Genomic DNA, 72,089 nt, shown 5'->3' with positions numbered 1-72,089 from the left:
CCTCACTCATTCCTAAGTGGCATTATGTGAGCAATAAACTCCAACCACCCCGTGGATATAAACCTTCACCGGCTCAGTGCGATTGGAGCACCATAATTACCCACTAAACCACCAGGCACCATAATTTGGTTTTATGGCTACCACCCAGCATAGTAAATGGTTTCCTGGTGTACAGGAAACTATTTGGCTTGTCACTCAGTGTAGAGTCACCCATAGGCAGAAAGAAGAGGAAAGAATGAAGGAAAGAAAGGCTGAAGAGGAAGGAAGGAAAAGAGGAAAGGGCAGACACCCAAAGCAGCACAACATCGAATGTTTTAAAGTATTATAAATTTGGTACAGGTATTCATTACCATTAGTCATACTGCTGGCAGCGCAGTTGGTTTGTTATGTAAGCAAGCCTCGAAAACTCTTTCTGGCTTCCTGCATACGACTCTGACCACCATCAGATGCAATGCAGAAGTACCTGTGAAGCCTCTATGGGGCCTTCGTCATAAGTAGGATGGTCGTAAGTCGAGGACTGGCTTTTTACTAATACAGTGAAAGCTCAATTATCTGTGTTTGAAACATCTGGTTTTTGACATATCCAGGCCACGACTGAATGATACAGTGGTACAGTAATATGTAAAGTTATCTATATGATAGCTGCCAGTGAAACAGCGAGTGAGCCAAGGTTAAGCAGGGGTGAGTCTACCCCTTACCCACGCCTCCTGATCACAACCCATTCACATGGGTGGTAGGGTGGAGTTTGGTGAGACGCTTAATAAGGAAGGGAAGCCAGCACAAGAGAGATGCTCTTGTTTGCTCATTCCTTTTTTCGGTCTTTTGTGTGTCTATGTGTGTGTGTGTGTGTTTTTTTATGTAAGAAAGAAGGAACCAAAGGCCAGGAGCCCGCAAACCGTTCCTTCAAGAAAAAAAACAAAAACAATACAAAAGAGAGCCATATTCAAGATCCGTTCATTTTGAGATTCCTGGACACACTGCGTTTGAAAAACTGGAGATAATAGGAAGTAGGAAATACAGACAGAGGGAGACAGTTCCAGAGTTGATCTGTTGCATAAATGAAGAACTGAGAGTAACATTTAACTCTTGCATCAGAGTTGGACAGAGAAGGGATGAGAGTTTGTTGCTAGATAGGTGTTATGCACCTGTCGTAGTGGTGGGGGGATGCAAGCAGACAGTTCAGAGAAGCAGTGACCATTGAAGTAGTGATAGAAAAGAGATAAAGATGCAACAGTGTGGCGAAGAGACAGAGGTTGAAGGGAGCCAGTAAGAGGAGGAGAGTTGATGAGACAAAAAGCCTTTGACTCCACCTTATTGAGAAGAGCTGTATGCGAGGAGCCTTCCCACACATGAAAGTTGTACTCTACACAGGGGCGAATAAAACCCGTGTATAAAGTCAACAACTGTGCAGGGGCAAAGAAGGTACGGAGTCGCTTTAGCACACCTAATCTCTTTGAAGCAGATTTTACAAGAGATGCAATATGTTCTTTCAAAGATAAGTCCCGAGTGAATGAAACCCGAAGCATATTCAGGGATGATGATGATGTGTGTGTGTGTGTGTGTGGGTGTGTGTGGGTGGGTGGGTGAGTGGGTGGGTGTGAGAAAGAGAGAGTATTGATACAAACAATAATATATTCCGTTAATAAATCAGTCTAACAGTACTTGTGTTTTGTTTTCACTTGATTAATCGTGATTTTGGACTGTTTGGTCACCGCTTCACACCATATAGCCCACCATATAATTGGGGTATTTCTGTTTTTCTGTATATTATGCATGTCTGTTATGTTTGTATTTTTTAATTCATTTATTTTTTTGCAAATGTGACAATTTTTTTGTTATTCTTACTGCAGCCAGATGGTTTTATTCAGCTTAGGAAGCATCTCCTTTGTTCAGGGAAATAATTTGGTAAGTCCGTTTTTCATCATCATCATGAAAAAACACCATCTAATCCTCCGTTGCCCCGTGAGGAGTGTAGGAGCCTGGGGCTAGGCAAGTTGGTCCTGACATTTAAGATGAGTGACCAGCCTCACTCATCCCTGAGTGGCATTATGTGAGCAGTAAATCCCAACCACCCCTTGGATATAAACCTGCACCGGCTCAGTCCAATTGGAGCGCCTTAATTACCCACTAAACCACCAGGCACCATAATTTGGTTATATGGCTACCACCCACCGTAGTAAATGGTTTCCTGGTGTACAGGAAACCATTGGCTTGTCACTCAGTGTCAAGTCACCTGTAGACAAAAGGAAGAGGAAAGAATGAAGAAAAGAAAGACAGAAGTGGAAGGAAGGAAAGAAGGAAGGAAGAGAGGAAAGGGCAGGAACCCAAGACCAGCACTACATCAAGTAAGTGGATGGTGAGTGCCCTCACGTACCACAAAAGTCTAAGGTGAATAAAATCATCTTGAGATAGCAAAAATGAAATATAAAATTTAGTCCTGGTGTAGGTGGTGGTGACCATCATCCACTCACTTGTTGTAGTGCTACCCACTTCTTCCATCACCTCTATCATTCTTTTTATGTGTCTGCCCTCCTCTCTTCCTAGTTCTAGCTTTCCTGTCACTTTTTATTACTCTTCTTTCTTTTTCTGGTGGTTTTATATTGATTGACAAGCGAAATGGTTTCCTGTAAACCAGGAAACCATTTACAAAGCTGGGTGGCAACCATATAACCAACCCATACTTGTTCCCTATGTGTCAGCAAGTGGGTTTGGTGGAGGGTTAGTGCCCCTTCCCACAAAATGGTTACAGTAAAACCATGATATAACAGACTTCAGTATACTGGAATTTGCTTTTATTGGACTCGAGGATCCAACCAGACCTAATTCTATGGACTAAATTCTTATATATCTGGAAAAGTCCAGTAAAGCCAGAAGCGGTCTGAACTGCCTGACTTCAGTTATAACTTTTATTGATAAGTGTATAGTACTGTATAGTGTATATTAAGTTTCAAAATTAAGTTCTGATTATGTGCCTTAAAGTACATTACAGTACAGTACCAATTTAGTACCATATAAGTGCCTTTAAGTTAAGTAAGTGCATCACCTACTTCTCCAGTACAACCATTTCCACTGTACAGATTCCACTAATGGACCACTTCAGCTGAGTTTACCACAATAAGGTAAATAAAAGATATCTTTATCATTGTACAGTACAGTATTATATATATTATACCATCCATATAACCAAATTATGGCATCTGGTGGTTTTGTGGGCAATTAAGGCTCACTATTTGGATTGAGCTGGTGCAGGTTTATATCCAAGGGGTAGTTGGGGTTTATTGCTCACACAATGCCACTCAGGGATGAGTGAGTGATGCTGGTCACTCTCATCTTAAATGTCAGGACCAACTTGCCTAGCCCCGGGCTCCTCCGCTCCTCATGGGGCAACACTGGATTAGATGATGATGGTGATCAAGTTAATACAATTTGAGTATTGTAGTGAGTGTACAGTATAATACAATACAGTAAGTAAAGTACTGCAATGGTACTGAAAACAGTTGGTGACGCCATGGTGAAAAACCGTTGGTGCGATCCAGACTAATGAATGATATACTGCATTGAAAAAATTCCAGGTTAGCAGGGGGAAGTTCAGATGTCGCTTTTATCACACTTTTGCTTTTTCGGACTGGCTTGGGCCCCAATTAGTCCGTTATAGTGAGGTTGTACTGTCATTCAAAGACAAACGGCCACCCCTTATGGGATTATGGCGTCTGGCAATAGATAGATAGGTAGATTGAAGGAGTTAATGGTATGGTGTATACTGGCAGGTAATGTGACACTCTCGCACTACCTACATGACTCCCTGCCAGCGTCATGTGAGTTGGGCATTGTGTGTGCATCAGGGGTGGTGGGCACAGTGGAGAGCCGCTTCACTAGCTGGTTACAATCTGCCCGCCACGTCAACCAGGAAATACTGTCTTTCCTTTGTGAAGATGGAGAAAAGGAAGGAGGGAGGAAACCAAGCAGATTGCGTGGGAGCTCTGGTAATAGTAGGCCCTGTGATGGTGCAGTCAGAAACGCACACCCCATGGATGACAGTGATGGCACATCCAGACCTGACCAGCTGCGGAATACCACATCCAGTGACACTGATGGAACTTTACCGCAGTCAAGTGTAGGCTACAGCATTGAGATAGAGCGTGTCACCTTTCCTCGCCAGGGTGATGCTGTGTCGCTTCTCCTGGTTCCTCATCACCCTGGGTTCAGTTTGAAATTCTTCAACCTCTGTGATGAGAAGCTGCTCGAGGATTTTGTAAGTTTGAACTTGGCAATTAATGATGTCATCATCATCATCATCATCATCATCATCATCTTCATTTTCATTTTTCTTTATCTTCATCATCATCATGGTCATTATGACCATCATAATCCATCTTGCATTGGCATGAGATGTTGTGACCTTACTACCCACCACTTGTATTGCAATCAACCTCATACGGTAGCTCTTGTGTCATTAAAGGCATTAATCACTTGTAGCTTCTTTAAAATGAATATACAGTAATCCCCGTACTATCTGGACGCCCACTTTCCGGACACCCCACTTACCGGACATTGTGGGCTTGAACCTTCGGAACCCAAAAATGGCCAAAAAAAGAAAAAAATCCCCCCAAATTTGAATTTTTTTCCCACCCATAATTTGAAATTGCCACGCGGCACTGAACAGCTGTTTACACCACGGCCCCTTCACCCCTTCCTTCCTCCCCCCTCCCCCCTCCCCTGTCAGGATTGACGTTTAGTATTTTTCATTACCAAATGTGGGCCAGTTTGGTAATGAAAACTTCGTTTGGTAATGAATCAGAATAATGCATTACCAAATGGATTTTTCACACGTATGAGGATACACAGGATGGAGATGGTGGATTGTTTGCTCTCTCTCATTAATATGCTAGCCTACATAGTGTGGAAATAATAAACATGCTGTTAATTATAAGAAGAGTGATTACATATATTTCCACTTGTATATATAATTAGTGAAGAATAAATGCTAGCTTTACGAATTTGGTAATGAAAAGTTAAATTTGGTAATGAAAACTGAGGAGTTTGGTAATGTGGCCGTTGCGATCTGGCAACTCTGTTTCCCCATCACCAACAATTACTGCCTAACTTCGATTGTAAGTAGATGCTTATCGCAGTGGAAGCCACACGTGCTCGTTTTTTGTGAATAAACAGTGAATAAACTGCAATACCTCGCCACTAGACCACACAGGAATTTACAGTGTTGTGCAGTGTTAAGAAATTAGAATTTAGAATGCAAAAGATTAACTGTGGAGTGCAAATTGTCGGTTGAAACTGGCGTGATGCAGTTAAGAACAGAATGTGCAGTGTTAAACAATTATAACTCACAGTGCAAAGAATTTAGTGCAGCACAACACTGGATTACTGTACGTGCTTCAAGAGCGTTTTCACTGCTGCCCAAGCCACAGACGTGCTGTAAGTACCCTGGCTGAGGCACAGTCACTTCTAATTCCTCATACTTTGTTTCCTTTTCATTTATTTCATGCTCTGTGTCCATTATTGGTGTGAGTAGGGTCTTAAATAGGTTTAAATAGGTGCTATGCATGTCTGGTAGGGAGTTATTTAAGTGGCTTTCAAAGTTAGGCTGGGTTAACCGGTCCAGGAGCCAGTGGCCCACTTTCCAGACGGGACCACTTTCCGGACATGCCTCTGGCTCTATTACGTCAGATAGTAGAGGGATTACTGTACAAATAAAAGAACTAAGGGAATTGTGGTATTTTGATTTAGATTAATGTATATAATTCTGTAAAGTTCTGGTATTAGCAGTGCAAATATTTCTTTCATGTTACAGAAATAATATTAGATTTGTAAGTAATGGCCAAATTTAACAATGAATTTCTGAGAAAGACAACGATATGTTGTGTATACTTTCAAATTCCGTGCAGTACATGATACTGAAGATTAAAAGACAGAAAGAGAGAGACAGAAATGAAAAGAAAGAAATTGGATATATTTTTAAAATTGAACTATAACTGCTCACAGTGCTTGTACCATTGGATGTAAACATTAAGCCTAAGTCATGCCATTGATGGAACACCACTTGCACTGGGTGTGTGTGTGTGTTGTGTTCAGTTAACAGCCTGAATAGCAGGTTCCTCCCTGTCTGCCACAGCAGCTAGACAGGAGACTACAGTTAAGGTGTTGTTTTTTTTGTCGTGTACATTCTACTTGAAGTAATATAAAATTAAGGTGAAAGTATTCCTTATGGTATGTTTTAGTCAGAGCTGGGCACCGCAATCTAAAATTCAACTCCATAATCACAAGTTCGCAACCTCTGACCTTTACCTTCCTCTACCACAGTTCTGCAGTAAACTTGTAGTATGCAGTTCCGCTACCACAGTACTGCAACCACAATCCAGTTTCACAATTTTCATTAGCAAGTGCACAAACAAGGGGTAAATGGATTGGTAATGTAGTGAATTATTGTATATGTAATCTATTTGTGATATTAATTTCCCTAGTGGGAGAGGGTAGTGTTTTGAAACTCCCTGTACTGTTGTTTGCAGATGATACTGTGTTGTTGAGTGAAGACGAAGGGGAGCTGCAAGGCTTGGTGGATGAGTTTGGGAGAGTGTGTAAGAAACGGAATCTGAAGGTGAATGTAGGGAAGAGTAAAGTGATGGTCTTTGAGAGAGGTGAAGTCAGTGAATGTACAGTGAGGTTGGATGGTGAGGAATTGGAAAATGTGAGTACGTTTAAGTACTTGGGTAGTGTGATGAGTAAGGATGGAGGTTTGGAGGGTGAAGTGCTTGAAAGGGTACAGTAGGGAAGAAAGGTTGCTGGTTCTTTGAAAGCAGTGGTAAGAAACGGAAGTGAGCATGGAAGTGAAAAAGTTACTATATGACAGTATTGTGATAACAACTCTAACGTATGGAAGTGACGCTTGGACGTTGTTGGAAGGACACAAGTCAAGAGTGAGAGCAGTGGAAATGAGTTATTTAAGAGGAGCCTGTGGAGTCACATGGAGAGACAGGCTGACAAATGAGGATATAAAGGAGCGTTGTGGTGTGGATGTGGATGTGATAGGAAGCGTTATGAGGAACACACTGAGGTGATTTGGCCATGTGGAGCGGATGGAGGGTGAAAGACTGACAAAGAGAGTGTATGTGAGTGAGGTGGAGGGGGGAAGAGGGAGGGGGAGGCCGAGGATGAGATGGAGGGATGGGGTGGAGAGGTATATGAGAGAGAGGGGTGTGAGTTGGGAGCAGGTCAGTGAAATGGCGAGGGACAGGGCGACTTGGATGCGATTTGTTTGTGGCCACCCCAAACGGGATTGAGGCGTCTGGCAATAGATAGATAGATAGACACCCAGTCACTGTGACCCTCACTACTCATTAGTGACTCCATTCATAACTTCACTCGGACCACTTGTCAGAGTCCTCAGTGACTCAGAAGTTCACACTTGGGATACTTGACACTTCTTCACACCCACACGTCACGGTCAGTTTGAGTTATCCGAGAATGCTAACACCTCCCTCTTGAGCAGTTCCTTTTCATGAACACCAATTGCTTGAAGTTCTCCGAGGTCAGACTTGCCCTATTGGCCTTCATGATGTCTGACCCCTGGGAGAACAGTCTCTCACAATACTGATATTATAATAATCATATCCTTTATTACAAAAATAATATTACAAGGAAAAGAAATAGGTCTTATGTCTTTATTTCCTTCATTCTTTCCTTGTCCTTCTGCCTATGGGTGACTTTACACTCCCTCTTGTGTCTTTCTTTTCTTAATTCTCTCCTCTTTGTTCTGCCTGTGGGTGACTCTACACAGAGGGACAGGCCAAATGGTTTCCTGTACACCAGGTATCCATTTACTATGCTGGGTGGTAACCATATAACCAAATTATGGTGCCTGGTGGTTTAGTGGGTAATTATTGCCCTCCAATCGGATTGAGCTGGTGCAGGTTTATATCCAAGGGATGATTGGGGTTTATTGCTCACGTAATGCCACTCAGGGATGAGTGAGTTAGGTCACTCTCCTCTTAGATGTTAGGACCAACTTGCCTAGCCCCGGGCTCCTACGCTTCTTATTGGGCAATGTAGGATTGGATGATGGATAGATGGATGAAAGAAATAGCCTTTGTGCCACTCGGGAAAATCAGTCTGACCAGCAGCAGAATGCAGTCCATAGCACTTAAATAGATAACTCATAGAAATGTGCTTACTCTTGGAGATAATAACTCAGTAAGACCAGAAAAAAAACATATTTTCAGTGATCTCCATTACATTAGCCCTTAAGATCATCATCTGTCAAATTGTGGAGCAACTGTACATGATTAGCTATGTTTTTCACAAAATTTACTGCCATACTAGCATATAGAATATTGTATCATATCGTATCAAATCATTTCTCCTATAATCGCCCATCCCTACTGCTAACTGACGCAGCGACGCCTTGCCTGCTGCTGCTGCTGGCTGGGAATCCTGTTCAAGCCTGATATTCATGATTCATGCTGTAGCCTGTACTAACTGCCACCAACCACCACATGGGAGGTTGCGGACAGGATTGTGATTGTGGAAGTACTTCTACAATGCAATGCCACAAGTTTCAGTCGAGTTTGCCGCAGTCGCAATTCTGCAACTGAAATAATGCGGTCTGCCATTGTGGAAGTTACGGATTGTGGAAGTGATTGCAGAGGTGCCCAGCTGTGGTTTCAGTTCAAGCATTGTACAAGTTAAGATAGTTAACAGTGTAGGGTACACCATATTTGTGAAAAATCATCATCATTTCAGCCTTAAGTCATGCCTCAAAAGGTGGAGTAATAAATAGTAAAAGACTTGTAAGAGTCATTGTTTCTTAGCCAATACCTATACAATTTCGGTTATTGGATAATTTTCTTTTTCCTATACTGATAGCTGCATTGGTGGGCTTTTGCATACCAGTTTATAGCACTAGATAAGGGCCAGTGTGTCAGTTTTGATAAATGCTGTAGGGACACTTGCTATAGAAGTAGTTCTTTTGTTATATTTGTGATGAAATGGCACAATAGGAAGATTTACTTTACTGACAGTTCTCATACTTAAATTGTTTACAGACTATTCTGATACTGTATTGTATTATAATGTCATTGTTTGTCTGACAGATAGACAAAAAGTGTGGCAGCATCTCGTGTACGGATTTTGAGCGTGTTACTGGCCTCACCCACCAGGATTCCCTCAAGGCACTGCTGTTGTTTGATGCTGGGCTTGACGACAACTTTACCGAGGCATTCATACAGGCAGCCCTTGCCAGGTAAATATCATTAGCCATAGTGTTATACTTTATTACGTGCCATTCCAAAGCTGTTGGATCATGCTATTTTTCATGTGCATTCACTTACAAATACTTCAGGTGCAGTTCCAATTAAAATGTGCTGTTGTGATAGGTGGTGACGACCATCATTTCTCATTTGATGTAGTGCTGCCTACTTCTTACTTCACTTATATCATTCTGTTTCTTTGTTGACCTCCTCTCATCTGACTTCTCCCTCTCCTTCCAGTCACATCTTCTTAATCTCTCCACTGCTTGACAAACCTAATAGTTTCTAGTAACCCAGGAGACCACTGACGGTGCTTGAGGTTAAACATACAGTGCTCGTCAGAAGTATTCAGCGTTGTCCGCCGGGCGCGCAATACTTATGGCCCAAAAAGAATCACCCATTTTGGGGGGTAAGAATTGAGCCACAAGTTTGAGCTCCGAGCATGACGTCACGGTAGCCTGAGGCCTTCTGATGCGCTGGTTGGTTCCCGCCTCAGTCGCCCACGGGCTGCCTGAGAGAGAGGAACTCCGCCGAGTGTCCCTCTCAAATTGCGCCATTTTTTACCGAGTGTCCCGCAGTGTTTTGGCCTTCAAAACTTTGTTATGGCACCTACCCGTGAACTATCGAGTGAAATCATATCCCAGATCATTGCTCTAAAGGAGGCAGGCCACCAGACAAAGGAAATTAGTGAATTGGTTGGTGTGGCACGATCGACAGTGCATCGTTGGTGTGCGCGGTTTCGGGAAGAAAACAGTGGTGAAGTTCCCACAAAGAAACCGAGGCCTGGTAGGCCTAGGAAAACTTCCCCAAGGTCTGTTAATGTTTTAAAACGTGCAGTGGAGTTTAATCCTTGTGTGAGTGCAAGGAAAATTAAGGAGAGCAACCCAGAAGTGTTTGGTGAGGTGTCAGTGAGAACAGTGTCTCGTAGGGTGCATGAGCTTGGTTACACAAGTCACAGGCCTGTGAAAAAGCCTCTTCTCTCTAGCAGCCAGAGAATTCGTAGGCTTGCCTTTGCTAATAAATATCGAAATTGGGGTGAGGAGCAATGGTTGTCAGTGTTGTGGTCTGATGAGGCAACGTTTAGTGTTACCTGTAACAGAGGAGCATGCAAAGGTAGTGACCCACTTGACCCACGGTATGTAGAAAGCACAGTTAAACATCCTGATTCACTCATGGTATGGGGTTGTTTTTCAGGGAAGGGTTTGGGGAAGCTTGTTGTACTTCCCAAGAACCTCAGAGTGAATCAGGATGTTTACCTGGAGCTTCTGTGTGATCATTTACCAGACTCCTTCGAGCTAACAGGTGCACGAGTGTTTCAGCAGGACGGTGCACCTGCTCACAAGGCCAAATCGGTCACCAATTGACTTCGTGACTGCGAGGTATCATTCATGACAGACTGGCCAGGAAATAGCCCAGACCTCAACCCGATTGAAAACCTCTGGTACCTCGTAAAGAAGAGTCTCCAAGGGAAGGACGTGAGCTCTTTGCCTAAGCTGGAAGCCGCCATTCGTGACTCCTGGGACAAAATACCCCTCCAGCACCTCAGGAGCCTCGCCCTTTCACTTCCAAGACATCTCAGGTCCGTGAAGAAACGTAAAGGCTACCCTACGAAGCACTAAAGGTAAATAATATGCATTATTTATATGTTTTTTCAATGTTGAAAGGTTTGTTTCTCAGGAGGGACGCAGGGCGCCCCATACTTCTGACGAGCACTGTATAACCAGATCACGGGATAAGTGGAGTCTACTGTAGTGCCCCAGTTATGTGGGTAGACATGCAAATGCAGCATCCTCCCAGGAACCAAGCTTTCACACTTTTTCACGTGCCTTGCTGTGGTGTGGCACTGTCAGCTGCAAGAGAACATTGGTTCACTGCAATGGGTGGTCCTGCAGGAGCAGTTGCTTGACTGTGATTGATGGATGCGCGAGATGCCGCCCACTCTTGCAGCAGAAGGGAGCCTCTGTTATCGGGAAAGAGCAATACTGCTGAAGAACCACAAATCCTATGCCTTTCTTGCTCCAGTCCATCATGGTGATCGTGGGTCTGACCTTGTCATAAAAGATGAGGCCGTCCTTGGCTGACTGACACACTGCCTTCTTCGCCTGCTGAAACTTCTCCTGAAGCCAGTCATCCCAATACACCCGCTTGCCCTGGGGTGCGTGCAACAGCTCCCTAAAGAGCTTCATGATGGGGGCTGTGGCCAAAAACGGTGCCAACTGGTTAACAAATCCATGCCAGGACTGGATGCCTGTTAAGGAGGGTTTGGCTGGCATACCGAAACAACCTCTCTTCTGTGGGTTTGTACGAGTTCCAGCCTATGTGGAAGTCGATGAACTCTACTTCCCTTCTACGGAACTTGAATTTCTCTGGCTTGAGGGTTATGCTGTTCTTGGCACACGTCTCCAAGAAGTCGTAGGTGGACCATGCATCCTCAGCACATCATACAGTAGTGTGTCATTGATGCATTTGAGTTTTCATGGGACATTCATGATGGTGTCATCGTACCTCTTGGTGTATGTGTCCAGGGCTGCACAATGTCCGTTGGGGGTCCTGCGGTACGTGTAGTGACTCCAAGGGGTGATAAATGTTGTGAGCTTCTTGCTCGACTCCTCAAGCTTCACCTGATGGAAGCCCCAGTGTATGTCGGTAGTCGTTTTGTAGGTGTGGTGAGGGATGCTGGAAACCATATTGAAGGGTGTGGGTGTGTGGTGTGTCTCTGTACGACAGGTAGCATTGAGTTTCTGGAAGTTGACAGCGCGCCTTGGGTGGCCGGACTTTTTGGCCACTACCACCATCCTCGCACACCATTCAGTTGCCTCCCCTGTTGGCACCGGCTCAGTCACACCCTTTCATACATCCTCGTCCAGCTGGTTCTTGACCTCAGCCTCCCAGTGTTGTGGCACAGATGTGGGGGTATGGCAGCCATATGGCACGGCATCGGGAAGCAGGTGTATCCTGTGTGGTTTGCCTGACAAGGCTGGGAGGGGGCACCTATCAGTGTTGAAGGTGGATGCCGAGAAGTGCCAGAGGAGCCACACTTCCAGTTGTGGGACGCTTTCCTCCAACAGCTGCAGGGGCATGGTGTCAGGCCTCTGTGGCAAGTTGTCTGCTGGGTCTGAGGAGCTGCTGCCGCTTGTGGCAACTGACGCAACCAGTGGGGACTGGTGTGGGAAGTCAGGGTGTGCCAGACCCAATTCCCTGTGGGCTGGCAACGATAGATAGCACTGTTGGGCCGACTCTACAAAGTAGACCTCCTGGGTAGTCGAACAGCTGGTGTAATGTATGTCACACATGGTAGATCCCATTGGCTGTAGAAGCATGTTTGCCACATCCCTTAAGTCAGCCCGATGCCGCAACGGCACAGGCCATAGGGCCACAGACTCCACGAGCGCCAGGCCAGCCACACTAACCTGTGCTCCGGTGTCTGCCACAACTTGGACTGGACAGGTCTTCCTGTCACACTGGTGGCTAACGGTTACCCAAAGCTTAAGCTAGACCAGTGAGTTGGTGCTAGTGACCACCACAGCCCCAGAAGCCTCGTGGGTATCGTCTGCTAATGCCTGCATTCCGGCACCTGTCGGCCTACCTTTGCTCCTACACAGCTTCTTGAAGTGGCCAGTTTTACCGCACTGGTGGCATGATAGGGACCTTGCAGGGTTTGACGACCTTCCTGGTGGGTGGAAGTCACCGCAGTTGGGACAGGGGCAGGCTTGGGACTCAAGGGTGGGGCAGACCCAGGAGCTGGCATGCGAGCTCCTGCCACGCTCGGAGTCTCGTCTCTCTGGAACGCGTCTGGCAGAGGCGCGTCGCCTGCCGTTGAGCTCTCCCACCCAAAAAGCCCACCAACACTGGCATCCTTGTGGGCTGCCACAAATGTAGAGCAATATTTGTACAAAGGAGCCACATCACTGAAATTATTACACAACTGAAACACCTCTCTTTTAAGCACTGGCTCTGCAAACACACAATCAGCTTCCACAAAAGCATGTACTCCCATAGATCACTGTTGCAATGGGGGCACTGAAACTTACAGTCTGTGGCAATCTGGTTGGATCTCATGCAATAGGCACAGATAGATTCACTGGGTAATTGATTTCCACTAAAAGAGTTGCACCAATTAACTGCCTGGTTCGATGCTTGGAGCACAGTCCTTTCGATGGCATCCAGTGCCTCTGATGACAGTAAGGAGCTCCACAGCACTAGGGAGAACTTGGCACCCAGGGAGTGCTGTAGGGCTGGCATGCATCGCAGGCGTATGTGCAGGACCGCATCTGACAGTGGCCAGCCATCGATTTTCAGCCAGCACTCCACAGATCATCACCATGAATAAAAGGCCGCTGTAGACATCACCTCACACTTGTCAGGGGCAGCATACACAGGAATCCTAGGCAGAGGCTGCTGCTGGGACGTTAACACCACCAAAGTCTGCTGCAATGTGGAGATGGCCTCTTGGGCCTGATATAACAACCTGAGAGGCACTGCAGGTTGACGGCTGGACCTGGGAGTGGAAGTGGGCAGGCGAGGGTGCCGGATAGCCATGGTAGGCACATAGATAGGACCAGTTACTGCCCCATGTAGGAGGGGGTTCAGGGAAACACCAGATGCCCAGCCTTCCTTCACTCGTCACTCAATATATTCCGGCGGGAGCGGGTTGGGCTCTGCTCTCCCTTGCTGCCGCCAAGTGGCCTAACATATCATACAGCCCTTACAATATGTTTTTCTGGTGACTGGTCACTCTGTATGATTACCGTTACTCCTAAATTTTTAACATGTTTTGCTTTGCTAATTATCTCTTTTTCCAGCTTGTATTCACATCTGGGTCTCTTCTCACTGTGTTTGTGTGGTGTGTGTGCTTGTGTGGTGTGTGTTTGTGTGATGTGTGTGTTTGTGTGGCATGTGTGTTTGTGAGGTGTGTGTGTGTGTGTGTGTGTGTGTGTGTGTGTGTGTGTGTGTGTGTGTGTGTGTGTGTGTGTGTGTGTGTGTATTTACCTATTTGTAGTATACAGGAGTTGGGCTAAGCTCGTGTTGTCCTGTCTCCATATCTACATTTATTTAGTCTAGTTTTAAACACATGAATGTTCTTTGCCTGCACCACCTCTTTGTCTAAGTCATTCCAAATACTTATGCTTCTGTTCAGGAAACTGAACCTTTTAAGATCATTAAGGCATCTACTTTTCCTCAGCTTGAAGTCATGACCTTTTGTTCTTCCATCATCCAGCACAAAAAGATCCTGTCTATCCACCCTTTCCAATTCTCTTACATTTCTAAATATCATGATCAAGTCACCTCTTTCCCCTCTCCCACACAGTGTTGGTAACTTCAGTTTTTCCAATCTCTCCACATAGGTGAGTTCATTTAAGCATGGTATCATCCTCATTGCCATCCGTTGAACCCTCTCTAGTTTATCAATATGCTTCTTCAAATGAGGTGACCATACCACAGCCGCATACTCCAGTCTTGGTCTTATCATGGTCACTGTCAACTCCCTCACCATTTCCTTGTCTATATAGTTAAAAGCCACTCTCATGTTGGTCAGATTTTGTTTATATGCTTTTCTGGTGGCAAGTCATCCTGAATAATCACTCCCAAGTCTTTCTCATCTTTTCTTTTACAAATGATCCCACCACTCATTTTATATGTCCAGTCCTGTCTTTTTTCACTCATTCCCATTTCTAATACATGACACTTCATGGCATTAAAATCTGTTTTACTAGTCTGGCTCCATCCTTGGAGTTTGTCCAAGTCCTCTTGCAGTTTTTTACAACTATCAGTACCTTTAATATGTTTTATGATTTTAGCATCATCTGCAAACATACTCATGTAACTATTTAAACCTTCTGGTAAATCATTTACATATATCAGAAACATTATTGGGGCTAAGACAGAGCCCTGGAGTACTCCACTAGTCACGTTTCTCCACTGTGAAACCTTGTTTCTTATAACTGTTCTCATCTGCCTTCCTATCAAATAATCTTCCATCCACACTAATAGCTTCCCACATACCCCTCCAAAGGTCTTCAACTTCCACAGCAGTCTCCTATAAGACACCCTGTCAAATGCTTTCATGAGATCAAGATAGACACAATCTACCCATCCCTCTCTCTCTTGTGTGACATCTATTACCCTGCTGTAGAAACTTAATAGGTTAGTAACACTTGATCTTCCTTCCCTAAAACCAAATTATCTTGGTGCTATCACTTCATTTTCTTCTAAATACTTTATCCATGTTTTTCTAATAATTTTCTCACAAATTTTACAAACAATACTAGTAAGTGATACAGGTCTGTAATTGAGTGGATCTTCCCTATCTCCTCCCTAGAAGATTGGCACAATACTTGCACTTTTCTAATCTTTAGGTAACTGTCCATTTTCCAGCGAAGTCTTGATGATGACATAAACAGGCCACACTAACTGGTCAGCACATTCCTTCAGGATCCATCCAACCACACTATCTGGTCCCATTGCTTTTCTTACATCCAAATCCCTCATCAGCTGCAGCACCTCATTCACGTCAACAGTAATTTCTGCCGTTCCTGTCATCCTGGGTTCTATTTCATGTTCCCTAAATTCCTCTTCCAACACAAAGACTGACTGCAGTTTATTATTCATTATTTCACACAATTTTTCTTCTCATTTGTAAGTTTCATCTCCATCCCTCAATTGCATTATACTGTCCTTAACTTTCATTTACCATTTACAAACCTATAAAATAATTTCGGCTCTTTTTTACATTTAGTTACAATATCTTTTTTATATTTCCTTTCTTCTTCTCTCTGCACCAATACATGTTCATTTCTTACCTGCTTTTACTCCTCCCAAGCCCTTCCACTATACCTTCTTCTCACTTCGTTCCATGCTCGTTTTCTTGCCTCATGTGCCATTCTACATCTGTTATTAAACCATTCTTTCTTCCTTTCCATAGCCACAGAAAATTTTGGAACATATTTACTAACTCCTGGTTTATACTCTTCTAATAGAAACTCATATTTCTCATCAACATGTGTGATCATATTCATTTTACTCCAGTCTTCATTTTGGAAAAAGTTCCTTGGGAAAGCAAAGTCTGCCTTCCCATAATTGTATCTATTTTCTCTGTGTTTTTCATCTCTTTCTCCTTCCCTTACTCCCACCGCTTCCATCTCGATATCCAGATGATCACTTTTACCAATAAGGGGCATTGCTAGGTTACGTTCCTCACATCATTTGGGACCTTTGTGAATGCTCAGTTGAGCCTTGATGGTTCATCATCACCCCTAATTATTGTATTTTCATTAATTACTTGGGTTAACATGTTTTCCATCACCAGTTCCATTAATTTATTTCCCCATGATTCCTCATTGCTCCCAGCGTCCATACTTTCCCAGTCAACTTCTCTGCAGTTGAAATCTCCCATTATTATTATTCTGTTTCTTCGTTGAGTTGTCATCTTTAGTTTAATAATGGAGTCTCTTATTATCTGTTTGATGTGGTGGTGTGAGTTCATCGAGGCCCTATGCATCCCCGAGGGTGCCACAGGAAATGATTGATTGATTGATTGATTGAATCTCCTTTTGTCCATGCCCTAGTTTTGGGAGGCATATAAAATACTATTACACTACATCTATTTTTTCTCCATAACTGTCCTCTGTTTCAACTCCTAAAAGTTCAGCCATGGTATTTTCAGTTTCTATATTTTTTACTCTTAGGTCATTACGGGTTAAAATCATTATATCTCCCCCAAACTTGCTTTCTCTATCCTTCCTCCAAATATAATAATTGTTCCATTCAAATAATTTTGTATCAACATCTCGGGGCAATTTAGTCTCCACCAAACAAACAATTTCAGGTTTCTTTTTATATATATAGTCTCCAGTTTCCCCTTTCATAGATACTAACCCATCCACATTACTATACATGATACTTTGATTTACTGCACTAGTTTTATCTTTACTCACTCCTCTCTTTTTCATATTCATGTCCATACTTCTTGTTTCCTACACTTCTAGTGTGTGTGTGTGTGTGTGTGTGTGTGTGTGTGTGAAGAGATGACCTGATCAGATGAGCCTTTGAATCAGTTGAGTTACATTGCCGAGATTATACTTCAGATGATTTAATTCATTTTAGGATAGATCTCTCTTCATGAAGGGGTAAGTTAAGACTGCAGCTGACACCTGCAGTTCAAAAAGTCTCGCTTGGGCCAGTTAAAATAATCTCGTGATAGCAAGACTAAAGCACTATACAAGAGATGTGAGATAGAAGTTGTTAACCATTTCACTCTGATGTGTAACTTTTCTTGCTATTTCCTGCTGATGTTATTCAGTTTAGGGAAGACTTTTTGAGCTGATGGTGTTGGATATAGCTTTCAGTAACCCCTTCACTACTAGAGTTCCTTTCAAGGTTGATGAAAATGAATAGGTGGTAGCTTAGTTAAAGTGGGAAATATGTCATCAGGTGAAAGGGCAAGTTTTATACTGGGTGCATGGTGCTTTGTTGGAACTTGCAGACAGCATCACAAAGTGGCGTTGGGTGGCGGGATGGCCGACTATCTGGTGACGAGCCACAGCAACAACACCTCGCTGCACAGCTTTGGGGTGGCAGTCAGTGGCCCCAATGTCACAGCTGCATCCATTGTCATCCCTAAATGTGTCACCAACCCTAAATCTGTGGCAGACTATATGGAAGAGGTGAGACAAATAACATAAGTAAAATTCTTGTATAGTTCATCCACTTGTGCTTGGTGTTGATTTTCATTCTTTACAAGTGTATTTTCCATGTCACAGTGACACAGGTCAAGACAATACTACAACTCAACATCATTTTCATATTGCTTCTTTGTGACTGGCACCATACTGTGGCATTAATATCTTGTAATAGCTCTACATTCAAGATGAACAAGTGGCAGTTTTAAGCTAAGTTTAAGTGGATAGAGAATAGATTAGACTGTAGCACCAGTTGAGCAGGGCAGTACTCCCAAGGTGGATAGAAAGCTGATGACAGGGATAGCTGGAGCTCTCATTTCATCAACCCTCAGGACTAGTTCCTGACCATCCCACTTTGCTGAACTTTTCCAGTGTTTCAGTAACAGAGAGAGTAAGCCAGCATGCACTCCAGTACGAGCTTCTCTAACTGTCAGCACCAAACTACATGCACATTACACTTCTTTATTTAAAAAAAAAAAAAAAAAAAAAAAAGCCATGGAGTCTGGGGGGGGGGGGGACCATAAATGCCCCCACCATCTGCCCGTCTCCCGGTGATGACTCAACGAGCTACGTTGAACCACTGTCAGACTTCTTCATTACTGCAATATTTGTGGCCTTTCCTCTAACTTTATCTCTGTTGAGCACCACCTCTCCTCCTCTGAACCTCATCTTCTGGTTAGTCACTGACCTGATAAATACGATTATGTAAGTGTATGTTGTCCCAGATTGGCTGAAGAGTGTAATTGTAAATGTGTACAAGGGGAAGGGTGATGTCCTGGAAAGAGGAAATTTTAGAGGTATAAAGCTTTTAGATCAGATAATGAAGGTAATGGAGAGAGTTCTAGAAGGTATAATTAGAGAAAGAATGAGTATTGATGAAATGCAATTTGGGTTTATGCCAAGCAAAGGGACCACTGATGTTTATGCCAAGCAAAGGGACCACTGATGTTATATTCAGTGTTTGACAGCTTTGGGAAAAATATATAGTAAAGAAAAGGGAACTGTACTTTGTTTTTGTTGATTTGGAGAAGGCCTTTGACAGAGTCCCTAGAGAGGTAGTGAAGTGGGCAATGAGAAAGCTTGGGATTGAGGAGTGGCTGGTTAGGGTCATTATGTCCGTGTATGTGGGTGCCCGCACCCAGGTAAGAGTTAATGGAGATTTGAGGGATGAGTTTTCCATGAAAGTTGTTGTGCATCATGGGTCAGTTTTGAGTCCCTTGTTGTTTATCATGGTACTTGAAGCCCTCTCACTTGACTTCAGAAATGGACTCCTGTGGGAAGTGTTGTATGCTGATGATTTGGTGGTGATTGCAGAGAATGAAAGGGAGCTGGAGGAAAGATTTAGGAAGTGGAGAGATGGTATGGAGCACAAGGACTTAAGAGTAAATGCAGATAAAACAAAAGTGATGATATCTAGGGTTGGTGGCATTACTGTTAATGAAGAGGGAGAGTGGCCATGTGCAGTTTGCCACAAGGGCATTGGAAGTAATTCCATTGTTTGCAGCATTTGTGATAAGTGGGTGCATAAGAGATGTACTGGTATTAGGGGTAGACTTCGAGATAAGGCTGATTTTATGTGTGCGATGTGTTGGGGAGAGCAGGCGGAGATTGTCAATTGTGAAAGGATTGAAGTGGCTCATGAGTCCCTTAAGTGTGTGGAAGAGTTTTGTTATTTGGGAGACGTTATGTGCTGGAGGTGGGGCTGGAGCTAGCTTTGTGGTCAGGGTGAGGAGTGGTTGGAAGTTCAGGGAACTGTTGCCTCTCCTGATATTGAGAGGGCTCTCCCTACATGCTAAGAGATCTCTGTATGCTGCATGTGTTAGGAGTGTAATACTGTATGGTAGTGAGACCTGGGCAGTGAAGGAGGAAGATATTCATGGGCTCAAACATACAAAAATGACAGTGATTAGGTGGATGTGTAGTGCGTCCCTGCGTGCAAGGCCTGGGGGAGCTGGGTTTACGATGGAAGAGGTGAGAGGTAGGATGGGACTGGAGTGTATTGGTGTTGTTATGAGGAGAGATATATTGAGGTGGTTTTGGCATCAGGAGAGAATGGGGGATGATAATTTGGTGCAGAAAGTGAGAAGTGTTAATGTTAGGGGTGGGGTTATGAGGGGTAGACCAAAAAAGACCTGGGACAAGGTCATTAAATGTGATGTCAGGTTTAAGGGACTGAACAGGGAGACTGCCAGAGATCGAACAGCATGGAGAGCCGCCATTAGGTGACCAAGGCCGATGCATGCAAGCATGTTAGAGCCTTCAAAAACTAAATGAAACAAAACGATCTACTGTCTCCTCTTTCTCTCTCTCTTTTTTTATATATACATACAACAAGTGCTTCCATAATGCATGAATATTTTCCCCAGCAGGTCCCGCTTTATGAGATTTTCACGTTATAGGGCCATATGTTTACATATTAAAGGAATTCATGGCACCCAGGCCAGTCCCAAGTTCACCTTTTGGGTCAATTTTCCGTATTTTTTTCCCACGATATTAACCTTCCTATTAATGACTTCATTATATACAAACACTGGAGGATTCCTCACCTTGAATTGAAGAGTTTGTGGGCTACCTGTGGGGAGGGGGAGTGGGGTTCCAAGGCAGGGAAGGACTCCTACTGGTCTCCAGGTGGCAAAAAAAAAGAAAAAAAAAAGAAAAAAGATAACACACAGCACGTGTGCAGTCAGAGCAAAGGGAGAGGGGGAGAGGGTAGGCTTAAGTGGGGCAGGAATGCTCAGTGGACTGTGACAACGCCTCGCGAAGAAATTTGACAGCCATACGTCACAGGCAGATGCAGCCTGCGCTTTGACTATCGCTGCCTGTGTTACGTCTGTTCCAACCATGTTATGACCAATTTTTTCATGTAATGAATGCTTAAACCATAATTTGTGGCCTCAATCTGCGTAATCTCTGTCGTCGCAGCGTATTATGGTTTTCGAAAAAATGGGCAGTTGTTTCAACCTGTGTTTCGTCTGTCATATATGCGTTTTGACCATTTCCTGGCCTCAAAAATTGCCATCTGTGTTATGTAAGGTTTGTGCACTCTGATCATGCGCTAAGTGAGTGCTGGCTGTATATATATAGTATATATATACAGGTATACCCCAGTTTAACGATGCTATTGGTTAAGTAAAAACCCATCACTAGGTGGGGTATCATATATCGGGGTAGATATACAGTAATGTGTAAGGTATAGGGATGTGATTTTGAGCCTTGGGTTCCCCCCCCCAACCAAGCCCTAAACCCACCCAAATGAGTCCAAAAACAAGTTTCTAGCTCACCTAAACCCCCAAATAGCTTTAAATCTTGCAAAACTAAGCCTAAAAGCAGTTTATAACTCACCTAAACCCAAAAATAAAATCTGAAAATCGTCAAATATAAATATGGAAAAATCAAACTTAGTAAACACTACCCCAAAATGACAATGTTCACCCCACCAAGGACTAAAACACATTAAAATAAGTCTAAAAGCAGTTTATAAATCAACCGAAACATAAAATTTAAGTCTAAAATATCATCAAAATTGGTAAAAAAAAACTAAACCCATCGTTAAACTGGAGTTTGGCCATCGTTAGGCAGGGCATGGTGGTATTTGTACCCTCATTGCTAAGCTGGGGTATTGCATCTCAGGGTATTGTACAGTACATCAGGGTATACCTATGTATATGTGTATATGTACAGTGTGTATATATATGTGTGTATATTGTTTTCGTTTTCGTTTTTAAAGGCTCCAACATGCTTGCATGTGTCGGCCTTGGTCACCTAATGGCGGCTCTCCACGTTGCACGATCCATTGCAGCCTCCCTGTTCAGTCCCTTAACCCAGAGGTCACACTTAATGACCTCGTCCAATGTCTTTCTCGGTCTACCCCCCATAACCCCACCCCCAATATTAACACTTCTCGTCTTGCTCACCCAATTATCATCCCCCATCCTCTCCACATGTCCAAACCATCCCAATCTACCTCTCCTCATCACAACACCAATACACTCCAGTTCCATCCTACCTCTCAACTCTTCCATCGTAAACCCAGCTCCTCCAGGCCTTGGACGCAGGGACGCACTGCACATCCACCTAATCATTGTCGTTTCTGTACGTCTGAGCCGGCGAATATCTTCCTCCTTCACTGCCCAGGTCTCACTACCATACAGCATTACACTCCTAACACATGCTGCATACAAAGACCCCTTAGCAGATAGGGAGAGTCCTCTCAATGTCAGGAGAGGCAACAGCTCCCTGAACTTCTTCCAACCACTTCTCACCCTACCCACAGAGCTAGCTCCAGCCCCACCTCCAACACACAACATGGCTCCCAAATAACAAAACTCTTCCACACACTCAAGAGATTCACCAGCAAGTTCAATCCTTTCAAGTCTGACAATCTCCACCTGCTCACACCGACACACTGTACACATAAAATCAGCATTATCTCGCAGTCTACCTCTGATACCACTATATCTCTTATGCACCCATTTATCACACACACCGCACAAGATGAAATTACTTCCCACGCCCTTGTGGCAAACTGCACTTGGCCACTCTCCCTCGTCTTTGACGGTACCACCACCAACCCTAGATATCATCACTTTTGTTTTATCTGCATTTACCCTTAAGCCCTTGTGCCCCATACCATCTCTCCACTTCCTAAACCTTTCCTTCGCTTCCCTTTGTTCTCTGCAATGAACACCAAATCATCAGCATACAACAACTCCTACGGGAGTCCATTTCTAAAGTCATGTGAAAGGGCTTCAAGTACCATGATAAACAGCATGGGACTCAAGACTGACCCCTGATGCACACCAACATTCACTGAAAACTCATCACTCAAATCTATTCACTCTTACCTGGGTGTGAGCACCCACATACATAGCCATAACCACCCTAACCAGCCACTCCTCCAAGCCAAGCTTTCTCATTGCCCACTTCACCACCTCTCTAGGGACTCTGTCAAAAGCCTTTTCCAAATCAACAAATACAAAATAAAGATCCCTTCTCCTACCAATATATTTTTCCTGAAGCTGTCAAACAATGAATATAGCATCAGTGGTACCCCTACCTGGCATAAACCCAAACTGCATCTCATCAATATTCACTCTTTCTCTAATCATACTTTCTAAAATTCTCTCCATTACCTTCATTATCTGATCGAAAAGCTTTATATCTCTATAATTTCCTCTTTCCAGGGCATCACTCTTCCCTTTATACACATTTACAATTACACTCTTCAGCCAATCATCTGGGACAACACACTCATAAATAATCCTATTTATCAGGTCAGTGACTAAACTCACCCCTATATCGCCTGAGGCCTTCAACATTTCGGCAGTCAACCCAGACACACCTGCTGCCTTCCCCACCCTCATCCTGCCTATTGCCTCACTCACAGTAGCAGTATCAATCAAAGGCCAAGGGCCAGACACTGGATCTGCTGGCTCCAAACCTTCCCTGTCCCAGTCAAACTCCTCATTCAACAACCGGTTATAATGCTCTCTCCATACATCTTTAATATCCGCACTGTTCACCACTACCCTTCCTTCATCATTCTTCACACACTGCTCGCCTATAATATCCTGATTATCCCTCTTCAATTGACCTGCCACCCTAAATATCATATTTTTCCATTCCCCATGATTTAGGTTATCAAGTAATAGTCTCTGTGACTCAGACTTCGCCCTGTATACCTCTCTTCTAGCCCTACGCTTGGCAGCCAAATATATATACAGTATATATATATATATATATATATATATATATATATATATACACAGTATATATATATATATATATATATATATATATATATATATATATATACACAGTATATATATATATATATGCTCAGTGGGTTACAGCGCTCCGCTCTGACCGAAGGGTCGGAGGATCGAATCCACCCAAGGGTCATTGGTAGACATCCGGAAGGGCATCCGGTCATAAAATGCTACATGCTCCAATCCAAAAGTCCTTTATCCAGAGGCAACGCTTTAGCCCTTCGGGGATACCAGACGTAAAACCAAAAACCAAAAAATATATATATATAAATATATAAATATTATATCACTCGAACTTGACTAGCCCCGACTCCTGTGCTCCTCATGGGGCAACACAGAATTAGATGATGATGATGATATATATTTATAGTCCTTGCATTTGTAAAGGGTTGATTCCTCTCCTTTTGTGCTGAAGAGGGAAATTACAGTTGCATCACCCAACCCATCACTTGTAAACAGTCTGACTATTTCAGTCAGAAGTTCCCCAACACTTTCCAACTGACTGGCGATGGCAGGTGTTACATGAAATACAGTAATTATATTTGATAGCATTATGACTTGAACACCACATAACTGTAATATAAGAAGGAAGGATACATCTGACATTTGGTGTAGATTGAAAAATATGGAAGACAGGACACATTGCTGGCAGACGATTGTCATCAAACTTCTGCTCCTCCTGTGACACATTAAGAGTGATGAGGGTTATTTTCTCGTATTCATATTCTCTGAGCTGTAAAGTGTTTTCTCCACCCCATGTAACCAAGGCAGATTGGCTTATGTGGTAATTATAGCTACAATTTTTGTCCAAATGTGTTACTTAGGCCCTCTTTTGTGATATCTATCAGTTTTCATTCTGAATAATTTCATTCAGTATATATGTTTATCTTTAGGTGAGAAAAAGTTTATGATAATGATGATAACTCCTTTCCTTCCAACAGCTCAAATCTTGTGGTCTGCCAGAAGAACAAAGTGTTGCATTCATGTTTACGTGCTGTGGTCGTGGCTATGCGTGGTATCGTCGCCGTGGCAACCCCAGCACAGACTACCATAATGTTGAGACCAAAGCATTCCGACGTGTCTTCCCAAACACTCCTGTGTTTGGCTTCTTTGGTGGTGGGGAAATAGGAATGACCCACCTTCCAAAGTTCTCAGATAGATGTGGAGAGGAGGAGGAGGAGGAGGTGCCTTATAAGCGACGCAAGAGGAAGGTCTTTCATCAGTTCTCAACCATCATTGTTTTACTCTCCTTTTTGTGATGGCTGAGGATCATATGTGTGTGTGTGTGTTTATGTGCCTATGAGCTTTTGAGCATGTACCATCACAAGCAAAAGTTCACTGACAGTCTCCTGCCAGCATTGTGTCCTGTCTTTCATATGCCTCATTCTTCCCCAAATGTCATATAGTATCCTTCCTGCTCATACCATTGTACTTTGTTGTGTGCTTCATATTTATATCACAAAAATTTTACATCTAACGCCTTCCATCACCTCAGATGGCACGGAAGCGTCAACAAACTTATGATTGTGGTACAGTAGTATTGTGTGTGTGTGTGTATTGGAGAATTCATTGATACCAAGAATGTGCAAATGTAACAGCTCTGTGAATCAGGGAGGGAAGTTGCGGCGATGTTGCACTTGTGAATATGTATGTGGTCATTACGTATTCTTCCTCTCACCTTTTTGAGAAAGAATGTTTTTTGCACAATTTCAAGAGTTATAGCTATTGTACTTTGCAACTCTGAAATCCTTTGTAGATTTCATTACATGTGCTAGATTTCTAAGTTTAAACTTCTTACAGTGTCCTCTGAGATACCCTGCTGATGTGTTAGCTTGGCATAGCATGTACAGTACAAACTCTCAAATTCCAAAATTCAGTTTTCCCAAACCTCCACTTGTCAAAATATTTTTTTTATGCAGCAGGTGGACTGTTGATATAGCCTGTCCTGACACAATCAGTCACTATTTGAAGACATAGTTTTAATTTGCAAACACTCTTTGAGCAGATAAATGGGGAACTTTCAGAGAGTTGTCTTCTACCTAGCTAGTGAGTCTTGGTCCTAGACCCAGGAAAAAAAATAATAATAATAAAACTCAAAAACCATGTTTTTTTTTTTTTTAAATAAATAAACATTTTGGGGGTGTTTTAATGGTTTATTTGGTTTTAATGTTTTTCCTCTTTTAACTTATCAAGAACACTGAAGTAAAGTGATTGAGTTACAGTAATTCTTTTTGGCAAAGAATACTGTTAATTTTTTTTTTTCTAAATTTTTCTTTATATTTTTTCTGTGTAGGCAGGTTAATCCTGGTACTGTATATGATTTTTGTCATTTTCAGTTAAATTTGTAAGTTACGAAGCTGCACCAGTTCCACAGCTATATATAGCTTTGCCATATTATTTTTCTGCATATAATGGGCATACATAGTCTTGTTTTAAAGGCAGCTGTGTTTCCCCAAGTTTAAGTTTCGTCTTTTTTCCATAATTATGAGGCACAGTAGCAGGTGTCAGTAGCTACCGGTAAATTTGAAATTAATAACTCTACAACTTTAATAGAAGTAGATGCTGGATAAAATACAATATTTTGCATTACCAGTACCCAGTTTTTATCATTGAATATCTGTAATAATAAAATACAGTATACTGTAGTTATAAGAATACTGTATCAGTCATCCCTTTGCTAAAATGTTAACTTTCCTTTGTCTAACAATTCTTGCAGAATTTCATACAATAATTATTATGTAACAGTAAATATAATGTTACATTACCCTGAAATTCCCTGAAGTTGTATTCTGAGTTTAAAAATTGAAGACATTAAAAAAGCAAAAACCAGAAAAACCATTGGGTTATTTAAAAAAAAAAAAAAAAAAAAAAAATGAAAGACAAGCTAACTACATCTTGAGTCTGGACCACTGTCTCACTAAAAACCATGTTGATTCCAACTGGCCAGCTGATATGCTTTCTGGAAACATACTTTACTGCTTTACAGAGGTAAAACAGCCCGAAGACGTTGACATTAAAGAGGTTTAAAACGACAGATACTGTACTGTAGTGGTAGCCACTGTCATGACACTGCAATAGCTACCCTCACTTTAATGTTTATAGCTATCATCACTACCACTGTTGGAGCTGCCTTCGCTGTAGCTCACATGTGCACGGAAATAAACATATCAGTGGAAAGAAAACAGTGGGCTCTGCCTAATAGAGAAAGTTAAAGGAAAGAAGCAATGTAAATTGCTAAAACCATGAGTACAAAGACAAGTTTGAAGGAGAGGCATAAAGATGAAAGGAAAGAATAACGGAAAATGTGTCCCTCTCTTGGCTGAATTCACTTGACTGCGGGATACAGGAAGTGGTTGGTCAGTGTGGGCCAAGAATGGTGATACCAGGGGTCATATTTGTAAAGAATCTAGGAGGAGACTGGGAATGCAGGAGATGATAGTAATCACAGTCTCAGCTCTAGACAAATAATCTCAGTTCTCCAATACAGGGGTGTTTTGTTGCTGGAGAGGGATGCCTTCACATGATGGCACTGATATAAAACTGTACAGTCCTGCCTCCTGGTTAGATAAGTGTCCCTCACTTCCTTCTGTACCTCCTGAAAGGAGGATTGTGGAAGAAAGACAGCTTCAGCCCTCAGTCCACCAAGTTTTTGAGCCAGAGGTCTCAACAGCAGCAACAACAACTGTAACTGGCCAGAATTTGTCTACATTGTCAGAAAGGCATACACTGTCTCCCTCTCTTCTCAAAGTAACCCGTGTAATACGTGGCATATGGATTACTTTTGTTGCCTCAGCTTTACTGCTCTGGTGCTGTATACTACTTGTTCAATACTGTATACCTATCCATCTCCCTCCTGTTGGTTGTCACCTTACTCTCGCAGTGCACAAGGACTACATTAGGAGGCCAGTGACTTTGCTCTCTCTCAATTTTATTCTCCTTTTCTCACCCTAACATCGTAATCTTTCCCTGCATGCCTCTCTTCCATCTCCCCCCCCCCTCTCTCTCTCTCTCACTTTCTCACACACACACACACACACACACACACAAAGTATTTTACTCTAACCTACTTTAGCAATTAATTTTGTTCATTTACCATTATATTAATGCAGGCAATAGTTTGTCAGAAAGTTGGAGAAATAAGACAGAAATTGGCTCAGCCTTGAGTATCTCCAAAGTTTTATGTTGATATCAGTCCACATACATGGGGACAGCCACACATAACTGGAATATGGTTTGCTATTGAGTTGACTTTGTGTTTGGAAAAAAGCAGATCTCGGGAAGTTGTATTTTGGGGGACGAATTGTAAATAGTTAACTCCTAGACTTGAGTAGTGGCTTCTATATCATTTTCTTGCTATCCAGATGGTATTAGTTTCTTAGGAGAGACTTTTCAGATTGGAGGGGTTAGATATAGCCTTTATTAACCCATGTAGTATAGTATTGTATTTGTGAACTCTTCCTAAGCTAAAAATAATAAAAATCATATTATAGTATCAAGAATGTATAATGGTAGTATGTCATTGGATTGAAGGGAAAAATAATTTGGCAGTAATGGAATGCCTTCTTTATCTTTCATTGTTTTACGGTGTGTTCAGAATTAGTGGCACTTTTGTATACTGTACAATACGGCAACAACCATCTCTTGTTGTTGATGTGTATAGTGTTCTAATGTAATGGTATTAAAGATATTGACTGATAATTGTGAATGTAATATGATGCAAATTATTGTAAGTCCAAACTGAGCATTATCTGGGGGCATGTCAGATATTGTATTTGGTGCTGGTCATCTTGAGGAATTTGTATATTCCATGACTAAACTTTTCTTCATTTATCTTAGAATAGATGATTAGAAAAATCGATGATAATGATGATGATGTGTGTGTGTGTGTGTGTGTGTGTGTGTGTGTGTGTGTGTGTGTGTGTGTGTGTGTGTGTGTGTGTGTGTGTGTGTGTGTGTGTGTGTGTGCATGCATGTGTGCGTGTGTGTGTCTGTGTGAAAACTCATACCATACCATCAAGCAAATAAGAGAAGGAATTCTTTTCTCTGTGCCATGATAATAAAGTCATCAAAACTTGATATTTCGCTATAAATCATGATACAGTATGGCTATGTTTCCTGTAGAATGCATAAAAACTGTATTTCTCATTTTGGAGGTGTGTATAAAATGCTCTGTTAATTAACCATTATTGGACAGCTTTTTATGAAATGTCTCTGCAAGTTGCTTTGCTGTTTTTGTTGCTTAAGCCTGTTCTGCCAGGCCAAACAGACCCATTGATTGCAGCTAATCAACTGCCTCTATGAGGTTGTCCCGTGGGTTCCCTACAGTGTTTATGTTGTGTGTGTTGTGTTGTGTGGGTCTGTTCTGCAAGCAGGGCATGTGTCTTCTGTAATTCCACCCAGCCTAAATATAAGCTGGTAACAAGAGGGCCTGGTGATGTCCTGATTTTCGGCTATGTGAATACAATCAGTATTACTGTATTTAAGAATATCTTTGATGAGCGAATAATAGAAAGGGGGCTTGTAGAACATATACTGTGCAGATAGAGGTGTTGTATTGCTGTGTGTGTGAAGTGAGTATGTGTATGTATCTTCATGGCTAGTGTCAGAATATCTGGAGGCGAGATACTGTGAAAGAGGGTCTGGAAAGATGTGGTGATTGTTTTATGTTTCTAGTTGTGTTGTGCGACTGCCATGTAATGATAGGGGTATTGTACTGTGTGTTGGCACAGGTTGCCATGTAGAATTATGTACGTCATATCAAGATATTCTCTGACAGGGATGACTTTAGTTTCAAAATGCACTTGAGCCGTGAGAGTGGTTTTGGTGCAGCCACTGATAATGTGTAGATCATTGTTGTGTATGGTCTTCAAAGTCTTGTAGTGGGTGTTACCAGGTAGATAGGATGGATGCCCATGCTGGGAAGGCATATGACATCACTGATCTGATATTTTGGTTATAGATTAGGGAGTGTTTCTTTTTGTTACCTGAAGTCTGTCCCTGTAAGTGTCTTGAATGCATTCAGTCTGGGGGATGCAGCATTTCTAATTGTCTTGTATATGATACTTGAAGTTGAGTTCAGAGTCGTATGTCACTCCAAGCATATCAGTGGAGGGGTGTGGGCACAGGTACAGGTTTGGACAAAAGAAATGAGACACTGCTTGGGTCCAGGTGCACGAGACTGGGCCATTTCTGGCTGATGAGTTACAGTGAAGAGAGTGAGGGAATGATATTAAGTGGAGTAAATGAGGAGGCGTACATCCCTACGTGTCAAGTGGGGTTGGTGGAGGATTAGTGCCCCTCCCTGTAAAACAATTAACTCTAAGCCCTTGGCCACCCCATTTGGGATACATGGCGTCTGGCAGTGAATGAAAAAAAAAAAAAAAATGAGGAGAAGCTGCTACCAGTTTTCCATTCACCCCAATATAACTTATCAGTCAGAAATGACCCAGTTTTTATGCACCTGGGCTGAGGCAGTGTCTTAATTTCTCGTGTCTGCTCCTGTAACTTAGTAAGTGTGATGTGTACTTGTGCTTGCTGATGGTTATGAGTGTGATGGTGAATTTAGCTGGTGCAATTGTCAGCCTGTTGACCTTGATCCATGCTTGAAGTGTGTTGAGGCAGTCTTGCAGTGTACTGGCTGTGTTTGTGATATCATGTAAGTTTGTTAAACAGTTAAGGTAATGTCATCAGCATATGAAGCAAGATACGTGGGTGGTTGTGGTGTTTGATCACAGAATGGGGACAAAACAGCACTGACTCATTTGATGCTAAAAAAACGTAATAGAGTAAACTCTCAATTATCCGCCGTTGCAATATCCAGCCCAACACAATATCCGGTGCTGGTGGCTCAGCTCTATTAAAGCAATATCCAGTGAATTATGCAGTATCTAGGACCAAAACAGGACGTAACTGGCGGTCCTATGCAATATCCAGCGTCCCCTGTATCAGCTGTCTCATAAGCGGTAGCCACCAGTGCCATATTACTCTGTTGTATCATTATTTTATTTTATGCTTAGTTTTCATCATTTACTTATAGGAAGGTTTTTAGGGTAGCAGGTTGAGGTGGGTAATAACACAGTATCTGGCTCGATGCCGAGTGTTGAGCCAGTGGGGGGTGCTATGCAATATCCGGTTTTTCACTTTATTTCGCATAGGGCATGGCTAAATTACACTGGATAATTGAGAGTTCACTGTACATACAGTATACTAGTAAACAGATGCAGTATTGCCTGATTCCTGTATTATCTTCAATGCAACTAATATTCCCATCTTTAAAAGTATTGAAATTCTCTGTGTTTCACTTAATGATACCCTCAGCTGGACCTCTCATGTTAGGTTACTTGCTAAAATTGCTTCAAAGAAACTTGGATTATTGTACAGATTCCATAACTTCTTCATTGATGAGCAGTTAGGTATAATTTACAAGAGTCATGTGTGCTCTCAGCTGGAGTATTACTCATCCTTGTGGAGTGGATGTGGAGTGGTTGCACTAAAACAACTGGACAAAATTATGAACAAAGCTGTAAGAATTATTAATACTGTAACCCTGCAGTTACAAATGAACTACCTCCCCTATAAATAAGAAGGAATGTTGCCTCCCTTGCATTATTTTATGGATACTTTTACAGTAAATGCTCAGACAAAGTTGCATCCATTGTGCCAACTCTCCACGCCTTCCCCTGTGCTACCTGGGCATCTGGAAGTGCTCATGACTGAACTGTCACTCTGCCATATTGCAGAACTTCTGCCTATCAGAATTCTTTTATTCCCCAGACTGCATCTCTTTGGAATTCACTTCACCAGAATAGCTTTCCCCCAAACTTCAGCCTACAGCTGTTCAAGTTCAGGTGTAACAAATTTTATATGAGTGGAGAACACCTGTAATCTGGTGTTGGATTATTTTTTTATTTGTTTCTCCTCTCTCTGTTCATCTTAAACACAGACACACACACACACACGCACGCACGCACGCACAGAAGGTGTATTAAACAAAATAATAGCTTAGGAAAAGGTGATCAGGGGCTTCCTCAGCCAATGAGAATACCGACCTTCTGGTAGTCCCTAATCCTGGGAAGGGTGCAGGGAAACAAAAGGGACTGAAGCCTGCTCATTTACTGTAGACATCTGCATAGTCAAAAATGACATTATTCTCCAGACTGGTACTTACTATACTTGTCAAACTTCTCCTAGACTGGCTTCAAGCCAGTTCCCCAAAAAACGTACAATACATTGTTTTTACGTTATATCTGTCTGTACTGTATATCTGTATGTACAGGTACTGTATCTATCTGTTTTGTTGTGTCCTGATGCAACAAAAATAATGAAATGGAAGATTGTTTTGTAATACAGCATAAATAAAGCAACACAAAAAATAATGCCCATCCTTACAACATCAAGTGCAATATCTACTCTATAGGCTACTGATGTAAATATGATACTCAACAATACAGTAATAGCAGAAATAGTAATTGATAACAAAAATACACTGTATTGTACTACACTTGCTAAGAGTCTTAATCAGTAATAAAATACAGTTCACAGGTATTTACTGTTGCAAAATTAAATGAACTACAGTATTTGGGTTTGCCACATAAATATAACAGCCTTGCATAAGTATAAAATGATACATATCAACAATTGTTAAGGTATAGGTGTGTAAAAAAATAGGTTTAACATGTGGAAGCACCAACAAAATCTGTACTGCAAAGTATGCAGTACTCCATCTTGTGCAGTGTCTGTGATAAGTGGGTGCATAAGATACATAGCATAGGGGTGGGTGTATCGATCTTTTCGATACCAAACCAGTATCGGAAGTATCGATACTGATGGCAAAGTGTCGATACTGTTAAGTACTTTTGGAAATAAAGTTAATGGTGATTATGATATGACATATGTTGATCAAACTAATATTATTCAATATATGGCAGGTCTAAGGAGTCCCACATTGATTTGCCATTTTCACTGCAGTAAAATTTTACAGAGGTATTTCCATAATGTGGTTATTTTGTCATAACATTAATTCAAGCAAGCATTCATATGTTACTCCCATGAGAGAGAGAGAAGCATGATACACCCCCTCCACACCCACCCACCCAGTGAGTTGCAACTTCAGCTAATAATAATAATAATAATAATAATAATAAAGCAAAAAAATTCACACAGGATGAACTCAAAGGATGGTATGGACGTTTTTATTTTAATGGGAATTTTGAACCTGTATCGTCGTTCTAACCACCAGTAGATGCAGTTGTGTGTGTGTGTTTAAACCTGTCTGCTTATCCAGAAAACCGGAACTAAAGGAAGGAGCAATGTCTTACGTAGTATTCGAGTAATAGCAGAACACCAGTTCATATTAAGTTACAGAGGTAAATTTGGAACTTGTCGCAGAAAATAAAAAAATAACCTGAAATTGGTAAGAGAAAATTAAACTTCTGAACCCTGAAATAATCCCTTAAAAAAATACAGTAGCCTTCTTCCTTCATGAGTTTCAACTTCTTATAAGGTTCAATATATATATATATATATATATATATATATATATATATATATATATATATATATAATACAGGTATAAGCAAAGGGTTTTGCCAAATACTGTAAGAGCGTATTTACACATCCAAGTAAATGTTCGAAGCACTTGATGCTACGTGCAGTACGCGCCAGTTCGTCGTCCGGTGTGGCTGGTTAGTTCGATCCTAGTTCACATTTCAGTGTGTCCTGGATGAAAGTTTGTGTTATTATCTTCCTTTCTGCAATAAAGGTAAGCTGTAGTTTCATTTCTATCAATAAATATCTAATAAAAGATGAAACTGTCTGAACTCGTAATTAGGCTGGTGCATTTGTAGTTTATAGGCAGCAAGTAGGGAGTGGGGTTCTGGGAAATGGTTTGAGAATTTTCCAAGCTTTCAGCCAAGTTTCTCCGTCATTAATGTTCTGATATGATACTGTTTCAATATGTTAATCTCAAGTAACATATATTATTCAGGTTATTCTTTACAAATGAAGATGCATTATAAAATGCAGAAATTCAGTACATAAGTGGAACATCGTTTATATATATATATATATATATATATATATATATATATATATATATATATATATATATATATGGCGGCGTGGACTTTATAAGAACTGCCCATATATCCACGATATAAATGGTAATTTTGTCTTTATTCAGCATGTTATGCGATATCCTTTATTTTTTAGTGATGATGGCTGGATGGATGGTAAATAATATACATTCATTTTCACAAAGTACTCATTCAAACCGATACCAGCATCTAAGTAGGCTTATTGGTATCGTTACTTGATAATGCCGATACTGGGATCAGAAATACTTGGTACTGTATCGATTTAAACATACCCATCCCTAACGTAGTGGTATTAGAGGTGCGAGATAATACTATTTTGTGTGTCCGGTGTGGCTTTTTAAGCGCACAATTTGATAGCTTTCCATTTTACCATAGAGATATAAAGTATAATAGGCTTTATTTGTAGCTCATTGATTCTGCAGACCTTGACTGTGTACCTGGAGGCCCGACCAAAAATGTTCTCAGCTCCTAAGGTCGGCCATCTTGCTCCCAGATGGACGCCGTATTTGCGTCTCCATCCAGTTAACAAGGGACCATTGTAGGTTCCCCATAATTTGGTCATATGGTTACTGCCCCGCGTTATTTACTTATTTTTTTTTTTTTTTCGGATAAAAACCCATAGACATGTTATTCAGTGTAGGGCCACTTGAAATGGAGAGAAGAGTAATAAAAAGTGACAGGAAAGAAAGTAGAAACAGGAAGAGAGAAGCATACGCGTACGGGAAAGCATTTCACTGGGGAAACGGAGAGAGGTTGGCCTGAAAATCCTTTCCTTGATATCCAAGTGATTGCTACTAAATATGTATAGCACACGAATTTATGAGTGTATGAAAACTAATTTGTGTAAGTCATTTATAACATTACTGTAGAATCTCATGTTTAGATTTGTTCACATAAAAAAACTGATGGTGAGTAACGATTATGTATCAGAACAAAGCGAACATTTAAATCCGTGTACTCTCATGTTAAGGAGAATACCTTTAATGAGGTGAGGATTTTAACAATAGCTTTAATCATAGTTCCATTTAAAGGTATTAGTAGGCCTACACCATCAAAAGGATCTGGCCTGAAAAATGACAAATTTGGCAAGTCCCGGGGGAGGGGGGGCCACCCTCCTCCAGACCCCCGCTTCGTACACCTACAACATGCATGGTTCGTAAACTTTTTCACCCCCAGGCTAAACTCCATTTATACACCCTGCCTCACCCACACCCTGCCTCACCCACATTCTGCCTCACCCACATACCCTGCCTCACCCACACACCGTTTCACCCACACACCCTGCCACAGCCACACACCCTGCCTCACTCACACACCCTGTCTCACCCACACACCCTGCCATACCCACACACCCTGCCTCACCCACACACCGTGCCTTATCCGCACACTCTGCCTCACCGACACACCCTGCCCCACCCACACACCCTGCTCACCCACACACCCTGCCTTATCCACACACCCTGCCTTATCCACACACTTTGCCTCACCCACACACCCTGCCCCACCCACACACCCTGCCACACCCACACACCCTGCCTCACTCACATACCCTGCCTTATCCACACACTCTGCCTTACCCACACACCCTGCCCCACCCACACACCCTGCCTTATCCACACACCCTGCCTTATCCACACACCCTGCCTCACCCACACACCCTGCCTCACCCACACACCCTACCTCACCCACACACCCTGCCTCACCCACACACCCTGCCTCACCTACACGCCCTGCCTCACCTACACGCCCTGCTTATCCACACTCTGCCGTATCCACACACCCTGCCTCACCCACACACCCTGCCACACCCACACATCCTGCCTCACCCATACCTTGCTAAACATGTAGATCCCACGTCTACATAGACCCAAGTTCGATTTCCAGGCCTGTCAGATTCTTAAGCACAGTTGTTGTCCCCTGTGTTCCTGGCCAAGCTGTAGTGTTTTGGGGACAGGAAATAAATATGGAAGGTGTGTCGCGTTTGGGGAAAATGTTGCTTTGGAAAATTTCATTGTTTGCCTTGTTGAGCCCGTGCAGTCGATACTTGTTGTTATTTTACACTGGTCTGTCCGACTGAGCAGACCTATCGACCACAGGCCAGCATCAGCATCCTGTGACAGACGTACGATCGCCAGGGTCGGAGGAGGGTCCTTCCACAAGGCTAGGTGCATGGTAAAAGGAGGAGGCAGAGCCCCCAAGAGAATGTGTGTGTAGCAGACATGAATGAATTGTAGTCTCAGCCCGGACGTTGACTAAATGTTAAATGTGGCTGAGGTTCCTACCTCCTTGTGTGTGTGTGTTTGTGTGTGTGTGTGTAATTCACCGGGTCGGGTCGGTCAGGATCACTTGATGGTCGTGATCGTCAGCTTTTACCCTCCCGGAAGGGAGCTGAGAGCTCATATAGTCCGATCTAAGGGCAAGGCTGTGACCTTCACACACGCACACACCCGTCCCCTTGCTCAAGGGGGACAGTAACCACCCACTTCGTCAGTGAATCTTTTTCGCAACCTGAGCGAGGCGCGAACTCCCGTCCACCAGTTGGCAAGCGAGAGCGTTACCACTGCACCAGCGAGCGGTGTGTGTGTGTGTGTGTGTGTTGGAGTAGGAAACCTTTTGATAATTTGGCACCCAAACATTCAATTTTAATTTCAGAATTCATTTATTTGTACGATTAAAAGTACATATTGTTACCACGAGTTTTTAACCCTTCACCCCGATGACATTCTTTAGTCTTGGCATTTCCAGACGCTTTGACTCAGCTGAAGAGGGATTTTTCCAACTGGAGGGGCTACATACAGCTTTCATTAACCCCTCCATTACTAGAAATATGTGGCGCACACGGGGTGAAGAGGCACCGAAACCCATCTGGAAGTCTGAAGTGAAGCGTTAAAACCACGTGTCAGTCGCTAACACAGCAAGTTGCTACGTGCCCACCTTCTCATCTGCTCCTTCCTACATTTTGACCACCAGTGTTTGCGTTACTGTATGTCTGGTGCCAGAAATACAGGCGATGAGCTAAATACATCAAGTACTTTAGTCTGCTGGCAAAACACAAGTCTTTGATACTACTTACACGAATATGAGACTACAAATAGAACCATAACAGTAGTTGTAGTAGTAGTAGTAGTAGTAATGGTAGTAGTTGTAGTTGTAATTGTTGTAATAATAATAATAATAATAATAATAATGATAATAATAATAATAATAGTAGTAGCAGTAGTAGTAGTAGTAGTAATAAATGATTAAGCAATAAAAATACAACAATAACAACTACTACTACTACTACTGCTGCTGCTACTCAGTCATAATAATAATAATAATAATAATAATAATAATAATAATAATAATACCGTACAGTAATAATAATAATAATGAAAACAGATGGAAATGATTTTAACTAATTGTGGAGTAACATTAACGTCTAATTTTCACTATTTATCTCATCCATCCATTTATTTGTCTGTTTACCAACACACCCACACTCACCCCCCCCCCCACACACACTACAGTGTAAACCCTACTGTCGCTGGCATACGAGACGTCTTAGCATTTTTTCCTCGGCGTTTATGTTGTATATTATACGTTAATGTTGGTCTCTTCATCCTTTTTATATATCTCTTTATTTACATCATTGCATCACTCACACAAGAACATATTAAGATGTAATAAGTAAGATAAATCGCCAAGGAGGAGGTGTATATTATACCTTGATATTGGTCTGCGCGTCTTATATATATATATATATATATATATATATATATATATATATATATATATATATATATATATATATATATATTAACGTCATTGCATCACTCACACAAGAACATATTAAGATGTAATAGGTAAGATAAATCGCCAAGGAGATGTGACGAAATCTCCCAACCCAGTGAGATGGTTTTTCCGTTTTTCTTTGCCCCGTCTTTTCGTTGGCATAGGAAGCTGCTTAGCACCTGTGTCTCAGCGATTTATTTTGCCTACTGCTTGTGAGATTCTCACTTAACCACAAATAGGGAGTGTGGTGTTGCTGTGGGTGTGGCCGAGGTGTTAACAGATCTCTGAGATGGTGCGGTCCTGTGCACAGCGTGGAGATAAGAAACTGACAAGGAGAGTGTATGTGAGAGAAGTGGAGGGGGAAGGGAGAGGGGGACACCGAGAAGGAGATGAAGGGATAGGATGGAGGAGTATAATCCTGAGTGAGGGAGGCTGAGTTGGACAAGGGTAGCCACATGGCAGAGGACAGAGTGACGTGGAAGCGATTCCTTTGTTCTCTCCACTTAGCGTTGGTGACAGGGAAATGGATGTTATTTGCGCTTTGTTTTGTATCCCATTATTATGCATTTGCAGCGTAATTAAGTGTAAAATACAAAGTATATGTAACAGACGAAAAAACGGTGCCAAAACTGGGAACCCACCTTATATATATATATATATATATATATATATATATATATATATATATATATATATATATATATATATATATATATACAGTATATGTCTGAACAGTACATACATAAATAAATAAAACATTTCTATCTATCTATCTTTATCTGTGTCTATATCTATGTTTATCTATATATCTACCGTGTATCCAAATCTATATCTACCTGTCCTACCTATCTCTATCTCTCTCTATATCTATCTATCTGTCTCTACCTATGTCTATCTATCTGTCTATCTACGTGTTACCACCACATGCTCCAGAGAGTATATATCATTAACATGTAGGGGTTGGTTCCAGCCATGGCGGCGTCAGCTTTGATACTCGGGCCTGTACAATACACCTCTAACCCTCGGACATGTCTGTGTCAATCACGAGTTGCCCTTCGTCGGTGGAAGACTCAGAATCGCTCGAGAGGAGATCATGAAATCTCCAGGACCCGCTCACGTCATCCTGAGGGACACAACCGGCATGTCTAGCGCTCTCCGTCTCTCTCTCGTCCTTCCTCTCTCCCTCCCACCCTGTCTGTCCCTCCCCATCTCCTCTGTTTCCCTCCCTCCCTTCCTCTTTCTCCCTGTCTCCTCTCCCTCCCTCCTTTTTCGCCTTCATCTCGTATCTTCTCTCTTCCCTCATCTTCCTCCTGATTAGCGCCTTCATTGCTATCTTCAGCGAGTTTTTGTGCATTAAGTGTCTGATGTCACGAGTTAAGCTATCGATAATTTCACTCGTGTCGGCATAATCCCCTTCTCTGGGTGAGAGTCGGTGTAAGAGTTGAAGAAGCTCCCTGGACCTGCTGCTTTGGGATTTATCAAATATATCCATCACTTCCTGCGCTTGTGCCACGTTGTTGATGTTGCTTAAGCCGAGGGGGGCAGATGTGGCGGGTTGGACATCCAAATTGGCGGAAGAATGTGACGCGGAGCAGTGACAGGGACAAACGGCTGTATTATTTCCGCTGACCTTAGCAGCATTTCCCGCCCCGCCCTCTAGCCTTGAACGATGATCTTGATAACCTTCATGTACGTTTTCTAAGCCGTATTTTGCTGCTAAGATGCTCTCCTGGTGGGCATCAGTGGAGCTTTTTCCTTTATCGTTATCAGCGGTCACTAAAGATAACCTGCCAGAAGGGAGGTTATCGAGGTTTTTTATCTTACCAGACGAATTCAGAATGCTTCCGTCGGTGTCTAAAGATTTCGGCTCAGACTTCCTTTTCTTTCGTCCTCTGTTATCGTCAGCATCTCTCTCGTGATTTTTTACTTTTCCTTTCGAGCTGCTGCGTTTCTTCGGAGTATTTTTTCGCCTTACCGATTTATCTTTGTCTTTTATACCTTCTTCCTGACCGCAGACGTCTGACGCATCTCGTTTGTACTTTTTATCTTTCACATTGAGCTTGATTGAAATCTTGCCAACGCGAGTGTCACCGGGCAAAGTTTGTAAAATAGTTTCTTTGTCGACGGAATTTCTGGTGTGATTCTTGGCCACACCGTCGTCCTCAGCAACAAGACAGGATTTGCGGGTGGAAAGTGTTGTATCTGTTGCATCAGCTCTGTTTTCCCCTTCCTGTTTTATTCCGGAGGGGAGGGACCCGGAACTCTGCTGAATCATATGTCTGACTAAGCGAAGTGAGTCCTCCAAGTCCCTCTCCAGCTTCCTTTTCAGTTCTATGGTTTGTAAGGCGAGGGGAATGTTCGAATCTTGCTGATACAGAGCCGGGGCGAGGGGGAGGGGGAGCGGAGCAGCTGGAGGGAAGGAAGTGGGAGAGAGGCCTGTGGGGAGGATGGCGCCGGGGTGAGACATCAGTTTATTAAGAAGGGAAGGATTAGTGAACATAGACTCCACTGAAGATAAAAATCCCAAATTAGAAGTTTGATTTAGACTCGTGGACAGGGAGCCCGCCACAGAACTGCCCAGATCAGAAGCTTGGTTTGGGCTGGTGGACAAAGCGTCCGCCAGAGCCTTGCCACCACGCCCCCGCACCGCCACATCGGGTTTTATGTCAGCTCCAGGGAAGGAAGCAGCCGCGTCAGCACTTCCCCGGGGCGTCAGGAGATGGAGGAGGCTTGAAGGTGCTGACACCGCACTCCCGGCCGCTGACACGCACGGCTCGGGGCTGCTGACGAGGGGCTGAGGGGGAGGAGGGTCTGCTGCTACTGCTCTGCTGACTGGATCTGGAGTGGTGGCTGGGCCGGAGAAAAAACACAAATTTATCAGTGGTCGTAATCATTAGAGAAGATGAAGAAGGAGAAGTGGAAGATTATGATGAGGATGATGATGGTGATGACAAGAAGGAGGAGGAGAAGGGAATTTTATTTATCTATTTATTTATTTATTTTATTTATCTATTTATTTATTTATTTATTTTTATTTTTTTTTTTTTTGAGAGAGAGAGAGAGAGAGAGAGACAGACAGACAGACAGAGGAGGTAAGGGGGGAGGGGAAGTCTTAGGAGAGTGGCGGGACAGATGCAGGACACAGCAGCTAATGATGCTAAACACTGGTATCATATAGTGTAATGAATGGATTGTTTGCCACGGGTATCAAGACCTATTTTTTTAGTGTCTACAGATGCTCCTCAGGTCGTCTGGCTGTTCATTTTATTTCTCTGTAGTGCATATTCATTTTCCCTGAACTGTTTCGATTTTGGATTTATGGACTTTGTGCCAAGACTGAAAAAAAAAAAGTGGACATTGAGGTGCAACATGTAAAGTATATTGCATGGAATGAAGTGCCACAGAGCCCCTTATGTTCACCAGGACAGACTCTCTCTCTCTCTCTCTCTCTCTCTCTCTCTCTCTCTCTCTCTCTCACCTCTGGCTGGCATGGGTAGGATGGACACATATTTCTTGGCGGCAGTGGAGACGTGTGGTGACTGTGGTGGTGGCTGTGGTTGTGGTGGGACGGGTGTGGACTCCCTCATCCACGCCTCATCCATGTCCAGCAAACTCGGCATCGGGGGAAGCTTGCCGGGCTGGACGAAGCTGTAGAAGGAAAAGTTACATATTAATTCCTTCGCTTCAGTGAGATGGAGCGGCGGGTGTAGTGTTTTAGAAGGTGTGTGTGTGTGTGTGTGTGTGTGTGTGTGTGTGTGTGTGTGTGTGTGTGTGTGTGTGTGTGTGTGTGTGTGTGTGTGCCATAGGAATGATATAGAGTTATATAAAGTTTACAAGCATGGTAAACAAACACAAACAACCAATATTATAGTGTAAAGTCAAATGCATAAGTCCGTCGGCCTCCCTTGTCTCTTTATCATGGCTGTATTAATGGACTGTTGAACGAAGCGTGGTGGAGATAGGTGGAGAGTATGACCCAAAATATCATCACCCGTAGATGCATGAAGGATACAGGTATATACTGGACAATCGCCCAAAGAAGTGAGGGAAAGGTACTGGAAATCGGTCATCATTTATTACGAGGGAGCGAAACGAGCAAACGTAGCTAAGCGATTTTTATGTTCAGCTGAGAAGTGAGCGGCCTGACACGACCCGGCCCGGCCCGACACGACACGGCCCGATCACGACGGTTTTCAGAGACTAAAAACTTATCTACTATGTGAGGTACAGAAACGATTCTTTCAGCAGGCAGTAGGTACACTCAGTACATTTTGTTCTAAGTTGTATATTTACTCATGAGACCAAAGAAACCCTTTGCCATCCCAGCTTTCCAAGGGAATGTACTGAGGGCTTCACTGTGAACTCGATTTCAAGCTCGCTCGTCACGCGCTCACAGAGCGCACTCTACTGGTTTGGGCGATTTATCTCAGCCCCTTGCGTAAATATTTAAGCGTCTATGAAGCCCTGAATGAAACAAAGGTAAGAGAGGCGGACTTTAATATCTGGCACTATATCACTTTAAGAACAGTAACGTTTGGTGATGCACAAGTTGAGAAGAAGAAGAAGAAGAAGAAGAAGAAAAACGCTTAGGGTCAAATGCCAGAACTTTAATTCGCAAAGTGGAATCCAAACCCCTAATTCATTATTGCCATTTTTGGAACGCCTGTGGTCCTTAGGTAGGGTTGGTCTGCATCCCACATTACAGAGTGCAGTCAGTAATAATTGGCGACAACTAAACCCGTTCCATTTGACACAGCTGCTTCAGAAACTCAAAAATTGGGTACATACAGTCCACTAAGCGTGTTAATGTCGAGGCAGACGACAATTAAGCACGAAAATATTTGAAAATAAGGAAACATTTACACAGCTCAAGCTTGATTAAATTTGTAAATACAGTACCTGGCATTTTCTTTGGAGTGAGAAGGGAGCCAAGATGTTGATTTAAGGCGATGTTTACTGAAGGAGGATTTGTGCTGGTGGTAAGGTGGTGGTGGTGGCGGTGGAGGGATGTCTGAGGGTGGGGTGGAGGAGGGGAGGGTGAGGGCAGGGGAGGGGGGCAGGGGGGGACAGGAGGATAAATCGTCGGAGGTCATAGAGGGCCGGGAGAGAGCCTGCGTGGAGGTGAACTGGCACTTCTGACATGTTACCTTCACCTGGAAAAATAGGCATTGCCCAATTAGTGACAATTTTGGTATGTCGCCCTCAACTGGAGAGAGAGAGAGAGAGAGAGAGAGAGAGAGAGAGAGAGAGAGTGTGTCTATGCAGCCGTCTGAATGGAGGAATGGAGGTTAACCACTTCACCATGATGACGTCTTTTGTGGGTTAGTGTTGCTGCTATCAGAGTGCTTAATGGTGTGGTCAGATGCAGCACTGAACTCCTTTGCTACAAGTGGACTTTCATAGCTTGCATAAAAATAATCATCTGGAGATAGGAAAATTAAAAAAAAAGAAAAAAAAGCCGCCATCAGATTCAACAGATTACTGGGTCCTGTTTTTTAATTTCGCTCAGCCAATGTAAACACAACACATGAGTTAGGACATAGCCGAGTGTCTAAGTTGTCAGTGTTGTTATGATGACAGTGAGGTGCATGTAGCCACTCAGGTATTTCGTCCTGGATGTTGTCAGACTATCTTATTCAGCAGAGGGAAACTCCTAGCTTCGAAAGGGTTTAAGTTTATCGAAGTTAACCATCTAAAAGGCAGGTATCTTTTTAGGCATTCTACTCTGGCTAGCGTCGAATGATTTTGTTAAGGTAAATGCTGGCCTCTAACGGACTGACTTCATATAACTGTTTTGGTGGTGTTACCTGTGTGACTGCTGCCAGGTGCGTTGCTATGGTGCCCGTGAAGTATAGTGAGTCAGGTGCAGCGCAGGCCAGGCAGCGGGTACACTGTCGCAGGAACACCGCCAGGCCGTGTATGTCCACCAGCTGATGCCGACCACCTGCCCGCACACCACCACGGCCCTCGCCTGGTTCCCTCCTCTCACCCCGCACTCCTACACGACCATTCCCTGTGTTCCGTAGCGGCGTCTCTCCTTTCCTCTCACCCTGCATTGATCCTCTCTCTTCTCCTGTTGATGTTTCAGGTCTTTTCCCACTCCTCACTACTCCCTTCCGTTCTGTTTCTCTCCTGTCAGCCCTCGCCTCTCTGTGGCTCTCTCCTGCATCCTTTGGCAGTGTTTCTCCCTTCTTGTTACTCCTCACACCACCACTTTCTCCTGTCTTAAGTATTTCTGTTTCCACTCTTCCATCAATTCTCCCCTCCCCTTTCCTCTTCCCTGCCTCTCTCCTGTCACCTCTCACCATCCTCTCACTTTCCCCTGGCTCTCTTATTGCAGTTTCTACTCTCGCATCTCCCCTTCCGGTCCCCCTTCCCACACCTGCCTCCCTCTTACCAGCCATCCCCTCTCCTCTCCCTTCTTCTACCTTTCTTACTGATGTCCCTAACCTTCTGTCACCTTTCACCGCCCCTCTGCTGTCTCCTGTCTCTACCTGTTTCTTGTCTGCTGTCACTGTTCGCATTCCTGCCTTGGCACTAGCTGTCTGTTTGGGTTCTTCCGGTTCTACCCTTCCTTTACTTTGTCCCTTCGATTCCCTTCCTCTCTTTTCCCCTCTCACTCTTCCTCGTACTATCGTTGCTTGTAATCCTCCCCTGTCTCTCTCTCCTCCTTCTTTCCTTCGTTTCCTTCTCACTGTATCTTCTTTTCTATCTTTCGTAATCTTACCACCTGCTCTTATTCTTATTTTTATGCTCTTCGTCTTCTTTTCATCCTTTCCTCCACCTTTTCCGCTCGTCATGATTATCGTCGTTTTGTTGTTCATCTCTTCTGATTCATAAGCTTTCTCTGCTTCATTTTTTCCTCCTGTTTTGCTTCCATTTCTTCCCGTTCTTTCCTTCGTGCTTTTATTTTTCACCCCACCATCGCTCACCACTATCGCACCGTAACTACCACCATCATAATCACCTCCAACCAACATTACACCACCACCAGTACCACCACCATATCCTACTTCCACCACCCCACAACCACCACCATCACCAACACCCAGACAATCACCACTTCTACCACTATTCATGCCCAACGCACCACCACCATCACCACCACTGCCCATCTCCACCACTCCTCTATTACCACTGCTCATATTTCCACGAGTGTTCACGTTTTCACCACCACCACTAACACCCCCAATCTCCACCTCTTCACCAATGTCACCACTTACCACATTTCCACCAATACCATTACCGTCTTCCACCATCACTCCTTCCCACTTTGTCCCCCTTTCCTCTTTCACATCACCGAGGACTCTGCCGATCGCCACATCCTCAAAATCGTCAAACATTTCAAAGCCACCTCGATCAACGTTCCCGGTGCCGTCTAAGCTACTAAACTCCTCCTTGATACCAGACCCTGCCCCGTCCAAACCCATACGGTCTTCCTGATATGAGTGAACACTGATATGACAACTAACAGGATCCTCAAACTCGCTCTGTCCTACGTTCAAATCATTTCCTTTCGTTTCAGAATGGCCTCCACCACCGAGAACTTGGAAAGCTTCATGTTCTCTAAAATTACTTCGCCTCTCCTCGGGATTACTTTTGCTGTCACGATGTTCGGAATATCCCTGTTCTACTTGAAAATTACTGCTTTCCTCCCCCAAATTTCCGCTGCTCCCACGATCTTCATAATCATTCCCTTCTTTAAAATTAACTTCTTTCGTTTCAGAATTCCTACTCTCAGGATCTTCAAAATTATTCCGTTCAACTTTAAAATTACTTTCGTTTGTTCCAAAAATTTCACTGTTACTAACATCTTCAAAACCGTTTCGTTTCCCCTTCAGATTATTTCCTATCATATCAAAATTTCCAACGGCAACGTCGTCAATAGAGGGTCGTTCTGCATTGAAATGATTTCCTTTCGCATCAGAATCTCCCCTGCTAACAAGATCTTCAGACTGATTCCGTTCTTCCTTGAAAAAAACGGCATCTTTATTGTCCTGTATGTTAAAACTGCCAGCACTACTAACACCGAAACCTCCAGGCTCATCTTTGAAACCGATGCCACCGCCCTTGAAACCACCAGCGGCCTTTGCTTCGTAACCCCCACGATCGCCTCTGAAAGTGCCAGGGCCGAGACTGAAACCACTAGTAACATTACCCTCGAAACTACCACGATCTTTCTGAAAACTAGCAGCAGTACTTTCAAAACCACTACTATCTTTCTGCAAACTAGCAGCATTAATTTCAAAACCACTACGATCTTTCAGAACACTAGGAATATTGCCTTGGATTCTGGCACGATCTTTTTTAAAACTTGCAGCTTTACCCTCTAAACCACCACAGTCACCAGCAGCAGCAGCAGCAGCAGCGACTGGAGCTGTGGTGGCGGATGCTTGTTTCAGATCTATCAACGTTCCTTTAGTGCCGTCGCTGAGAACCACGTCGTAGCAGCCGGTGGCCATATCGTTCTTGCCCACGAGGACGGGAATGGCGAGATGGTGGCGGTGGCGATGGTAGAGGGAGCTGGTAGTTGTGGTGGTAGTGGTGGTGGTGGTGGGTGAGAGGTAGTTGGCCCCTATGGCGGGGAAGAACGAAGAGGTGGATGTGGTGGTTGTGGTGACTGATAGGTTTGGGTAGTGGTAGGTGGTGGATGGCAGATGATGGTAGGGGTCTGTGGTAGCCATGGTGGTGGCTGTGAGGTAGGGGATGGTGGCTGCAGCTTGATTAGTGGTAGGGGTGTGGTAGAGACTGGTATTGGGTGTGATGGTGGTGGTAGTGGTGTGGTAGGGAGTGGTACTGGGTGTGACGGTGGTGGTAGGAGTGTGGTAGGGAGTGGTATTGGGTGTGATGGTGGTAGGGGTGTGGTAGGGAGTGGCAGTGGGTGTAGTGGGGCGGTGTTTGTTGTTGAGTGTGGTGTGCATGTAAGCCACCTGACAGCCGCTGCACATGCCACACCGACCGCTGGTACACGAGTGCATTGTGATCACACCTCCAGCCTGTGGCGGGGGAAAAAGAAATGACAGTTACATCGAGTTACACAGAATTACATAGAGAACCTGTAGGGCAGAGACACAATATCACAGCTACATAGGAGTATACAGGAATACAGAAAACAGGCCTATTGACCCATGAAGAGGTTACCTGTTGAAGAAAGGATAAACTAAATCTGCTAAAATCTAACCAACCTGTATTAGAAAAAGGCTGAAAGAAGGAAGTCTGTCTTCCACCCACCGCACCGTCCGAAAAAAAAAAAAAAAAAAAAAAAAAAAAAGGGTAACACCATGTTTGCTTGTTGGAAAGAACAAACATATAGAACAGTCACATAGGGTGCAGGCTCACTCTCGGGTGGGTTGGGGTGGGCTGCAGCGGGTGATAGAGCTGGGTGAGGGTGTGGCGTGTGGGTAAGGGTGTGGCGTGTGGGTAAGGGTGTGGCGTGTGGGTGAGGATCGGGTGAGGTATAGGAGAAGAGGACGTGCAGGGGCTGAGGTGTAGGGGTGAAGTGCAGGGGTGAAGTGCAGAGGGGTTGATCGTGATGGTATGGTAGGGGGTGAGTTGGGGGTGAGGTGCAAAGGGCATCAGGGCGTGGGGGCAGGTGGGGGTGATGGTGTTGGACGGAGTGAGGGTGAAAGAGATAAGATGGGGTGAGGTAGAGAGAGGTGAGAGTGAGACGGAGTGAGGGAGAGGGAGAGAAGGTGAGGGAGGAGAGTGAGGGTGTGTGGTGGAGAATAAAGGAGGTGCGGTGTCAGCAGTGTTGTTTGCTGAGGTGGCAGTTTTGGTGGCGGCTGAGGAGGGGAAGTTACTGAGACCGGTAACTGAGTTGGCAAGACAGTGTGATCAGCGATGGAAAAGAGAGAGAGAGAGAGAGAGAGAGAGAGAGAGAGAGAGAGAGAGAGAGAGAGAGAGACTGCATCCCTGTGACTTAGATGTTATTAGCTTGTATGTATGTATGTGTGTATGTATGTATGTATTTATGTATGTACGTATGTATGTAGCAAAACTTCCAACCCTGAGGAACGTTTTTAATGAAACTTCGTAAAGGCAATCATTAATGTCCACTCATTGACATTTCGAATTGGGTGAAGACTGATGTCGTTTGAGGTGGTGTGTGGTCACATCGCAGGAGCACTACAGCAGGGATGAAACTCTATGTACTTCTCAGACACATCTCACAACCTTCTCTCTCTCTCTCCACAACACCAAAGCCGTTGCAAGTGGCAGCAAAGGCACCTTCTTGTAGGACATCAGTCTGGACCTAATTCTGAACTTCAGTTGTTGGACCCCCAGTAGTGTGCGTGTGTATGTAAGACTATGATATCATTTTGTTAATGCTGGACTTACTTATTAAACGCTTAAGGACTGAATGCATAATCAAGATGCATTCGTGAAAAAATGGATCACCATAAACAAGCCTCAGTATAGATACAAGTTTAGGCTCCACAATGAACCCGAACCTTAATTCACAGGCTTGAGGAAAGCGGGGTTTCTCGGTTGGCAGACAGTTTCATGTTTGCATCTGTTTACCTGCCAAGTTATGTTGCCACCAGTCCCACCACTAACCCAAGCAACACTACACGACGCCATGGACGAGTGGAAGTACAGTCAGCCACAGCCAGGATATGCGGCATATACCAGAACACCAGAGCTAATACTTGGCATCGATGTCAACAGCAAGTTGTGTCAGGCGACTGACGTAGGTCAAACTGACCCCTTGTGACCACTACCACCCAAGACCGTGTCATACTCCTGAATCATAATATGTAGCACCCCGCAGGTCCTGAACAGTATCCACTCCATCACTAACAATCCCAGGATTGTGAAGGACGGTTGAGCAGACAGTGCTGAACCGTCTTCATGAAGTAGGTGTTGATGCCAGACGGCTTATCAAAGATGTTGTTTTGACTCAGCAGTATCATTAAGTGTGTTCTCGACGTTGTCATGCGGAAAGAATCTGGCCCAACTAAAGGTGGAGATCTACTTGCTTAAGCGATGAGTCCTAATACTTTCTGTACTGAACCAATGGTAGAGGCAGGGCGCAATAATGTCGCCTTGTGCATTTTACCGCCAGCTGCATACGAGAGGCCGACAGATTTGGTGTTGTCATGTTTACATCGTTCCCTTCTTTCGCCCATATGCAGGTGGTGGCAGGCAGTACAGGACACTGAGGACATTCACACAAGACAGTAATTTCCTCTGATCTCAGCCTTGGCCATTTTCTTTGTAATGGCATCAGACACGTACTTATTGTTGTCCGACTGGCAGTATATCATCACTACATTGGTGCTGTCATGTTCAGTGTATGTGCGTTATTTCCCATACCAAATTATCCTTATACGATAATCAGTGTTTCCATTTACGTGTATGTACTGTACATCAAAATGTATCGCGCAGGTGAGGTACAATGATGTCTAAAATGATCAGTATACCCTGTGAAATCCCACGACCATTAACCTACCGTCGTCGGACCATGCACACGATAACCATAGCTGGTAGATAATGCCACCAGCAAGTGATATTTGGCATCCTTAAATAAACACGCAGACCAACGTGGGCACAACTCAGCCTCCATTTTCTGTTATCCAATGTCCGTCGTGGTCAATTTTGGATCAAATGTGCCTCCATTTTTTTTTTTTTTTTTTTTTAACTGTGCGCGTGTGTATACCTTTCACTCCTTTCAGTATAAAAAGCCTGTCTGAATATGAATAAAATCATGCTGAGATTTCGTGTGTGTGTGTGTGTGTGTGTGTGTAATTCACCGGGTCGGTCAGGATCACTTAATGGTCGTGATCGTCAGCTTTTACCCTCCCGGAAGGGAGCTGAGAGCTCATATAGTCCGATCTAAGGGCAAGGCTGTGACCTTCACACACACACACACACACACACACACACACACACACACACACACACACACACCCATCCCCTTGCTCAAGGGGGACAGTAACCACCCACTTCATCAGTGAAACTTTTCGCAACCTGAGCGAGGCGCGAACTCTCGTCCACCAGTTGGCAAGCGAGAACGTTACCACCGCACCAGCGAGCGGTGTGTGTGTGTGTGTGTGTGTGTGTGTGTGTGTGTGTGTGTGTGTGTGTGTGTGTGTGTGTGTGCGTTCCCATTATATCTCATGAACTGCTTGAACTATCAACATGAAACCTTCAGGGTATCAAGATATGGCCAAAATCTTGGACGAGTTCGAAAATGGGCACTCGGGGTCAAGGTCAAGGTCACCAAAATGGTTGCCAAAGTTCAACTAATTTTTGTCGGCCGCCTTTAGAACCATTATATCTCATGAAAGGCGTGAGCTATCAACATGAAACCTTCAGGGTGTCAAGATATGGCCAAAATCTTGGCCTTGGCCTACAGTATATTCTGGCGGGCGATTAGCATTCGGCTCCCGAATGCAGTTCTTTTATTATTATTATTATAGTTATTATTATTTTTATTATTATTATTATTATTATTATTGTTGTTGTTGTTGTTGTTGTTGTAGGTATTATTATAATTCTTAATCAGTTTATTATTATTATTTTTATTATTATTATTATTATTATTATTATTATTATTATTGTTGTTCTTACTACTACTACTGCTGCTACTACTACTACTACTACTACTACTACTACTGCTGCTGCTGTTCTGCTACAACTACTACAGCAGCAACAACTACTATTACTACTACTGCTGTTCTGCTACTACTACAACAACAACAACAGCTACTACTACTAGTACTACTACAATACTACTATTACTACTACTACTACTACTTCAGTATTATTATTATTACTACTACTACTACTGTTACTACTACTACTACTACTATTACTGCTGCCACCATTACTACTATTACTCCTGTTGCTGCTGCTACTACTGTTACGGCTTCTACTACTACTACCACTACTATTACTACTACTACTACTGCTACTACTACTACTGCTGCTACTACTACTAATGCTACTACTAATGCTGCTACTGCTGCTGCTACTACTACTACTACTACTACTACTACTACTACTACTACTACTACTATTACTACTACTACTACTACTACTACTGCTGCTATTGCTGCTACTACTACTACTACTACTACTACTGCTACTACTACTTCTACTACTACTACTACTACTACTACTACTACTGCTGCTACTACTACTGGTATCAGTATTTTTCTTGCTACTACGTTAGTAAAACAAGTGGGTCAAGTCCAGCCACTACAACTCATCAATTATCTACCAGCACATTCTGTTTAGTCCCAGGGCGTAACTTAACCTGGTCGGTTTTTGATGCTTTTGTTTTGCTTAGAAGAGCCTGGTAGCAGTGAAGGGGGTGATGACGGCCGTATGTAACCCCTACAGTGGCTCAGGCCTCATCAAAACTGATTGTACTCGTTTGGAGATAGCAAGGAGAAAATAAACAGGACAGAACTTACCTCTCAAGTATCTCGCTGACTGGTTTATTGCATGCTTTATTATCAGTCTCTGCTTGTATTGCTTGTTCTCCTCTGTTATTGCTTGTTCTCCTCTGTTATTGCTTGTTCTCCTCTGTTATTGCTTGTTCTCCTCTTGTATTGCTTGTTCTCTGTTATCATAGCCACAGTATCACTCACTAGTACCATTTGTTATCTAACGCACACATTTTACATTCATGTATGCAGAAATCATATCATTATTATTGCTATCGTACGTGGGCACATTCAAGCACTTTCATTTCCCAGATGATAAATAAGGTTATAATAACAGTCTTTGTTATATCTTTTTCAGTAAATCCTCAGCACGGTCTTCACATTCGTCAATAAATAACCCGCGCCCTCTGAGGAGCCGAGAGAGAGACTGACCACAAAGCCCGCCAAGTCGAGCCGTGTCGCGCCGAATGCCAGGCTCACGGTCAGTAAATTTTCTAATTCTCTCATTTTTCTCTTTACTTCAGTATTTTTTGATATCAGACTACGTAAGTGCCTTTATTTCACGTGATTTGATATGGGTGTTTGGTGGTAGAGAGGGCTGAAACGCGCAGGAAAATGTATTGATTACGGGGAATCATCGGACTACTGGCAAGGCTGGAGCCGAAATGCTGACTCGACGGAACCCCCTCTCGAGTCAGCATTGGCGTCAAGACTATATGGAACAAATTTCTTTCCTTTCGTTCTTTCGGGTGAGCAGTTTCTCACATAGTTTCACACGTTTTCTCACCTATGGATTACCGTTTCTCGCATAAAACCACGACTTCAACGAGCGCGTTTTTGTCGCATACGTGGGGCTGTGCGTCAATGCAGTGTTACTGAAAACCGGATTGTGGCGAACGAAGTGGTGACTGGCGGCTATTTCGTACTTTTAGAGGGTGAATAATGCAAAGTCGCGGTAATGAAGATTCTAGACGGAGGGAGCAAACGTCAGCAAGGAGGGAGGCGATGGTTGATGATGGGGAAGGGAGGGGAGAGGGGAGGGCAGGAAGGAGAATGAGAGTGGGCGGTGAGAGGGAGAGAATGGCGTGAAAGAGGTGAGGAGAAGAGGAGGGGAGGATGAGAGTGGCGATGAGAGGGAAAGGAGAGGTGAAGGGGAATGAAAGTAGTCGGTGAGGGAGAGAAAGGAGTTAAAAGGAGGTAGAAGAGAGAGAATGAGAGTGGGCGGTGCGAGGGAGAGAGAGAAGAGGGGAGGGAGAATGAGAGTAGATGGAAGGAAGGAGGAAAGGAAAATTGGAAGGAAGAGTGAGAACTGAGAGGGCACAAAGGGAGAGAGGGGAAAGAAGGGAGAGAAAGGGTGGTGAGGGGGAGAAAAAAAGAGGAGAATAAGAAGAGGCTGGGAGAGATGAATGGAGAGAGAGAGAGAGAGAGAGAGAGAGAGAACCTGTGATATATGACGGATTGAACTCTCTCTCTCTCTCTCTCTCTCTCTCTCTCTCTCTCTCTCTCTCTCTCTCTCTCTCTCTCTCTCCTTATCTCTTCCTTCCTTTCCTTCCTTCCTTCTTTCCCTGTCATTCCTCCTTCTTTGTCTTTCTTTTCTTTCAGTTTTCTCCTTCACCCCTATTCTTACTCTCTTTCTTTTTGCCATCTGGTTTACTCTCCCTCTCTCTTCCCCTCCTTACTTCTTCACGTCTGTCTGTCTGTCTGTTTGTCTGTCTCTGTCTCTCTGTCTGTCTGTCTTTCTGTCTGTCTGTCTGTCTGTCTGTCTGTCTGTCTCTCTCTCTCTCTCTCTCTCTCTCTCTCTCTCTCTCTCTCTCTCTCTCTCTCTCTCACACACACACACACACACACACACACACACACACACACACACACACACACACACACACACACACACACGTAGCTTAGTCCACCTTATGACCCCCTTGCCTCTCCCCACAAGCGTCTCTCACATTTAACATCACTTTATTTTACTCCTCCATTCCTTTCCCCTCCTGACGTGCCTTTATTACCTTGAGGAAGACTATTAACAGGGGAGGGGCTACGCAAGGCTGTATCCACCTCCTTTATGTTGGATACTCTCTCTAAGTAAAGCCTTCTGGATGTGGCAAGATTTTATTGATATATTATTGGCGACAAGAGATTACCCAAGTCACTGTCCTCGTCTCAATGTCCCTTTTACTTTAGCTTGGATCAGATTTTCTTTTCTCTGCATCATCATTAAAATTACGTTGCTCAGTGGCAGCTAAAGGCATTATTTTGCATCTCCACCAACTCCACACCCTTCCCATAGCACTTCTTCGTGGCTAGCATCATAGTCCAGTGTTTATTTAGTGTTACAACTCGGCATTCAAGATGGGGAGATGGCAGTTTTAGGCCAGCGTAGAGTAAACAGCGTAGGGTGCGTTTGTTTTGTTTTTATTTTTAATTTGTTTGTTTATTGCTACTTCCTGATGATATTATTAAGCTTAGAGGAGACGTTTGGAGGTGGTCGGGTATGGAAAAAAGTGTGCCAGTCCTCTTGCCTGATATCATGCACAATTTCATTGTTTAGCAGAAGCCACTTACGCTGCACCAGTTACCTTTCTAGTAACTTTCCAGCGGTGTGCATAGGTCGGGTGCGGCTTTAATAGATTCAAAGATAATTCGATTTTGGTGCTCAATGTGTGTGTGTGTGTGTGTGTGTGTGTGTGTGTGTGTGTGTGTGTGTGTGTGTGTGTGTGTGTGTGCTTCAGAAATATGGCGGCAAGTTTTAAGAGAAGTCACGTAAATATTATCTGTTTCTTTTCCATACGCTTTCCATCGATGTGCATAATTCTGATGTAACTTTAATTGTCTCCAAGATAACACGATTTTTTGGCGCTGTGCTCTACCACCTCTCTCTCTCTCTCTCTCTCTCTCTCTCTCTCTCTCTCCAGTGCTGATCCAGAGTGCTGACGCCACCACCTTAATCTAGTCAGCTGAGGGGGGGGGGGATCTGACTCAGCAGGGGGTCGAGAGATAGAAAGAGGGGACAGAGTGAGGGAGGCGGACAGCGAGAAAGGGGGATAGGGAGAGAGAGGGATAGGGAGACAGAGGGATAGGGAGAGAGAGGGATAGGGAGACAGAGGGATAGGGAGACAGAGGGATAGGGAGACAGAGGGGTAGAGAGACAGGGGGATAGGGAGACAGAGGGATAGGGAGAGAGAGGGATAGGGAGACAGAGGGGTAGAGAGACAGAGGGATAGGGAGACAGAGGGGTAGAGAGACAGAGGGATAGGGAGACAGAGGGATAGGGAGACAAAAATAGAATAAAAAAACTGGGAGCGAGATATGTACACCGGTATGTCTGTACACATTATACATACATACATACATACATATATATATATATATATATATATATATATATAGAGAGAGAGAGAGAGAGAGAGAGAGAGAGAGAGAGAGAGAGAGAGACAGACAGACAGACAGACAGAGAGAGAGAGAGAGAGAGAGAGAGAGAGACAGACAGACAGAGAGAGATGAGGAAGGACGTGTGGTAGTGAAGGGATTCCAATCATTGTTGGCAGGTCAGTAAAGCCCCAACAGGTGTAGAGTGGACACAAAAGTACTTGGAAGTTTTATTGATAAGTTATACATGTAGTATTATTGCATTGGTTGTATTTCGAGTATCAACATTGACCACAGTAACCACTTTGTTTATTTGTTCTTAAATGATAGATTTTTTTTTTTCATTAAGAAAGTTTCATGTTAATTCACAGTATATGCTCCACTAACAAGCTACCTCTTACCCCTCCCCCTCAGATGCCATAGAAATGTACAAATTTTATATCTGATCTACTTCCTTACATCAGCAACCAAGCTACTTAACTTAAATATATCTTGGCATCAGTACACACAAAAATGTAAGTATTCTGTACATTGTTGTATAACGTACATTGTACGGTATAGAGGGTTTTCACGTGACGTCATCACACCTGAAATTCCAACATCATGCAGATGTAAACAATCGTCCAAGTGTAGCCAGTTGGTCAGCTGTTGCAGTGTCCATGGCTGTCATGACAGGTATGATCAGAGCAACACTTAGGAAGACTGCTGGCTGTCGAAGGTGTTCGAAATTAGGAAGTAATTATTAAAATTATGTGAGGAGAGGAGACGCCTATGGCTGTCTCCACAGAACCAAAATGAAAATGATTAGGAGAGTACGTGCCTGAGGATATAATTGCCTCAGCAGCCACTACTTTGGTCATCCATCGTTGGCCACATTGATGGGGTACACACACTGTCGTTGCAGCATACGGCTCTTAGATAAACAACTGGTAGTGAAGGCTAACCAACCTTTGCTTTCACCACACATTTCCCAGTAACTGGAAATGAGTGCACGTCTCTGACACAACCTAAAACCATCTGATTGTATGTATCAAGACTCCTGTGACTTTTGAGAGCATCGGCTATACACTGTAAGGGTTTACCGGGAATAACAATGACGACGTCTGGGTAGCATAACCGGGCATGCACATTCCAGGCACTTCACCATTTATTTACAAATTTGTCGAATACCGTCCCTTATGTTCTTGCTGAGAATCATCCTTGTTCATACTAAGAGCTCTGGATGTACTTGTGTGTGCTGATAATTCCATACATGATAAAAATCGATATTCTGCCTGAGGCTATATACTTCCCTTTCAGTATTTGTTCCTCTCTCTCAGCCTCCGTCATGGCGGCGCATCCAAGTTGATGTCATCAGCACAAACCCTCTATACGTACGTAATTATAAAATCATGGCTGACTTTTACAGTAATGTACTTTGCATTGATGACGGAATAAAATATCATATGCTACTTAACATTACCCTAACCTAATCACCTTTCACCTCCTTCTGTTAGACGTACATCTCACCAGCTACTAATAAGCTGTTGTTAAAGCTACGCTCCTAAATCCCCAAGTTGCTAGACTATCAGATCCTCCATCTTGGCTATCCTGCAAGAAAGGCACAGTGGCGTTGCTTCTCATAGATAATGCAAAATAAAAACAAACGACCAAAAACTAATAATCCTACTTATCAGCAACTGAACTTAACATCGTATCACACAAATCTTTCTCCTAGCGAAAGAAAGAGTGAAAATTTTGCTGGAATTCAACACATGAACTTCACTGTGTATCAATGTGACTGATGAATGGATTATGTATGCAGACCAGGACTGCAGTTGAAAATAATGGACGGATGAATCTGGTAGTGGAAAAAATGAGGCCAGAGATCAATTTCAGTTTTAGAACATCTGAAGTTGTTAGAAAATTCAGTGACGCGATTTTTAAAGCGTTTGTAATCAACTGATATTTGCCTTTGGAAAAACGAAATATAATGAAAGCGACTGAGTACACTTGAGCGATACTGGAACCTTTGTCAGCTGTCAAAACGTCTCAAGAAAAGGCCTGTGACAGAATGAATGAAAACATGACCACATAATGATCAGATAGGCTACAGGAAGTACCGTAAGTAATAAGTCACACCCCAATAGCCGACCCGTACTGTTATTATCCTTTAGTGGATAATTACATGAAGTATTTTAGGGTATTTCAAAAACACTTACTAAAAAAAATTGAACAGCTTAAACACTTGGGATGATGGTGTAGTTCTTTGGTAATGGATACTTAATCATTCTCATATGAAAATGGATGAAGTGATATATTAAGCCCCATTGGTTCATTAACAATAGATGGGCGAAAAAAAAAAAAAAAAAGCCGTTTGGATGCTAAGATTCTACTAATGGAAAATTGTTGCTATAGAAGCTATAGAAGTTCTGCATAGCATGTGCCATATGTTGTGTTGTTCCGCGTAATAGAGTGTTTTCAGTGATGACGCGTGCTGACCATTAGGTTCTGACTGCAAAAGTATGGCGGATGATACGAAATGCTAGATAGTGTGTTGTTCCGGGTATGAAAATGTTGCAGATGATGGGAAGTGCCGAATACAGTACAATTTTGAGGCTGTTGAGGGTAGCATGAGGTTCTGGCTCTTGAAATATGCTGGATAATGGATTGTTTTGGATAATCTGGATAATGTGGTGTTAAAGATGTTGGGATGTGCCAAATATTGTGTCGTTGATGGCGATACGATGATCTAGGACCTTGAAATGAGCCAGATAAAGGGTTGTTGTGGAGGTATGGTGCTGCAGGTGATGTCACGTGGTGGACGGTGGGTTGGTGCACGTATGAGGATGCTGTGGATGGTGGTGGGTGTGGGTGGCGTCATTTGAACCTCTTGTAATGCTCGTCCTCTGGCAGTGGCTCCACCTCCAGCTTCTTCCGCAGCTGCTTCACACGTGGGGCCATGTCACTGTGGAGGGATCGCACGGGGTCACACACGTATCCCACACTGGCCATGCAGGGATGGGGGTCACACACGTATCCCACACTGGCCATGCAGGGGTGGGTGGTCACACACGTATCCCACACTGGCCATGCAGGGGTGGGGGGGGGGTCACACACGTATCCCACACTGGCCATGCAGGGATGGGGGGGGTCACACACTGGCCATGCAGGGATGGGGGGGGTCACACACTGGCCATGCAGGGATGGGGGTCACACACGTATCACACACTGGCCATGCAGGGATGGGGGGGGTCACACACGTATCCCACACTGGCCATGCAGGGGTGGGGGTCACACACGTATCCCACACTGGCCATGCAGGGGTGGGTGGTCACACACGTATCCCACACTGGCCATGCAGGGGTGGGGGGGGTCACACACGTATCCCACACTGGCCATGCAGGGGTGGGGGGGGTCACACACGTATCCCACACTGGCCATGCCGGGGTGGGGGGGGTCACACACGTATCCCACACTGGCCATGCAGGGATGGGGGGGGGGTCACACACGTATCCCACACTGGCCATGCAGGGATGGGTTGGGGGGGGTCACACACGTATCCCACACTGGCCATGCAGGGGTGGGTGGTCACACACGTATCCCACACTGGCCATGCAGGGATGGGTGGTCACACACTGGCCATGCAGGGGTGGGTGGTCACACACTGGCCATGCAGGGATGGGTGGTCACACACTGGCCATGCAGGGATGGGGGGTCACACACTGGCCATGCAGGGGTGGGTGGTCACACACTGGCCATGCAGGGGTGGGGGGGGTCACACACGTATCCCTCACTGGCCATGCAGGGATGGGTGTCACACACGTATCCCACACTGGCCATGCAGGGATGGGTTGGGGGGGATCACACACGTATCCCACACTGGCCATGCAGGGGTGGGGGGGGGGTCACACACGTATCCCACACTGGCCATGCAGGGATGGGTGGTCACACACTGGCCATGCAGGGGTGGGTGGTCACACACTGGCCATGCAGGGATGGGTGGTCACACACTGGCCATGCAGGGATGGGGGGTCACACACTGGCCATGCAGGGGTGGGTGGTCACACACTGGCCATGCAGGGGTGGGTGGTCACACACTGGCCATGCAGGGGTGGGTGGTCACACACTGGCCATGCAGGGTTGGGGTGACACACACTGGCCATGCAGGGGTGGGTGGTCACACACTGGCCATGCAGGGATGGGTGGTCACACACTGGCCATGCAGGGGTGGGTGGTCACACACTGGCCATGCAGGGGTGGGTGGTCACACACTGGCCATGCAGGGGTGGGTGGTCACACACTGGCCATGCAGGGGTGGGTGGTCACACACTGGCCATGCAGGGGTGGGTGGTCACACACTGGCCATGCAGGGGTGGGTGGTCACACACTGGCCATGCAGGGATGGGTGGTCACACACTGGCCATGCAGGGGTGGGTGGTCACACACTGGCCATGCAGGGGTGGGGGGTCACACACTGGCCATGCAGGGGTGGGGGGGGGTCACACACGTATCACACACTGGCCATGCAGGGGTGGGTGGTCACACACTGGCCATGCAGGGGTGGGTGGTCACACACTGGCCATGCAGGGGTGGGTGGTCACACACTGGCCATGCAGGGGTGGGGGGTCACACACTGGCCATGCAGGGGTGGGGGGGATCACACACGTATCACACACTGGCCATGCAGGGGTGGGTGGTCACACACTGGCCATGCAGGGGTGGGTGGTCACACACTGGCCATGCAGGGATGGGGGGGGGTCACACACGTATCCCACACTGGCCATGCAGGGGTGGGGGTCACACTGGCCATGCAGGGGTGGGTGGTCACACACTGGCCATGCAGGGGTGGGGGGGGTCACACACTGGCCATGCAGGGGTGGGGGGGGTCACACACTGGCCATGCAGGGATGGGTGGTCACACACTGGCCATGCAGGGGTGGGTGGTCACACACTGGCCATGCAGGGGTGGGGGGTCACACACTGGCCATGCAGGGATGGGGGGTCACACACTGGCCATGCAGGGGTGGGGGGTCACACACTGGCCATGCAGGGGTGGGTGGTCACACACTGGCCATGCAGGGGGGGGTGGTCACACACTGGCCATGCAGGGGTGGGGGGGGGTCACACACTGGCCATGCAGGGATGGGTGGTCACACACTGGCCATGCAGGGGTGGGGGATCACACACTGGCCATGCAGGGATGGGTGGTCACACACTGGCCATGCAGGGGTGGGGGGTCACACACTGGCCATGCAGGGGTGGGGGGGGTTACACACGTATCACACACTGGCCATGCAGGGATGGGTGGTCACACACTGGCCATGCAGGGATGGGTGGTCACACACTGGCCATGCAGGGATGGGTGGTCACACACTGGCCATGCAGGGGTGGGTGGTCACACAATGGCCATGCAGGGATGGGTGGTCACACACTGGCCATGCAGGGATGGGTGGTCACACACTGGCCATGCAGGGGTGGGGGGGTCACACACTGGCCATGCAGGGGTGGGGGGGGTCACACACTGGCCATGCAGGGGTGGGGGGGTCACACACTGGCCATGCAGGGGTGGGGGGGTCACACACTGGCCATGCAGGGGTGGGTGGTCACACACTGGCCATGCAGGGGTGGGGGTCACACACGTATCACACACTGGCCATGCAGGGGTGGGTGGTCACACACTGGCCATGCAGGGGTGGGTGGTCACACACTGGCCATGCAGGGGGGGGTGGGCACACACGTATCACACACTGGCCATGCAGGGATGGGTGGTCACACACTGGCCATGCAGGGATGGGTGGTCACACACTGGCCATGCAGGGATGGGTGGTCACACACTGGCCATGCAGGGATGGGTGGTCACACACTGGCCATGCAGGGATGGGTGGTCACACACTGGCCATGCAGGGATGGGTGGTCACACACTGGCCATGCAGGGATGGGTGGTCACACACTGGCCATGCAGGGATGGGTGGTCACACACTGGCCATGCAGGGGTGGGTGGTCACACACTGGCCATGCAGGGGTGGGGGTGGGGGTCACACGTATCACACACTGGCCATGCAGGGGTGGGGGGGGGTCACACGTATCACATACTGGCCATGCAGGGTTGGGGGGGTCACACACGTATCCCACACTGGCCATGCAGGGGTGGGGGGGGTCACACACGTATCACACACTGGCCATGCAGGGGTGGGGGGGGTCACACACGTATCACACACTGGCCATGCAGGGGTGGGGGGGGTCACACGTATCACACACTGGCCATGCAGGGGTGGGGGGGGGTCACACACTGGCCATGCAGGGGTGGGGGGGGTCACACACGTATCACACACTGGCCATGCAGGGGTGGGGGTGGGGGTCACACACGTATCACACACTGGCCATGCAGGGGTGGGGGTGGGGGTCACACGTATCACACACTGGCCATGCAGGGGTGGGGGTGGGGGTCACACGTATCACACACTGGCCATGCAGGGGTGGGGGGGGGTTACACGTATCACACACTGGCCATGCAGGGGTGGGGGGGGGTCACACTGAGTTGCATACCAGTTCTGTACGCATCCTCAGGGTCATATTCAGGGTCACAGAGGTTATGCAGTCACACAGGGACACATTAAGGTTGTATGGAGCCGCACATGGGTCACATAGGGTGGCAAAGGTTATATAAGGTCACACAGGGTCACACTCATTTTTTATATGGTCAGGCACTGGTCACACAGGGTCATGCAGAGTCAAAGAGGTTATGAGAGGGTTACAGTGAAGGTATACAGTGCCACACATAGGTCATATAGGGTCACAGTGTTATTCAGGGTCATGCGCTAAAGGTCACATGAGATTACAAAGGCATATCAAGTCACGTACAGGTCATAGGTGTCGGGTCAGGTCATTCGAGTTCACAGGCATCGCATATTGGGTCACAGGAAGGTCATATGGGGTCACAGGCAAGTAATACCGGGTCACAGGCAGGTTATATCAGGTCACAGGCAGGTCAGTGGACGTGGTTCCCGTCAGAATATCTCATTTGCCAAAATCACGATATGGGAAAGAGCAACTTAAAATCTACATCACAAACAGATAACTCAGGGGCTAAGGCGCAAGAGAGAGAGAGAGAGAGTCACTTACATCCATTTCTTCTGGACTGTGTTTCGCGTCGTGCGTAACGAGGAGTTGTTATTGATGATCTGGAAAAAAAAAATGATACCAGTAAGAACAAGAGCAGCAGCAGCAGCAGCAATAACAACAACAACAACAACAACAACAACAACTGAATCGAGGCCTTGGGCTGCGGTTCCCCTACCACAGTCACAAGATACACTACAAGTATCATGAAAATAAACACTATCAGTACCCTCAGTTCTTGTCGCTCGTTGTGAAACTCGCTGACTAAATTCCGTAGAGTTTTTCGAACTGTATTCACGTTTGGTTTCAGAGAAATTACCAATATGCCGGGAATCGAACCCGGGACTCTCAGGTGAGAGCCAGGCAGCATACCACTACACCACGACCAGGTAAAAGTTAACTCACGTTGTCACAATCTTGTAACCAACGTCCCTCCGCCCCCACTGTGGGCATGCCCACAGTGGGGGCGGAGGGACGTTGGTTACAAGATTGTGACAACGTGAGTTAACTTTTACCTGGTCGTGGTGTAGTGGTATGCTGCCTGGCTCTCACCTGAGAGTCCCGGGTTCGATTCCCGGCATATTGGTAATTTCTCTGATGGTTTTTCCTGTGTAAAAAATACAGGTTCTCTCTTCACGTTTGGTTTGTTGGTAACTTAGCTTATCTAACAAGATATTTTAGCGGGCGATTAGCATTCGGCCACTGAATGGTTTTGCCTCATCCAAACAAGCTACACGTTCCCAAAACAACTGCAGCATCCAAAATTCACATCCAGCACTACAACACTCCATAATTCTTAACGTACTTGCAACCCTCGCGTAGAGATTACATTGATTTGGCTGCTACCTGCTGCCCTCATTTATGGTGGGAAAAATGGATTTGATACTCCATACTGCCATCATTTTCTGTGGAAATTTCTTTGAATGGTGTGAATGTTACTTGCTACCATCATCATTTTGTGGATTTTTTTTTTTTTTTTTTTTTTAATATTGACCACTTTGTTACAATCTGCCATCATTTTGTGTGATCAAGTGAAGGCGTCCACGGGGTGGAAGGCTGAATCGCGCCTCAAGGCCGAAGGCAAAACAATATAATAGGCTTAAAGACCTGCAGTTTTTCTGTGGCCTTCAGACGCGATTCAACCTTCCATCTTGCTGACGCCTTCACTTGATGATAATAATGATAATGATGATAATCATTATCATCATCATCATCATCATCATCATCATCATCATTATATTGTGTCCCGAGCAAATCTCCGAATATCAGCGATAAACCCAGGCCATTAAGATGCCCACGTGTCATGTCTCCTGCTGCAGTATTGCCACACACTCAGTCTCGTGTCACACCCGCTGACCTAACACAAATTCTGCCACCCACTGTACGTCGTTAATAGAAGCACGTGGGTACCTTACAAGACAACATCCAGGCGTAATAAGCATACTAAATCGCAGAGAAAAAGGTGTTGAGGACCGGTTATGCCGCTTGTAATACGGTCTTGGGTGAATGCTAAGTGGCTTGTAGATTACTTAGCAGCCTTTACTCAGCGATTTACCTGCCCCGTTCACCTCAGTGTCCTCTTGTGTGTGGCTGATCCAGTGTGTGGATATGGGCCGGTATTCTCGTCTCCCTAGCACCTCTTCCTTGGCGACTCATTCCCCAAGCTACCCATTACTATGCTTGTTTGTGCTTCTTATATCTTTTTTAATGTCGACAAAGATTACACGAATAACACACAAGAACATGGTGACGGAGCAGAATAAAAAATAAACCGGTAATGAAGAGGTGTTAGTAACCTTCCTAACCGCACCAGATTACCTCCCAGAAAAACGATAGCAGCACAGATGAGATATTTCAGGTATAATATGCAAAATAAACCGCTAAGGGAACTGTCATCTGGTATTGCAACAGGATTTGGTTAATTCCTTCAGTTTGATGACGTACAAATTTTCACTGTGTTCATGCTGTTTATACACGATTTCAAACTGGAGGGGACACACACAGCGACATACACCGCTCACCACCAGCGCACCCTCTTAAGCAGACTAAAACCATCTAGAGAAAACAATATATAAGCAAATACCTGTAAATAAAATAAAGTAAAATTGAGTAAATAAATAAATAAAGGCTATAAAATAAAAATTAATAAATACATCGTGGGTCTGATGGGTTTAATTTTTGCATATTGTGTTTTGATGGCGATGCAGAGGTTATGATGAATGGCGTGGACGGGCTCGGTGATGAAGGGTAGACAGTGGCCTTGTGTCGTGTGTGGGAGAGGGTTGGTATAGTCTTTTCACGTTAACTTGGCCTAAAAGTGCCATCTGTCTATCTTGGATGCTGAGATGTAGCAGTGAATGAACAACAGAATATGATGCTAACCACGAAGAAGCGCCAGGGAAAGAATGTAGAGTCGTACCACCGTCTTCTGTCACTGAGCTATGTGGAGGAAGCTGCAAAAGGACAAACATCTGGGTCAAGTTAAGGAGCAGGAACTAGAGTAACTCCATCGTGTGTGGTGTTTGTGAAGGGTGGGTTTATACGACACAGCACTGGCTAGACTGCAAGGTGTAAAGAATTACTAGTGTGCCATGTGCAATGGATATCATGTGCTTCAACCTAGACCAGCTGCAGGCCCTTAAGTGTCGCAGTCTGAGGGACATGATTAGCGTGGGGGAAAGCGTGGTGCAGAAGCCAGGTCAGTTGCAAAGGACATAAGTGGGTAGAAGAAGCCTAACTGGTACACGTTTAGGCGGACGCTTTGACATGGAATGCTAGTGAGGCGATGTTTACAGGGAGGATGAGGTGGTTTGGACGAGTGGAGGGGATGTGTGAGAGTAACGGGGTGAAGCGCTGCACAGATCTTTACGGGGAAGGCACAGTCCCAGCTATGGGACAAAAATATATAAGTGAATAATGGGATAAGGTCCTCAGAAGCGACTCGGGGTTAGCGGCCTTGACCAGAATGCTGCAGAAACCATGAAGCAAGGACACTAGGAATTAGGTAATGCATGGGACACTGACTTGCAAAACGAATGTAGCCTAATGTATGTCATGAACAGTGGGAAACATGGATGGTGATGATGATGGCTGCAGTAATACTCACATCGTCGACAACCATCATATCCAGCCTGAGGTTACTAAGGACGCGAGAAGCCAGTTGGTGAAACATGTTTCCTCACTCCTCTTTCTTCCAAGATTCTCAAAACAGGGCAGCGCAGTCTCAGTTTCAGGCTTGTTTTTCCTTCTTCGTCTTCAGTCGTTTTTTTTCTTCTTTAAGTTACAGTGGTGTTTGTAAGTTCTTGATCCTGCGTCAGCTCAGGGTTACTGTTTTTTAAAGTCTGTTATTAAGGCAGCTTTATTCGTATTTGCGATCGGTTTTGTTAAGTCGTTTCGAGTACCAGAATAACAACACTGTTTTTTTTCGTTAAGTTACATAGTTATGCGTGTCGACGTGTTTCACTTGACTGTCTTGCTTTGTGCATTTTTATTATACGAATATAAACTGTTTGCCTCTCTCTTTTATTATGGCGATTGAGTCAGTGTAGGTCAAGAAACTTATTTTTAAATTATCAGAAATTAATCAACAAATGTCCCAGCCTTTGCTTGACCGGGTGGGCTGTGAGATATGTGCTGGAGGTCAGTATGGTGTCAGTCCGGCTTCAGTCCGGGATTGAGGGATGGCGGTTTATGCGTGACACTGGTCGATACAATTTGCGTTCTTCGTCTGCTCTCAGAAGTTGATGGTAAAATCGAAATACTTTGCTGTGCAGTTTGCAGTGGCGTGTGGCTGGTTGGCGGCGGTGTGAGGTGTGGCGGGGACGGCGTGTGCTGGGTGAGGCACATGAGAGAGAGAGAAGGGCAGAGTGAGAGGCGTGGTGTTGTGGTGGTGGACGTGGAGTGAGTAAGTTCACACAGCTGTCCTCTCTGTCTTCCTCTCCCCCACTTGTAATCCCTCACCCCCCCTCGTCACCGTCCCTCCCTCAGTGCGTCACCAGCGTCACGCGAGCACAATAAGCCAGCGGGAGTCACGTCCACACCAGTTGCATAAAGGGAGCCAGGTACACTGAAACGTCATTAGGTACTGTGCTTGTCTGGCATGACGTCACTGCACTAGGCTACAACCAAAACTAAATATATCAGTAAAATAAAAATAAATAAAACAGAATATAAAATAGATAAGTAAATGGTTAAATACATACATATATAATAAAATTTTGAAAATACAACGAGAGTACGACTACTGGTGTCAGAGGTGGCAGTCACTCTTTCTCCCTGGATATTCGCCCTCAGAACTAGAAGAAGAAGTGCTATAGGCCACTCTGTTCCGTCATCCCTTCAGGCCAATGACGTATTTATTTACCTTACCACTGCTAAGGTCTGTAGATCAAACTGTCACCTTAATTAACCTAGACTTTCGGAACTGGAGGAGGTGGAGGCGGCCTTAACCCCTCCACTTGAGCTGAATAAAATCGTCTGGTAGCAGTCAGCAGCAAGAATAAAATACGAAATGCCAAGCCACTCGCAGAACCAGTGGACAAAGAGGCGTCTTCTAAGTGGCTTCCAGGATTTCCTAACACCTCCTTCTTTGAGATTTATTCTGCACATTACACCTTAATATCATTTTGTATAATACCGATGCCCAAACTGTTGGCTATTAAAATAGCATAAATGAAATCCAAGAGAATGTTACGGTTTAAAGTGCAAGATAAATCGCTTCGTAAGAGGAGCTACGGCGTCCCCTAAGCCACGTTGGTTACGGCCGAACCAATTCTAAGGAGTTGGGTATGTCGAACGTTGCTCATATCAACGCATATCCATCCTCACTCTGTTGTAATGTTATTATCTGTTAAATCATTTATTCTCCCTTTAGCTGCTCATTCTGTAAAGGTTTGTGCATATAGAGTAAATAACAAGACAAAGGACACGTTTTGTAGGTGCACCTACTCCTGCTGTATTCTAAAGGTAAAGAAATAATCACTTAGTGATTTAGCATTGTAAAGGTACCATTCTGGCTCACAGGCCGTGCCAGTACAACCACATGCCCCGTCCTCTGCCCTGACCCCAGTGTGTTATATACAGTATGGCTATTCCGGCAGGACACAGCTACCTGGTGGAGAGGCACAAAATACGCTTCTCAGACACATCCCAGACACGTCCCAGACGCACACCAAACGCACCATAATACTCCTACCCCGTCCTTCAGGACTAGCCCTATACATTTGGACTTTATCCTTCAAAACAATACGATGAGTGAGTGAGTGAGTGAGTGTCACTGTTAGGGACACAAACTGGATTATCTCACCACCTTCCCCCTCCCCCGTGGATGCGACAAGAAAGCGAAATAACGAAGAAATATAGACTAGCTGATTGACTACAAATTTGGGTATCACATCAGCCAAACAACAGTGTCCACAGGAACACTTTCAGCCTTCAGGGACAGTACGAGTATTTATAAACTTCACTAAGCATAGGTTGCGTGTAGGAATGATTGTAGGTACGCCTGTCTTCAAGCACACAGCCACTATACTGTACACATCATGAATAGACGAGGGTGAATACTAAAAAAATAAATAAATACAAGACTGTGATAATAACTGCAAAAGGATGATAATCTGAGCCAAGCTAGGGTACAAGAAATAGCCTATGGTAGTAATTTTTGCCTCTCGTGTGCTTGTTTGTTTTGGTTCGTGCCTTTGTCGAGCCGTGCAGAACTCCCTGAAGCTGCAGCGCCTAAAAATAAATCATTGTTTGGGTTTCGAGGTCAGGTATTATTGGAGGCCTCGGTACTCAGCATATTCGGCACCGAGGGGCTTCAGGGGCGGGGCTGAGGAGAGAGGAGGAAGAGGAAAAGGGGGAGAGAGAGAAGGGGGAGAGGGAAGGAGAGGTGAAAAGAGAGGAGGAAGAGAAAAGGAGGGAGGAGAGAATGGAAGAAAAGGCCAGATGATGAGATGGAAATGAAGGGGGGAGGGCAGAGAGGCAGGGAGAGAGAAGGGAGAGAGGGAAGTAGGGTAGAGAAGTGAAGAGGGAGAGGAAGAAGGGAGTGAAGCGAGGGAAAAGACAAAAGATGAGGAGAGGAGGGGGAGGGAGAGGCAAGGGGAGAGAAGGAGGAGGATAGGGAGGGATGAGAAGGGAGGAAAAAGAGACCAGACAATGACGTGAGGGAGAGAAAAGGGGGGGGGGACGGGAGGGTAGGGAAGAGGGAGGGACGTGGTGGGAGAGGAAGGGAAGGCCACATAATGCATTCCTAAGGTTTGTCTACCAAATGCGTGGGTTGGCTTTGCAAGGAAACCACTTTGCTTTCCAATCCCAAGTACAGCAGGGCAGTGTGCTGATTCAAGGCATTTATACAGATGCATAAAAAAACAACGGAACACTAACATAATCATACCCAGGGTGTGATTCACGGCCGTGTCTTCATAATAAACAGCTTCACTACGAGCGACTCCCCTAAGCTGAATTGTATAGTCTAGCTGTAGCCTACATGTACCTGTGTGTGTGTGTGTGTGTGTGTGTGTGTGTGTGTGCAGTTCTGGGTACCGACCTGATTGTAACACACACACACACACTATTAATACTGAATATGGCATATATTTTGCCTGCCTCATGACAGTAACAGCCGCTTATTCAGTGGATTTAAGAAAGCAGACAGTACAGTATCTACAGTGGATTAGGGCTTTCACTCTGTGGCAGTGGCAACCTGGCCACTTATCACACTGTCCTGTTGCTTAAGACACATTCACTGGTAATGAAAATTGGGTTTAACAACAAACTCATCATGTAACTTGTTGCAGTTACTTTTTTTTTTTTTTAAATAAACGTGCTTTCCTGAAAAATTAAAACATTTGTATTTTTAAAATAGTAATTCATCTCTAGTTCTGTTTTTTTTTTTTTTTCCTCACACCACGAAAAGTCAATTAATTTTTTAAGAACCCCACCATGTGCTTACATGTAGCTACGCCCCTGCTACCAGCATTCTGGCATTTTTGTCGTGCACTCCTCTATTGCTTCCTATATCACCCTGTCTTAGCTTCTTCACCTTACAAAACAGTTCATTACAATCCCTCCACTTTACACTCATATTTTTCCACATTCCTCATGCACCCTCTTCCTACTCTCTTTTACTATTCTGTACACCTCTCCTCTTCTCTACATATGCAGTAATTTCCTTTTCCGTCTCTCCACATCGTCGATTCGTCTACTTCCCATCCTGTCATTATATGCGTTCTTCTCTGTCACAGCTCGTTTCACTTCTTCATTCTACCATGCTGTTCCTAGCACCCCCTTACTTCTCTTCATCTCACAACTGTCTCATATGTTGCACAGATATTTCTCTTATGAACATCTTATACATGCCTTCCACTTCCTCCACCAGCTACAGGTCATATCAACTTAGTCACTCTTCTAGTTCTTGCTTGTATTATGTCTTGTTTTCATCCTCCTACAATTTTTCTACTCTCCTTGCAAGAACTGCTTCGTCTTGTCTTTTCTTCTGTTCACCCAGTGTTTGTGGACCTCCATCTTGGACACTATTATGCAGTGATCAGATAGTCCACTACCCAACCTCTGTGCACTCTCGTATGCAACACGGATCTCCTCGTTCGCCCATCCACACACACACACACACACACACACACACACACACACACACACACACACACACACACACACACACACACACACACACACACACACACACACACACACACACACACACACAATTAGTCACTGCCTTCCCTTCATCCAACCCCCCATCCATCCTCCTTATCACTGGTTGTGTATACTTGCGAATAATTTCCTGTCTAGAGCAGCCGCATGTTATCTCAAGTATTGTGCCATTTATCAACAACATTTTATAAGATATATGTGTCAGGAAGAGTGTTGGATGTCTTACCGACCTATAGGTAACTATAGGTCGATATATTGATATATATATATAAATAAATTAATGTACTTTACAGGCAGATCGTGGTCAGTCATTTCGTGAATTAAGGTTAGTTTAGTTTAGGTTTATTTCGGTTAGGTTGATTTAGGATAAGGTTAGGTTAGGTTAAGGTTAGTGTAGGTTTGGTTAGGTTAGGTTAATTTAGGCTAAACAGAGAAGGGAACGGTAACTTTCAGCATAAGTCACTCCGTGTATACGACACCGGCACCTCTAGACGGAAGTAGGGCACCGTGTGTGTGTGTGTGTGTGTGTGTGTGTGTGTGTGTGTGTGTGTGTGTGTGTTTCCCCATCGGGCCAATTTTTCTTAATGTAATTTTTTCCTTTGTTGTTGAAAGTTCCGACTGTAAGATGTATTGATCAGAACAGCAGACAAACATTCACATGCATGAGTTAATGGGGACTTTTATCATACTTTCTGCCCACTGTGTCAATATGTAGACCTATAGATGGACAGAATCATTGTTGTTTTGTAACACCGGTCTGTGGGGTCGAGCAGACCCATCAACCGCAGGTAAGCGAGCGCCCCTTCAGGCCGACCCTTGCAGTGAATCAATGTTTCCATGCGGCAGACAGCTCCTCTGTTAGTGTAAAGGTTTGGTTACTGGATGGATTTACGCCTTTTCACTCAGTTAACAGCGGCGTCATAGTAGGCTTCACATTATCCCATTATTTGGTTATATGGTTACCACCCAGCGTTGTTTATGGTTCTTATTAGGCTTGTCACTCAGTGTAGAACCTCCTGAAGCGAAAAGAAGAGTAATAAAAAGTGACTGGAAGGATGTGAGAAACATGGCGAGAGGACAGATACAGAAAAACCATGACATTTGCTGCGTTACAAGGCTAGGATGAACATGTAAGTCACTGTTTAGGAGTTCAGTTTTCTTTGAGTAAATCACTGTTAGAAAATTGGAATTCAGTGGGGCAAACACTTAATTCTCTTCAACATTTTTTTAATGTGTGTAGGTACAGTACGTACGTACGTGTATACACACACACACACACACACACACACACACACACATATATATATATATATATATATATATATATATATATATATATATATATATATATATATATATATGTAACTGTCTATAGCAGACGCCTCAATCTCACAAGGGGTGCCCACAAAAAATTCGCCTCCATGTCGCCCTGTTCCCTGCCATTTTGCTGCCCTATCCCAACTTGCACACTCCTCTCTCATGTACCTCTCCACTCCATCCCTCCATCTCAGCGGCTCCCCCTCCCTCTCTCCGCCTGTACCTAACTCACATACTCTCCTCGTTAATCTCACACTCCATCTTCTCCACATGGCTACATCACCTCAGTGTATTTCTCCTAACGCTTTCTATCACATTGACATCCGTACCACAACGCTTCTTCATTTCCTCGTTTGTCAGTCTGTCTCTCCAAGTAACTCCACATGCTCCTTTCAGATAACGCATTTCCACTGCTCTCACTCTTGACTGGTGTCCTTCCTGCTTCCAACAAGGTCCTAGCTTCGCTTTTACGCGTTAGAGTCGGTATCACAGTACTGACATGCAGCGACTTTTTTTTTTTCTTTTTAACTTTCATGCTCACTTCTCTATTTCTTATCACTTCTTTCAAAGAATCAGCAACCTTTCTTCCTTGTTGTGCCCTTTCAAGCACTTCATCCTCCAAACCTCCATCCTTATTTATCACACCACCCAGGCACTTAAATGCCTCACGTTTCCATCTCCTCACTAGAGACCCTTTCTGTAGGGTCTATACTCCTCACTATCCAGCCTCACTGTGCATTCAGTGACTATTTCTCTCGAAGACCACAACTTTTCTCTTCCCTACATTCACCTTTAGAGTTTCTTTCCCAGACTCTTTCACCAAGCCTTGCAGCTCCCCTTCTTCTTCACTGAACAATACAGCATCATCTGTAAACAACAGAACAAGAAGTTTCCAAACGCTGCCCTCTCATTAGGGTCGCTCCAGCATCCACTCCCCTAGCTTGCATTGTATCTCTTTTAACTCCATCCATATATAAATTGGACAGCCATGGAGACATGACATCCCTATTTCAATCCAACATTCATATAGAAAAAGTCACCCAGTTCACCATGCACATGCACTGCAACCCTGGAGCCCTCATACATAATCTTCACGACTTTCAACAGCTTCCTATTCACTTCATATATATATATATATATATATATATATATATATATATATATATATATATATATATATATATATATATATATATATATATATATATATATATATAATCATCATCATCGTCATCATCCGGACCTCCTTTCCCACCCAAGGGCAGGGTGAGGAGAAGCAATGTCTAGACAGCCCAAATTGCCCAGTCCAATGGGCCACGCTTCCATTCACTCATCATTCAAGCCCCCGGAATCCTGGCTCTATCGGATACGCCAAAAACATTCACCACGTTCTGTAGCTTCACATGTCGTATCCGACAGAGTCAATCCAGACGCTGCCACGTTAAAAAGGGGTGCCAAAAATCCCTGATCATGCATATCTCCTCACGAAATTCATCCAGCCAGCTCGATCTCCTGTCAGTTCCCTAGCCTCACCGACTTCCAAACCTCTCTTCCTAACACATGCATCATATATATATATATATATATATATATATATATATATATATATATATATATATATATATATATATATATATATATATATATATATATATATATATTCCTTGTC

The 72,089-nt window shown here is 44.4% G+C and overlaps 1 protein-coding gene and 1 long non-coding RNA gene across 2 annotated transcripts in view; one reads left to right on the top strand and one right to left on the bottom strand.

Moving 5' to 3' along the window:
- LOC145414377 (uncharacterized) overlaps window positions 1-25,798 on the top strand; it is a 38,463-nt gene extending 12,665 nt beyond the window's left edge. The window contains exons 4-7 of the mRNA XM_080283912.1: window positions 3,768-4,252; window positions 9,102-9,250; window positions 17,740-17,920; window positions 24,645-25,798. Coding sequence (XP_080140038.1) covers window positions 3,768-4,252; window positions 9,102-9,250; window positions 17,740-17,920; window positions 24,645-24,962 — 1,133 coding nt within the window. The 3' untranslated portion in view covers window positions 24,963-25,798. The remainder of the gene's footprint in view (window positions 1-3,767; window positions 4,253-9,101; window positions 9,251-17,739; window positions 17,921-24,644) is intronic.
- Window positions 25,799-56,738: 30,940 nt separating this feature from the next.
- On the bottom strand, window positions 56,739-64,945 carry LOC145414370 (uncharacterized). The gene is made up of 3 exons (XR_013899879.1): window positions 64,542-64,945; window positions 61,439-61,497; window positions 56,739-57,281 (listed from the first exon to the last, which is right to left on the bottom strand). It is a non-coding gene; the product is annotated as an uncharacterized LOC145414370 (long non-coding RNA).
- Between the last annotated feature and the right edge of the window lie 7,144 nt (window positions 64,946-72,089).

This window comes from Coenobita brevimanus, chromosome 99 (genome assembly GCF_032717465.1).
Source record: "Coenobita brevimanus isolate Jiangsu-jjx chromosome 99, ASM3271746v2, whole genome shotgun sequence".
Taxonomy (NCBI): Eukaryota; Metazoa; Arthropoda; class Malacostraca; order Decapoda; family Coenobitidae; genus Coenobita; species Coenobita brevimanus.
The sequence above is the reverse complement of the archived record's forward strand: the minus strand, read 5'-3'. Positions and strand labels throughout refer to the sequence as shown.